General features: G+C 41.4%; 3 protein-coding genes across 5 annotated transcripts in view; all 3 read left to right on the plus strand.

The window, feature by feature from the left end:
• The first annotated feature begins 1,388 nt into the window (after positions 1–1,388).
• Positions 1,389–9,570, plus strand: MED7 (mediator complex subunit 7). 3 transcript variants are annotated; one of them, XM_080804622.1, is made up of 2 exons: positions 1,389–1,457; positions 6,899–9,570. In XM_080804622.1, the coding sequence occupies exon 2, from the start codon at positions 6,916–6,918 to the stop codon at positions 7,615–7,617; it is 702 nt and encodes a 233-aa protein (XP_080660748.1). In that variant the 5' UTR covers positions 1,389–1,457; positions 6,899–6,915; the 3' UTR covers positions 7,618–9,570. The 3 variants fall into 3 exon arrangements, with proteins under 3 accessions (XP_080660748.1, XP_080660749.1, XP_080660750.1); XM_080804623.1 differs by having other exon boundaries at positions 1,455–1,546; positions 6,899–9,564; XM_080804624.1 differs by lacking the exon at positions 1,389–1,457 and adding an exon at positions 2,415–2,468 and having other exon boundaries at positions 6,899–9,564.
• A 17,594-nt stretch (positions 9,571–27,164) lies between these two features.
• HAVCR2 (hepatitis A virus cellular receptor 2) lies at positions 27,165–43,361 on the plus strand. The gene is made up of 7 exons (XM_080804891.1): positions 27,165–27,459; positions 28,733–29,071; positions 29,970–30,053; positions 33,875–33,915; positions 35,397–35,523; positions 39,041–39,077; positions 40,897–43,361. Exons 1-7 carry the CDS (start codon positions 27,405–27,407, stop codon positions 41,054–41,056), a joined length of 843 nt encoding a protein of 280 aa, XP_080661017.1. The 5' UTR covers positions 27,165–27,404; the 3' UTR covers positions 41,057–43,361.
• Positions 43,362–71,192: 27,831 nt separating this feature from the next.
• LOC308343547 (hepatitis A virus cellular receptor 1 homolog) overlaps positions 71,193–71,577 on the plus strand; it is a 5,002-nt gene continuing 4,617 nt past the window's right edge. The window contains exon 1 of the mRNA XM_080804609.1: positions 71,193–71,514. Coding sequence (XP_080660735.1) covers positions 71,385–71,514 — 130 coding nt within the window. The 5' untranslated portion in view covers positions 71,193–71,384. The remainder of the gene's footprint in view (positions 71,515–71,577) is intronic.

Here is a 71,577-nt window from a genome sequence, read left to right on the forward strand (position 1 = left end):
TAGATTAATAAAGCCAATTAGATCTTTCAAATTTACTGGGTTAAATTTTTATTACTTAGTAGAACCTTTAGATTACAAGGTAATTGAAAGACATATCAGCCAGTCACAAAGGCTTATTGGATCCTGAAACAAATGGTATCCAAATAATCACTTGATTGATTTTTTTTTTTTTTCCCTTAGAGAGGGATGGTAGGGGGAGGCGCAGAGGGAGAGACAATCTCAGGGAGAGACAATCTCAGGCAGATTCCAAGCTGAGCACAGAATGATCTTATGACCTGGACATCATGATCTGAGTCAAAATTAAGAGTCAGACGTTTAGCTGACTGAGCCACCCAGGAGCCCCTGATTTTCATGATTTTTAAATAGTTACTAATTTTTTTTAAAAGATTTTATTTATTTTTTCAACAGAGAGAGATCACAGGTAGGCAGAGAGGCAGACAGAGAGAGAGAGAGGAAGCAGGCTCTTCGCCAAGGAGAGAGCCCGATGCGGGGCTCCATTCCAGGACCTTGGGATCATGACCTGAGCGGAAGGCAGAGGCTTTAACCCTCTGAGCCACCCAGGGGCCCCTACTAATTTAATTTTAAATGAAATAATGTTTCTGTGTTTATGGGGGGGAAATGAAGAGTCCTATTTCAGAGACGCATGTTGAAATAATGTTTAGTTCTAATGGGTACTCATTGAAGGTGAATGAGTACAGTTCTCTCTACTTTTGTATATACTTGTAACCCCATAATTTTGTAAAAAATGAAATTCAAATAATCTTAAAGAGGTAAAGTTGAAAACTTTTATCAGAATAACAACCTTATTTTTTATGTCCAATATGCTCTTGTAAGATTACCAGGAATTTATAAGTTTGTGACTTATGAAAATTACCTCTGAAAAAATACATTTTTAAATTTGTTAATCTGTTACCTGGAAATATAATTAGACATGTTTCAATTTCTAAATGAAAATAAATATGAATATATAGTGAAGAAATGGAAACTGAGAACGTTATTGATTCCCAGTCATGTTCACAAATATTTCCAGATTAAAAATTAATGTAATTTTATTTTTGACAGTGGGATTAGAGCAGCTATAATTAAAAATAATCTGTTTATCTGTATTTTCTAACTTGCATGTAAGGCATATGGATGCGCTGTTTAATTCTAGGCGTTAAAAAAACAAGAAAAATAAGGAGTGGAGCTTACCAACTGCTAATTTTACTGATATAAAATACTAGCACATACGCCCCCAACTCCAATCCCGCAGGCAACAAAACCGCCCAAGTCAGGGTAGAAATGCACAGGCGCAATAGCAAGCTATTAGTTGGAGGCGGGCCTAGAGCCTCGGCTAAAAGACAGCTCTTTAAGCCAATCAAAAGACAGCGTCAGGGGCTTCTTCCTGTAGGAGGCGGCCGGAAGTCGGATTTCGGTTGCGGAGGCGAAGGCGGCTCCAGTGTAAACCCTGAGCTGAGGTGAGTGGGCGGCGACGGCTTTGGACTTCGTTCCGCGTGCATTTCTCCTCCTGGACCCCGCGCTTTCCTCAGGGCGGGCTGGGAATGGGGTAGGCCTGGCGCGGGGTGTGCTCTCTGACTTTCCTCTCCCGCGTCCCTCGGAGGTTGCCTCTTCGCTGCTGCTCGTGGGGAGCCGGGTGGAAGGTGGCTTCGGCGCGGCAGACTCGGGGCTTCTCTGTGTGCGGAGGCCGAGCCAGACCGCAGGTTGGGAGACCCGAGTTCTAGTTCTGCGCGCCGCTGGTTTGCTAAGCTGTGCGGAGTTGGCGAGTCCTTTAGCCTCCGGCATTTGTCGACTGACAGCGACCATCCCCGCCCTCCCTCCTCCGGCAGCGATCCTGAAATCGGCCGAGTTAATGGGGGCGCGGAGGAGGCCGGCCGATCCCAAGCGTCCTGGTCACTTCATTCGGAGAGTTTTTAAAAGCCGCTTTCCAGCGACCGCATTCACCGTAAATGAAACCAATCACATGTCTGCGGGCGGGACCCTGGAACACCGTCCTTTTTTGGTTAAGCCCCTAGCTTGTAACAAGCACTACGGAAGGTGAATCTTGAATTAGATAACCCACTGTAACGCCTGGCGCTGGCTTTACAAAAGACCTTGCCTCTGAAAAGTTCATTCTAGAGAAGCGATGCAGACACACACATAACTTCTCTAGTATGTCAAGTTCCTATACTTCACTGACTTAGAGCTTGTACTTATTAACGAAAAGGACAGGGATAAGAATTCTTACTGTGCTTTTTAGTAGCCTTTTGATCTGGTGCCAACGCTTCCCCTCATTGAGACTTGGGAGCTTCCTCTGTAAATGAAGTTGACAGTAGTACTTAATTCATGGACTTTATAGGAAGACTGAGAGGATTTAATACATACCTGCGACGGAGTTGGCCCTTGGAAAATGCCAGCTTGAAGAGAGGAATGCCCGTGGTGTTGGGAAGCACAAAACAGGACCCCCCCCAATTGAAAAATGCCTGAGTGAGGTGAAATTTGGGCTGTCTTGAAATTGCTTTTGAAATACCAGATCAGCGCTAATTCCATGATTTTAGTAGTAAGGGAACGTTCTTATTTGGGGGAGGCCACTAAGGCAAGTGAGGGACAATGTTAGCATTTTGAGATCTGGGTGAAGAATATGGAATGTTCTTTGTACTTTCCATTCAACTTTCTGTAACACTGAATTTATGTTAAAAAGTTGATTATCACTGTTTGCAGCTACCCTGTGTTGTAAACAGGACACAGTGTTTATAACCCTGCCTCCATGAAGTTTTACCAATTTTTTTCCTTAAGGGCTGCATTGTGTTATGTAGAAATATTTTACGCAGTCATATTGATGAAGTCATGGATTATTTCTGACTTCTTCTCTTTTCAAACATCGCTACATTAAACACCCCTAATGCACATTTTTATGTACTTCTGATGTAGGAAAGAGGTTAGGATCTGAAGCTGTGGCTGCTGCCGCCTGCTGCCCCAGGATTATGTGGAGCAATTGGTTTTATACCCTGGGGTTGGGAGAAATAAAGGGAAGTTCCAAAAGGACTTTCATATGTTAAAGACCCACTGGACACTGCTGGAGGCGTGTTATAATCCACCTATCTCAAGCATTTATGGATGGGCTGCAGGTTATAAGATTTAATTTTATCTGCATTCCTCCTTTGTTCCCCACATGACTTTCTCTCATTTTCTTCTTTGGGAATGTCATCCCAGTTTTAGAGTCAGGCTCTTAGCTGTTCTGGCCCTGTAGGGAAACCAGTTGGGGTGCAAAGACCCCACTCACCTCAGTTCTCACAGAAGCCATCATTGCAACCACCCCACAACACTCTTGGGTACTGGGCCTGTAAAACCCAAGACATTATGGGAGAATTCTCACACATAACTGACAGGAAAGGAAACAAATAAATATTTGGAACTTAATTTGGCAGTATCAAAATTTTAAATGCTGATATTCCTCGAGCCAGCAATTCTACTTCTAGAAATTTTCCTATAAAAAATATTGGTACGAGCGATGTGGGAAACAAAGAAGAAAAATCATTATATTTCCTTACTACCTACAGCCTGCTGACTAGGCCGTAAAACAGGCAGAGTGACATTCCTCTAGGAACTCAGCTGTGTTAATGTTAATACTTTGCTAAGGGCAGCCGGTAATCTTAGCCCAACCCCCAGGATCCTGTGAGTCTACTTTAACATAAAAATTCTGTTGGAAACCTCCTTTGTCTCTACCCCCCAGATACATGTTAGCAGTTATCCCCCAAGTATATGACCCACTGATGTACATCTGAAGGGTCTCTTGACTTGAGTTTTTACTAACCAGTAATAAATGACCTTTCCTAACAATAGCTAGCCTCCTCAGGGTCCTGGAAACCTTGTTTCCTGGGAGGCTTACCCTATCCCTAACTCCCTCCCAACTTGAAAGTATTTAATGGACCACTCCTCAGGACTCCAGTCCACCTCTTTCTGTTCATGGGTTCTGTCCCCCACCTTTTTGCACCAAAGACATCTCAAGAATTCTTTCTTGGCCGTCGGCTCTGGACACCATCAAACCTGACCAAAAACATTCCAAAAGAACCACATCAAAAGGATAGTGTGACCTCTGCTGGAATCCAGTGCCAGTCACATGGAAGGTGTTCTGATATTGTTGAATGATGGAATATTTGAAATCTTGATAGTCTGTTAGATGAAAAGCACCGTTTTTAGAAATTTGCTTTTAGAAATGTATTAGTCTGAATATTTTCCTGCCTTTTTTCAGCATATGCATTTTCCTTGTCCTCTTTTGTTTGTTTTTCTAGGTTTTAAAAAATACAGGTTAAAAAACAAAAATGAAACTCATCCAGGGGGTCTTTATTGAGGATCTTCTAGGTGTTGAGATGCTGGAGGTGGAGTTGCGTACAAGATAGGCAGTTTCTGAAGTCCTAGTGCTTTCCTTCCGGTGGAGATGGAGTCAGAAAATGTTTTTAAAAAATCAAAATAAAATTTCTAGTATTTGCTCTTGGTTAGCTTGCGAGCATTTTCTTTTCCCAGAAGAATGGGATTGTGTTTTAATTTTGCTTATGATACATTTTCCTATATGTAACTTTTAGACTTATTTTTGGTAATTAGATCTGTTTGTCTTTTGTATTAGCCTCAAAACTTGGTAGTTGTTTTTTGTCTGTTTTCCTTGATAGGTTGTAAGCAACACTAGCATGGTGGGAGTGTTTTTTGTTTATCCTTGAAAGATAGTATAGTGTAGTGTTTGAGATCTTTAGGCCCTAGATCCTTTACTCCTTAATCTGTGACTTTATGCAAGTGGTTCAACCTTTCTGAGCCTCAATTGTCTCATCTCCAAAGTGGAAAGAGCAGTTTTTCTCACAGCCCTGAGAAAAGTAAACTGTCTGGCACATAGTATGTACACAGATATTATCTGTTGTCAAAGTCATCATCCCTGGATACTCATTGTCCTGTATTAGAAGACAAACAATAAACAGTCAGAAGAGGGAATACACATTAAAATGTTTGTACCTGTTTCCAAATTCCACTGATTTGGAGCCCTCCTGAAATGGATGAAGTGTCTCAACAAATATTTATGAAGCTTCTGTGTGCAAGGTTGTAGTCATAGAACTATGATAAAGTCCTTCCCCCATGGAACTTACAGTCTGGTCAGGGAGAGAAATCAAATAATGCTTCAGAGGATAAAAGAAGAAAGGTAGGATCTGTTTTTGATTACTGTTCCACTAAGTTATTTCTTTTTTTTTTTTTAATAAAGATTTTATTTATTTATTTGACAGAGATCACAAGTAGGCAGAGAGGCAGGCAGAGAGAGAGGAGGAAGCAGGCTCCCTGCTGAGCAGAGAGCCCGATATGGGGCTCGATCCCAGGACCCTGGGATCATGACCTGAGCCGAAGGCAGAGGCTTTAACCCACTGAGCCACCCAGGCGCCCCACTAAGTTATTTCTTTAGAGGTGATATTTTAAGCTACTGCCTGAAGCAGAGAAAAAAGTGTATGGAAAGACCCCAGGCCAGAAGAAGTTGGTATAGTTACAGAATAGTGTAGAAATACTACATTAAAGACAGTACTGCTAGGATACAATGAAAGAGAAGGAATGAGGGTTGAAAACAGTTATGCTGGCTATTATGTGGAGGAACAGTAATGGAAGCAAACAGATTCCTGGGGAAACAATTATATTCCTGGAGAAGAAATGGTGGCTTGGTCAGAATTGATGAACTTGAGATAGTGAAGGTGTGGAATCAACAGGACTTGATAGATTTGTGATGATAGGGAGGAGAGGAGGTAATTCTTTTGGGGGGAAGGCACGGTCTGAATGCTTTATGAGCCATCCAGAAGGAGTTCAGGCAGTCTGGATTGGAGGTAGAAACAGGGTTTCTCCACTTCAGCACAATATTTTGTTGATATATAGGGCTGGATCATTCTTTGTTGGGAGCTGTCATAGGCATTGTTAGTGTTTAGCAGCAACCCTAGCCTCTATCCATTAGATGCCAGTAGCACTCCATCGCCCAGTTGTGACAAGTAAAAATATCTTCAGACCTTGCCATTTATCTCCTGGTGGTCAAAATTGCTGTTTGTTGAGAACCACTGGTAGAAGTGGTGTTTTATAAAAGCCATGGAATTGACTGATACCACCCATGGGAAAATAAAAAGCAGAGCTCTAAAATTATTGGCTCACAGACCACAAAGATTGTTGTAGATAAGTTCTTATTGAACCTACAGAACTTGACGATTTCTGGAATTAATTACCAGTATTTAAAAACAGATTCTGCATAAAATCTGGGGTTTTGCTGCCTTTTAAGAAATCAAGAAACTGAGGAACAATGAGTCTTCTTTCCCACATGAATGCTAATGGCTGGAGGCTTTGAGATTTGGCTTGCATGTGCTTAATTCATATGAATCCCTGCCCCAGAGTGCTTTAGTGTTTTCCCCTTGGCACTTGAGTTTGTGATTCCCTAATTTAGAGTGAGGAGAGGGCCTCAGAGCAACCCTCTGAGACAGGTCAGCATTAAAATTTGGGTAGAGGTGTGGTGGTAGAGAAGGTTGAGAGGGAGTGGCCAGTGAAGTAGGAAGAGAACCTAAATGGAGGCTCATAGAAGCCAAGGCAGAAGGGAAGTGTGTTGATAAAGAAATGACATAACTGGTGAGGGATGTGGGATCCAAAATTTTATTTATAGATAAAAATAAACTACTTAAATTTTTTTGTGTGTCAATGAAAGTATTAAGCAGAGAAGGAGAAATCGTTGGATGTTTAGCAATATAATGCTAATTAGAAAAAGATGGCAGCCTTTCCATGTTGTTTTAGAAACTAAGATCATTTTCTCCTGGGCCCCAAACTTGCCAGGGGGCCATAAAAGGAAAATACTGTCTGTAGTCACCCAAGGTGACAGGTTTGTGTTGTAGCTATACTCTCAATCTTTGTTTTATTTCCATAGGTTCTTTGTCTTCCGCTATGGGTGAGCCGCAACAAGTGAGTGCTCTTCCACCACCTCCAATGCAGTACATCAAGGAATATACAGATGAAAATATTCAGGAAGGCCTAGCTCCCAAGCCTCCACCTCCAATAAAAGACAGTTATATGATGTTTGGCAATCAGTTCCAATGTGATGATCTTATCATCCGCCCTTTAGAAAGTCAGGGCATTGAACGGCTTCATCCTATGCAGTTTGATCACAAGAAGGAACTGAGAAAACTCAATATGTCTATTCTTATTAATTTCTTAGACCTCTTAGATATCTTGATAAGGAGCCCTGGGAGTATAAAACGAGAAGAGAAACTAGAAGATCTTAAGCTGCTTTTTGTACATGTGCATCATCTCATAAATGAATACCGACCCCACCAAGCAAGAGAGACATTGAGAGTCATGATGGAGGTGCAGAAACGTCAACGCCTTGAAACAGCTGAGCGGTTTCAGAAGCATCTGGAGCGAGTCATTGAGATGATTCAGAATTGCCTGGCTTCTTTGCCTGATGATCTGCCTCATTCAGAAGCAGGGATGAGAGTAAAAACTGAACCAATGGATGCTGATGATAGCAACAATTGTACTGGACAGAATGAACAGCAAAGAGAAAATTCAGGTCATAGGAGAGACCAGATTATAGAGAAAGATGCTGCCCTGTGTGTCCTAATTGATGAAATGAATGAAAGACCATGAAGGATATTTCTTTTTCTTTTTGTTTTTCTCCTTTTCTTTTCAGTAAATGTCATATATTTGTTATTTTGCTTTTGGAAAGTCTTAAAAGAGATCTAACTAGAAGTCATGTGAACGGCTTGACTCCTGCTTCATCATTTAGGAGGCGTTACCGTCTGTAAGTGCACTGTATGGCAAGCATAGGCAAATGATTATATATGTATACATTAAGAGTGATCACCTTAAAAAGGAAAGGTCTGCGATTGTGTGAAACATTCCTGGATTTGGAGTTGCAGAAAACATTGAAGATCTCAGTAATGGCAAGCTTTCATCTTTGAAAACTAGATTTGTCATTTGCTTTAAGAATGATAGGTAAATAAAGGATATCAAGCTGTATAAATGTGAAATTATAAAATCTTAAGATTTACTTTTACTTAAAAACTTACTTGATCTCTAAAAAGGTAGTATAACATGTTAAAAGAGAGGAACCCCATAGAGCTATAAAACAGGAATTTTATTTTTCCTCTTGACTGCTTCTGTAAACACACTATCTCAGCTTCTTGTTCCTACCCTGGGTAGGTCTATTAACTTTTTTCCAGTCACTCAGATAATAAATCTTTTGATTACTTTTTGTTACATTCATTTTGGTAAAATGTCTATGTAATTAGCTATACATTTCCTTCGAAGCTATACTCAGACTCGCTAAGGCTGGAAGCCTGCAATGGGAAGGGAACTGGTAACAGACTGTTGGATTGTGTACTAGAGATGCTTGTTCCCCTGAGATGTGGCTGCCAGGGTCTACATTTTTTCACTCCTCTTGGGTCTACATTTAGCCATGAAACTAAGTTCTTAGCAATGAAATATGGGTGCATCACTGATAAAGACAGTATCTTTTCCAGATACCTACTTTTAATTCTTACCCCAGTTCTTGGTATACCACCCTTCAGGGATTTGCTCTGTTGAGGTTTCTAGTCTTAGAGCTGGCAAAGTTCAGTTTAATGTGGCCACAGGCCACATTCCTGCATCCTTTTCTTAAATCTCAGGAGTGTAGACTATTGCCAAGTAGATGCCTCTCTATTGGGCAACTAGTTGGCCAATTTTTTATTTTCCTGTATATGTTTAATACAGATTTTGGGACACTGGGGACACAGTCCAGGCTCTTTAGATTAAATTGAAGGGGGAGAGGAGCCCCCATATGCTTGTGGGGGAGCAGCTGGTTGTTGCGTAACACTTGAGCAACTCTCCAAAGAAGTCTCTTTCCTATGGCCTTAACCATTTTATAACTTTGAGGGTATTGGGCTAGGAGGTACTAAACCAATTTTTGGCTGCTTTGCAATTCTGGAAAAAACAAGTAACATTATAAGAGTCACAACATAGTTTGTATAAGAGTGTGTGTATGTAGGGAGGATTAGGGATCAAAATTCCATGAGGAATCTTAAATTCTGACTTGGAGGATATAATCTTGGAGGTCCTAGGTGGCACTTGCCCAAAACTAAGTGAGAGTTCTAATGTGAACTGTAATTAGAATGAGATTTGGGAACACTAGTGGTCTGATAGTTGTTACAAGTTTAAAAGTTAGTCTTTTGATCTTGTGAGGGTCAAATACATCTCTGCCTACCTAGTTACAGTGAATATTCCTGATAGGCCGATTCCTCAAAGTGAAATCTCTGGAATAGCCTGCACCTCTTGAAATTACTGATTCCCAGACTACAGAGATTTTGATTTCATTGTTAAGGAGTGGCGCCTTGGCACTGGTTTTAGGAAATCTCTAGATGGCCTGACTGTGTAGTGTGTTAAAGAAATATTAGTACAGGGGCACCTGGGTGGCTCAGTGGGTTAAAGCCTCTGCCTTCGGCTTGGGTCATGATCCCAGGGTCCTGGGATTGAGCCCCGAATCAGGCTCTCTGCTCAGCAGAGAGCCTGTTTCCCCTCCTCCTCTCTGTGCCTGCCTCTCTGCCTGTTTGTGATCTGTCTGTCAAATAAATAAATAAAAATCTTAAAAAAAAATACTAGTACACTCTGCTCAACCTAGTTGAAGGAAAAAGACAAATTTTTAAAAAAATAACCATGTTGCATGATTGAAGGATAAATTGAACAAACTATGAAGAGAACTGGGAGGATTTCCAGGGCAACTGAGATTCAAACTCAATTCAGATCTCTTCACTGTTTCTCCTGTTTTCTTTCTGTTAGCTCCATTCTCTTTACAAATCAGCCTTATTGTGAATGGATGGAGAACATGGCTGCTAGCAGTTCTCATGTTAAGTCTTTGTGCACCACTGTCGGAAAAAAGGAAGACTAATTATTAACTAGGCCAGAGGGGGAATTAGGGGTGGTATTTCTGACTCCAGCTGGGCCTATCAGTTGGGGCCTGAATCCTGTAAGAATTTGGCAGTCCCCCAAATGTCCATGTATGGGAGAAGGTAGTCCATTACTCAGGAAAGGAGGTGCTGAATTGGTCATGTTGTAGATATCCACTAGAAATTGAGCACATACAAATTCTTGATAAAAATAAGCAGATTGTGCATATTTATATTCCCAAACTCCCCACCATCACTACTCACTTATTAATTGTATTCATTCAGTGAAAAGTGTGGTCTTCAGCCTGACACTGGTCTAGTTACCAGGGAAATGGAGAGTGGAGGAAAATGGAAGAAAGATGAACAAAACAAATGAATTGGTTTTTGAAGGTCTAAGTTTGTGTTTTAACTATCCAGCCATTGCAACACTCAGAAGAATCTTGTTTCTAATTTTACTACTATTGCCTGCTCAAAATTCCTTGTCCATATTACCTTTTTTCAAGTTATGTTTACATGTACACATTTGTTAAGGGCTTTAGAAGGGAGCTTTATCTGTGCTGGGCTGTATTTCAAAGAAAAGTCCTGTGCTAGGTTCTGAGGTCACTGGAGATAGCTAGTACAAGTGTCTTATGAGGAAATAAAAGCACGATTTGGGTGAGAAAAGCTGTTAATGGCCGCAACAGAGGGAAGAGTTTGGAGCTAGAGAAGCAGATGGAGGGCAGATTATAGGCATTAGAAGGTCAAGGGAAGAAGTTTGCTTTATCCTAAGTAAGATGGGAAATCAATGGCAAATACACAGAGAGCTTTGCTAGCGCTGTTGTAATTACTTTATATACATAAATTCGTTTTATCCTCACAGCTTCCCAATGAAATCAGTATGACTTTTTACATCTATATGACACATAAGGAAGCAGAGGTTCAGAGATGTTATGTAATTTACCCAAGGTCACCAAGCTAGTGAGAGGTAGAGCTGGGGTTGAAATCTAAGCCTAAGCACTCAACTTCTATACTTGAACACATTTGTACTTCATCATATAATTAATAAGTCATAATGGAGCCTAGACTGGGATCCCATATTTTGACCCTAAAGTCCATACTCAAGACACTACACAATACTGGGCTAAGGGAGGAACAGATTTGTAGATGAAAATGATGAGCCTCCTTTGAACATGTTAGGGCATTTATGTCAGACTTCTGCAGGTATCTTAAGGAGACACTGTGTTTATAGCGCTAATCTTCCTCAAAAACTGCTCTTGGTAGGTGTTCTTCCACGTTATGAAACAGGATCAGTTTTGTGGCTTTCCCAGGTGGTGTATCCAAATTAGAATCTAGGTCAGGAGTTGGCAAATTTTTCTGTAAAGAGCGGGTTAGTAAATATTTTAGGCGTTGAGGACCATATTAAGGTCTCTGTCTCAAGTACTGAACTATATACTATGGTACAAATGCAGCCAAAGAATATCTAAGCAAATGAGTGTGGCAGTGTGGCTATGTTCCAACACCACTTTATAGACACGGAAACTTGATTTAAATAATTTTCATGTTATGAAATATTCTTTTGATTTTTCCCAACCACTTAAATAGTCGCTTGTGGACTGTAAAAAAAACAGGCAGCTGACTGGCCCATAGGCTATGATCTAGGTGGTTGGATTCAAAACCCTGGAGTGTGCTCACAAAACCAGTAATAACCACAGAAATAAAAATTATAGGATTGTTGTAAGGCCTAATGAGGTTATGGCTATAAAGCACTTACTCAATTTCTGGTATTTAGTATAAGCTATCAAAGGTCAATTAGTATTTTTCCCGATAAGTCCTTTGTCTTCATTTGGCATTTAGACTCAAGAGATTTAGGAACTGTTTTTATATTGCAGTGTGATGACTCTAACAGTAAGTGGCACTCTTATCTCAAGTTTAGAAGCTGCAGGCTTGCCGTAGGCTGGAGAAACTTAGGTGCTGCTTATGATACTGGCTTGTTCTATTCAACAAGTGAGACTTGTTGCCTGTGCCTCTGGCCTACAAAATCTTTTCTCGTGGAGAGAACAGGGTGTGACTTTTTCAAAATACTTAATATTATGTTGTGGATACAAGTCTTTTGATCAGAGCCTTTCTCTCCTGGACAAGACCTGGGGAAGGCCTCGGAGTATTGGTTAGTACTGAGTGAATGACAGTAGATACTTCTCTCATTTGCTTAACACACATGACCAAGGTTTGTGAAGCTGCTGGTTCCCTGCCCCTACTCTGATTTGGAGTAAGGGAAGATATTCAAATGATGGGAGTCAGATGGTATGGTATGGCTGGGCTGACCAGGAATGCATTGTATCAACTACAAGGAAAGATGTCTTTTGGGTCTTTACTGATTTTTCCCATTCATTCATTCGTTCACTCATTCATTCATGCATTCAACAAACATGAAGACCTGCTATGGATACCAACCAACCGTTAGCCATTCAAAACAAAAATACTGACATGGAAAGATATTCTAGATATAATCAAAGCAAGTTTGTAGGCTGGGTTCATATTTGTGTCTATGTATATTCAAACTGGAAAAAAAAATTATTTCATGGATGAAGAAATTGAGTCCAAGAATGTAACTTGCTATACACCAAGGACACTTCAGCTAGCAAATGGCAGAATTGAAACTTAGGTTTATTTTATTTATTTATTTATTTTTATCTTTTAAATTTATTACTACTAAAAACTATCCACACACACAAAATGTTTTTTACAGAGAAATATTTTCAAAGATCAGCCTATACCTCTAATTATCTCTTAGGAAAACAGCACAACATTTATATGCAAATCTAATAGATGTTTTATCATCATAACATAAAAAATTTATGATATCAAATCATAAAATAATGTTTGTTGCAGTAAAATTCACTTAAATTTAAACCTATATTTTAAAATATATTCAGTCATTTATTTATTTATTTATTTATTTATTTATTTTTAATAAACATATAATGTATTTTTATCCCCAGGGGTACAGGTCTGTGAATCGCCAGGTTTACACATTTCACAGCACTCATCATAGCCCATACCCTCCCCAATGTCCATTTCCCCACCACCCTCTCCCGTCCCCCTCCCCCTAGCAACCCTCAGTCTGTTTTTTGAGATTGAGTCTTTTATGGTTTGTCTCCCTCCCAATCCCATCTTTTCATTTTTTCTTTTCCTACCTCCCCCCAACCCCCCCGCCTTGCATCTCCACTTCCTCATATCAAAGAGATCATATGATAGTTGTCTTTCTCCGGTTGACTTATTTCGCTAAGCATGATACCCTCTAGTTCCATCCGCATCGTCGCAAATGGCAAGATTTCATGTCTTTTGATGGCTGCATAGTATTCCATTGTGTATATATACCACTTCTTCTTTATCCATTCATCTGTTGATGGACATCTAGGCTCCTTCCACAGTTTGGCTATTGTGGACATTGCTGCTATAAACATTTGGGTGCACGTGCCCCTTCGGAGCACCACGTTTGTATCTTTAGGATATATACCCAGTAGTGCAATCTCTGGGTCATAGGGTAGCTCTATTTTCAGTTTTTTGAGGAAACTCCACACTGTTTTCCAGAGTGGTTGCACCAGCTTGCATTCCCACCAGCAGTGTAGGAGGGTTCCCCTCTCTCCGCATCCTAGCCAGCATCTGTCATTTCTTGACTTGTTAATTTTAGCCATTCTGACTGGTGTGGGTGGTATTTCATTGTGGTTTTGATTTGTATTTCCCTGATGCCGAGTGATGTGGAGCATTTTTTCATGTGTCTGTTGGCCATCTGGATGTCTTCTTTGCAGAAATGTCTGTTCATGTCCTCTGCCCATTTCTTGACTGGATTATTTGTTCTTTGGTTATTGAGTTTGATAAGCTCTTTATAGATTTTGGATACTAGCCCTTTATCTGATATGTCGTTTGCAAATATCTTCTCCCATTCTGTCAGTTGTCTTTTGGTTTTGTTAACTGTTTCCTTTGCTGTGCAAAAGCTTTTGATCTTGATGAAATCCCAATAGTTCATTTTTGCCCTTGCTTCTGTTGCCTTTGGCGATGTTCCTAGGAAGAAGTTGCTGCGGTTGAGGTCAAAGAGGTTGCTGCCTGCATTCTCCTCAAGGATTTTGATAGATTCCTTTCTCACATTGAGGTCCTTCATCCATTTTGAGTCTATTTTCGTGTGTGGTGTAAGGAAATAGTCCAATTTCATTTTTCTGCATGTGGCTGTCCAATTTTCCCAGCACCATTTGTTGAAGAGGCTGTCTTTTTTCCATTGGATATTCTTTCCTGCTTTGTCGAAGATTAGTTGACCATAGAGTTGAGGGTCTATTTCTGGGCTCTCTATTCTGTTCCATTGGTCTATATGTCTGTTTTTGTGCCAGTACCATACTGTCTTGATGATGACAGCTTTGTAATAGAGCTTGAAGTCTGGAATTGTGATGCCACCAACTTTGGCTTTCTTTTTCAATATTCCTTTGGCTATTCGAGGTCTTTTCTGGTTCCATATAAATTTTAGGATTATTTGTTCTATTTCTTTAAAAAAAATGGATGGGATTTTGATAGGAATTGCATTAAATGTGTAGATTGCTTTAGGTAGCATAGACATTTTCACAATATTTGTTCTTCCAATCCATGAGCATGGAATATTTTTCCATTTCTTTGTGTCTTCCTCAATTTCTTTCATGAGTACTTTATAGTTTTCTGAGTATAGATTCTTTGCCTCTTTGGTTAGATTTATTCCTAGGTATCTTATGGTTTTGGGTGCGATTGTAAATGGAACTGACTCCTCAATTTCTCTTTCTTCTGTCTTGTTGTTAGTGTAAAGAAATGCGACTGATTTCTGTGCATTGACTTTATATCCTGACACTTAACTGAATTCCTGTATAAGTTGTAGCAGTTTTGGAGTGGAGCCTTTTGGGTTTTCCACATATAGTATCATATCATCTGCAAAGAGTGATAGTTTGACTTCTTCTTTGCCAATTTGGATGCCTTTAATTTCTTTTTGTTGTCTGATTGCTGAGACTAGGACTTTGAGTACTATGTTGAACAGCAGCTGTGATAATGGACATCCCTGCCGTGTTCCTGACCTTAGCGGAAAAGCTTTCAGTTTTTCTCCATTGAGAATGATATTTGTGGTGGGTTTTTCATAGATGGCTTTGATAATATTGAGGTATGTGCCTTCTATCCCTACACTTTGAAGAGTTTTAATCAGGAAGGGATGCTGCACTTTGTCAAATGCTTTTTCAGCATCTATTGAGAGTATCATATGGTTCTTACTCTTTCTTTTATTAATGTATTGTATCACATTGATGGATTTGCGGATGTTGAACCAACCTTGCAGCCCTGGAATAAATCCCACTTGGTCGTGGTGAATAATCCTTTTAATGTACTGTTGGATCCTATTGGCCAGTATTTTGGTGAGAATTTTCGCATCTGTGTTCATCAAAGATATTGGTCTGTAATTCTCTTTTTTGGTGGGATCCTTGTCTGGTTTTGGGATCAAGGTGATGCTGGCCTCATAGAGTGAATTTGGGAGTTTTCCTTCCATTTCTACTTTTTGGAACAGTTTCAGGAGAATAGGAATTAATTCTTCTTTAAATGTTTGGTAGAATTCCCCTGGGAAGCCGTCTGGTCCTGGACTTTTGTTTGTTTGGAGATTTTTGATGACTGTTTCAATCTCCTTACTGGTTATGGGTCTGTTCAGGTTATCTATTTCTTCCTGGTTCAGTTGTGGTAGTTTATATGTCTCTAGAAATGTATCCATTTCTTCCAGGTTGTCAAATTTGTTGGCGTAGAGTTGCTCGTAGTATGTTCTTATAATTGTTTGTATTTCTTTGGTGTTGGTTGTGATCTCTCCTCTTTCATTCATGATTTTATTTATTTGCGTCCTTTCTCTTTTCTTTTTGATAAGTCTGGCCAGGGGCTTATCAATCTTATTAATTCTTTCAAAGAACCAGCTCCTAGTTTTGTTGATTTGTTCTATTGTTTTTTTTAGTTTCTATTTCATTGATTTCTGCTCTGATCTTTATGATTTCTCTTCTCCTGCTGGGTTTAGGCTTTCTTCATTGTTCTCTCTCCAGCTCCTTTAGGTGTAGGGTTAGGTTGTGTATTTGAGACCTTTCTTGTTTCTTGAGAAAGGCTTGCACCGCTATATATTTTCCTCTCAGGACTGCCTTTGTTGTGTCCCACATATTTTGAACCGTTGTGTTTTCATTATCATTTGTTTCCATGAATTTTTTCAATTCTTCTTTAATTTCCTGGTTGACCCATTCATTTTTTAGAAGGGTGCTGTTTAGTCTCCATGTATTTGCGTTCTTTCCAAATTTCCTCTTGTGATTGAGTTCTAGCTTCAGAGCATTGTGGTCTGAAAATATGCAGGGAATGATCTCAGTCTTTTGGTACCGATTGAGACCTGATTTATGACCCAGGATGTGGTCTATTCTGGAGAATGTTCCATGTGCACTAGAGAAGAATGTATATTCTGTTGCTTTGGGATGGAATGTTCTGAAGATATCTGTGATGTCCATCTGGTCTAGTGTGTCATTTAAGGCCTTTATTTCCTTGTTGATCTTTTGCTTAGATGATCTGTCCATTTCAGTGAGGGGAGTGTTAAAGTCCCCTGCTATTATTGTATTACTGTCCATGTATTTCTTTGATTTTGTTATTAATTGGTTTATATAGTTGGCTGCTCCCATGTTAGGGGCATAGATATTTAAGATTGTTAGGTCTTCTTGTTGGACAGACCCTTTGAGTATGATATAGTGTCCTTCCTCATCTCTTATTATAGTCTTTGGCTTAAAATCTAATTGATCTGATATAAGGATTGCCACCCCAGCTTTCTTCTGATGTCCATTAGCATGGTACATTGTTTTCCACCCCCTCACTTTAAATCTGGAGGTGTCTTCGGGTCTAAAATGAGTTTCTTATAGGCAGCATATAGATGGGTTTTGTTTTTTTATCCATTCTGATACCCTGTGTCTTTTGATTGGGGCATTTAGCCCATTAACATTCAGGGTAACTATTGAGAGATATGAATTTATTGCCATTGTATTACCTGTAAGGTGACTGTGAGTGTATATTGTCTCTGTTTCTTTCTGATCTACTACTTTTAGGGTCTCTCTTTGCTTAGAGGACCCCTTTCAATATTTCCTGTAGAGCTGGTTTGGTGTTTGCAAATTCTTTCAGCTTTTGTTTGTCCTGGAAGCTCTTTATCTCTCCTTCTATTTTCAATGATAGCCTAGCCAGATATAGTATTCTTGGCTGCATGTTTTTCTCGTTTAGTGCTCTGAATATATCATGCCAGTTCTTTCTGGCCTGCCAGGTCTCTGTGGATAGGTCTGCTGCCAATCTAATGTTCTTACCCTTGTATGTTACAGACTTCTTTTCCCGGGCTGCTTTCAGGATTTTCTCTTTGTCGCTAAGACTTGTAAATTTTACTATCAGGTGACGAGGTGTGGACCTATTTTTATTGATTTTGAGGGGCGTTCTTAGCATCTCCTGGATTTTGATGTTTGTTCCCTTTGCCATATTAGGGAAATTCTCTCCAATAATTGTCTCCAATATACCTTCTGCTCCCCTCTCTCTTTCTTCTTCTTCTGGAATCCCAATTATCCTAATGTTGTGTCGTCTTATGGTGTCGCTTATCTCTCGAATTCTCTCTTCGTGGTCCAGTATTTGTTTGTCTCTCTTTTACTCAGCTTCTTTATTCTTTGTCATTTGGTCTTCTATGTCACTAATTCTTTCTTCTGCCTCATTTATCCAAGCAGTGAGAGTTTCCATTTTTGATTGCACCTCATTAATAGCTTTTTTTATTTCAACTTGGTTAGATTTTAGTTCTTTTATTTCTCCAGAAAGGGCTTTTATCTCTCCGGAGAGGGTTTCTCTGATATCTTCTATGCCTTTTTCGAGCCTGGCTGGAACCTTGAGAATTGTTATTCTGAACTCTAGATCTGTCATGTTACCAATGTCCGTATTGATTAGGTCTCCAGCCTTCAGTCCGGCCTCTTGTTCTTTTTTTTGAGGTGAGTTTTTCTGCCTTGTCATTTTGTCCAGATAAGATTTGCTTTCTCCTGCTGTGGAATTCCGCTGTTCTTGGTGACTGAAGTTGGTTTTGGATGGGTTTCTTGTTGATCTTCTGGGGGAGGGGCCTGTTGTAGTGATCCTCAAGTGTCTTTGCTGCAGGCAGAATTGCACCGCCCTTGCCACAGCCCGGGCTAAGTAATCCACTCGGGTTTGCTTTCGGGAGCTTTTGTTCCCTGAGCACTTTCCGTAGAGTTCCGGAGGACGGGAATGAAGATGGTGGCCTCCCAATCTCTTGGCCCGGAGGAGCCGATAGCTTGGGGTTCTGCTCCTCAGTGCGCCCCCAGAGAAAAGCGCCCAACCGCCCCACCTCCCTGGCCTGTGGTCACGCCTTGAGGAAAGCAGTCAATTGCTGGAACCTGGAGAAAAGCACCCGATCGCTTCCGTCTCCGTGGCCTCTGGCCGCGCTCCGAGCCCACCCAGCCTGCAACGGGCACAAGGTAACCCCGGGCTGAGAGCTCAGTCCTCCGCTCTGTCGCTGTAGCCGGCTTCCCTTCTCCAATACCTCTGAGCTCCGCAGCCCTCAGACACCCCCGGTCCTTCCGTGACCCACGGAACCTGGGGTTATGCTGACCCTGCCTGGGTTTCCCCCGGTTTAGCCCCTGGATCGATGTCTCCCAGTGGAGCAGACTTTTAAAAATCCCGATTTTGTGCTCCGTTGCTCTGCCGCTTGCTGGGAGCCAGCCCCTCCCCCTGGGGTCTATCTTCCTGTCGCTTTGGATTCACTTCTCCACAGGTCCTACCTTTCAGAAAGTGTTCAATTTTCCGTTTCTAGAATTGTTGCTCTTCTTCTCTTCGATTTCCCATTGGATTTGTAGGTGTTCACAATGGTTAGATAAGCTATCTAGCTGATCTCCTGCTACCCGATGTCGTCTCAGCCTGCTACTTCTCCGCCATCTTGACTCCTCCTGAAACTCAGGTTTATAAGAAAAGAAAGGAGAAGAGAGAAAGAGCAAGGCATGGTAGAATTGGGGCTCCACCGTTCATTGGCTTTTTAGCCAATTGAAACTCAATTTCCTTAACTACGGTAATTCTTATACCCATTTCAAAGGGTAGGTACTGTTGATGTTGAGAATGAAAGAGAAGATGCTTCTAACTCTTTCTGAAAGTCATTTGTCCCCAGGCAACATACTCAGGTCTCAGGCTTGCTAATCATCTGTGCAGAAATACTTGATCTGGAAGGGCCAAGGGGTTACCTGGGATTCTTACATGGTAGGCTACTTATAAGAGAGAGTGATAAAAAAAAGGGGGGGGGAGGGAAGGCACAAATAATAGCAGAAATGAAAATGGGACATTCCTATAGATTTTATAGACAGTATGAAATAAAATGTTATGGAAAACTTTATAACAATAAATGTGAAAAATTAGATGAAATGGACAAATTCTTATAAAATTAATATTGGTTTAAGAATAGAAAACTTGAATAGTTTTCTAATGATTTTTTTTAAAACATACCAGTAGTCAATTCTTCTCACAAAGAAAACTTTAAGTTCAAATAGCTTTGCTGGCAAGTTATAGCAAACATTGCCTGAAAAAAGAAAAAGATAAACAGATTTATTTTATATAGACTCTTTCAGAGAATAGATAAAGAGGGAACATTCTCTTTTTTATGAGGCTAGCATAAATAAAATACTAGTATGGAATATGTAAAAATAAAAGGTAATGTTTTATGACCAATCCATTTATTTTAGGAATGCAGAATAGAAAATTAGTGTATTAAGGAGGGCACATATTGCACGTGTATGGAAACAATGAATCATTGAACACTACATCAAAAACTAATGATGTACTATATGGTGACTAACATAACATAATAAAAAATTTTTAAAAATTAGTATAGTGACAACAATAGTAGACTGAAAGAAAAATCACTTGATCATTTCAACAGATGAACAAAAGGCATTTACAAAATTAGTATCCAGTCATGAAAAAAGAAAAGTTTCGTAGATATTTAGGAACGGAAGAGAACTTTTTTTTAAAAAGATTTTATTTATTTATTTATTTGACACAGAGAGAGATCACAAGTAGGCAGATAGGCAGGCAGAGAGAGAGGGGCGAAGCAGGCTCCCTGCTGAGCAGAGAGCCCAATTCGGGGCTCTATCCCAGGACCCTGAGACCATGACCTGGGCCGAAGGCAGAGACTTAACCCACTGAGCCACCCAGGCGCCCCGAGAACTTTCTTAATGTAATAAACAGTAGCTCCATAAAACCGATAACATAATATATACTCAAGGTGGAAGCTGAAAACTTTTCTTTAAGAGCTGGAATGAAACAGGATGCCTGCTATCAAGATTTCTGTGAAAAAGGAACTAGATTTTTCCTCCAGCATGGTAAGGGGGGAAAAATGTAGGATTGAAAACGAAGAAACTAAACTGTCATTATTTGCAGGAAATATGACTGTCTATGTAGAAAACTCAATATAATCTACAGATAATTTATTAAGAGAGTTTACTGGTTGGAGGGGGAAAAAATCACCATTCAAAAGTAGAGTACATTTCAGGGGTGTCTGGGTGGTTCAGTGGGTTAAAGCCTCTGCCTTCAGCTCAGGTCATGATCCCAAGGGTCCTGAGATTGAGCCCACATCAGGCTCTCCGCTCAGCAGGGAGCTTGCTTTCCCTGCTCTCTCTCTGCCTGCTTCTCTGCCTACTTGTTATCTCTGTCTATCAAATCAATCAATCAATCAATCTTAAAAAAAAGTACATTTCAGAATACCAAAAACAAACAATATAAAAACTTAAAAATAAGATACATATAAAATAGCATCAATAATATGGAGTACCCAGAAAAAAGTCAAGGCTTAAGTTGAAGATCTCTATGGGGAAAATTTAAACATTTTATTAAGGGATATTAAAGAAAATCTAGATATAAGAGGTTAAAACATGTTCATGGATCGGAACACTCAGTATTGTAAAGAGGTCAAATTTACTCCACAAAGTGGGAGAAAAATACTGTATTTACAGCATATTAAATCAGCAGAGGACTAGTATCCAAAATATGTAAATTTCTCATAATTTATATGAAAACATCAATTTATGATAAGAAAAAATTGAGAATCCCAACAGAAAAATTGGTAAAATAAGCATTTGTTCCCTTAGTGCTCCCCAGTTCCAAATTGTTCATAAAAAAAAAGTGTTTATTAACCTTCTAGTTAAGAGGAAAATGCAAATTAAAGACACAGGGAGATGCTATCCTATCCTTTACCAGTTTGGAAAGAAAAATCTGGTAACATTGAATGTTGATGAGGATGTGGAGTAGGAGAAATTCTTATACACTGCTGGTAGATGTCTTGGGAAACAGGCATTATCTAATATGTTTCAAAATGTATATCCCCTCTCAGTAATTTCACTCTCAGAAGTGTACTCCAGAGAAGGTTCTATACCTGTGCACCAGCATTTGTGTGCAAGAATGGCCAGGGGGTCTTTGTTCATGATAACTGAAACAGAAGGTGAAGTGTTTATCTATAACATAATGAACAAATAATTTAAGGCATATCCATTCCCAGAAAAATATTCAATAATGAAAACAAACAACCTATAGGAATACACAACAGCATGAATGAACCTCACAAAGGTACTGTTGAGTGAAAGAAGCAAAACACAAAAGCTTACAGATGATATGTCATTCATACGACGTTCAAAAACAAAACTATACCTATAATTTTGGAATGCATACACAGTGGAAAACCATAAAAAGGATGAAGGATTACTGCAAAATTTAGAATTGTGATAATTTGTAGGAGAGGACGAAGGTTATGTGATCAGGAAGGGACCCATTGGCCTGGAGTGCGTGTCAGCAGAACTTCAGGAGACTGGCGATATTTTACTTTTTTGGGAGGGTCCTGGTTGTATGTGCAATATTTTGTGCATCTCTTATGTTTCCCACCAGACATCAGTTTAACCTTAAGCTGTATTGTGACATCATCGTGCACCCATCATCTTGGAAAAACATTCAAAAGTCTGGCAGGACTGTTACTGGCAAAGTCGTGGTGCCTCCTAAGTGTTCTCCTCGCTGGCCGTGAGAATGTCAGCTGGCATAAGTGCTTTGGAAAACGGCTCCACCACATTCGTGTAAAGTGGATGCCTATGAAGAGAGAAAAATGAAACTGTAGGTCAGGGGACAAAGGGGGAAAATAATGAAAGAAAAGAAAAGAGAGCTCAGCAGATTGATGAGGACTCCGTGCCTTGAACTGAGGAGTATGATCAGCTTCACTATCTGACCCGAGAGTAAAAGACTAATAAGCCAACAAAAGAAAGAAGAGGTCCCCCATTGCAGAACACGCCCAGGATGGGTGACGGCTCACACAGCTCCCCACACCAGCGTGGTCTCTGTCGGGAGTCGCGGGCCCTACATTTTCAAGATGGGACTGCGGGTAGGAGTTCCGCAGTGACTCATACATAGTTCAACGGAATTTTCTTGATGGTAGACCCCTTTTCATTTTTCAGTTTCGTCACTGGGAGCCTCGCTGAGTAATTGAGGGTAAATACTTTTACAGCCCTCCCCACTTCCCTTTCCTCTGAAGAGGACTGGTTATGGTGGGCAGGGGCACCATGAACTTCCCTTAGGAGTTAGTTACTTGCTGGGCAAACACTGGGATTTCCCAGAATACTGACTTTTCCTTGCTGGGCTGCTGTTTTCTACATTGTGCAAAGAGCCCTGGAGAGGGCTCTGACTGTCTCTTGCACTGGTTTGAGAGTGACCTGAAGCTTAATCCCACTGGCATTTGTCACTAGTTACTAAAAATAAAAGCCATCTATAGATACACACAAAAGCTCTTTATCATCTCCCCAGTGTTGTGAAGAGCATGTCCTTGTAAGCTAAAAAGCACTTTATTAGTAAAATGCCTTTTTTTTTTTTTTGTAAGAAAAAGAACCATGCTATTTGGAAGGTCAGGTTTTCTTTTTCCATCTCTCCCTCCCGTCCCTTTCTGGGAGGGCATCTCTTGAATTGCACCACATTTTTTCTTTGGCAGAACTACCTTCTTTGACTTTAGAACACAGGGTTTGGGAATATGGTTCAGACTCAACCCAATTAGTCCCTGTTGAGCCCGAGGACCCAGATAGTTTAGCAATGAGTCTGTGACCCCAGTGGGCTTTTGAGGAATGTGAATCACTGGACCCATGTGAGAACAACCAAGAGAGGTGCTTGGTAGGCGGCTGTGTGCTCCGCGGGTAGAGCGGGGGGACACTGTGGAGACTCTGAGGAACTGGAGACAGCCACAAGACAGGTCCCCAGTGACCTCACTGGGGCCACTGAGTCAAGTCTGCTTGCAGCTGATCTTTTCAATAACGTCAGTCAATCAATTGCTTTATAGTTTAAGCTAGTTTGAAGTTGGGTTTTCTCTGACCTACAACCTGAAGACTGATGAGGCAAAGGTTCATTGGTGTAAGAACAACACTGAGATCTAGCTAGGAGAGGTGGTCCACAGCAAGGGAGAAATTGAGTTGTCTTGTCAATGAATCATCATTCTGGAGACCTGGAAGTCCCTTCGGGTCTGCCCAGGGTCTCTCTTCTGAAGTCGCCCTCTCAGGGCCGGGGCCTGGTGGGGAAGGCAATGCCGAAAGCAACCTGAGGCAAATGAGCGCTCTGAGACCGCAAAAATGAACGTAAAATAAAAATAAAAGGGCTTTCATCTGAGGTGGAGTCTTTGAACTGGCAGGCAGTGTAGTAGGAAATAGATGGATATGCTTTGTACCTTCTCCTTGATCCTCCTGTGTCCATGATGTCCCTAATTGTTCACAGGTGAGACATTCTTTCCAGGATGTTGACAGTAAGTATTTTGTGCTACTGAGATTATGGTATTTTTTAATTTATATTTTTCTTTCTTTTTTTCCCCAGAATTTTCTACAGTGGGTATGACTTATATAATAAAAAAAGTTTTCAAGTACTGTACAGACACACAAGCCTACAAGCACTTTTTATTTATTTATTTATTTATTTATTTATTTATTTATTTATTTATTTTTAAAGTTTTTATTTAAATTTCAGTTAGTTACTGTCCAGTGTAAAATTAGTTTCAGGTGTACAACAGAGCAACTCAGCACCGCCGTACGTCACCGGGTGCTCATCATGACCAGTGCCCTCCCTCATTCCCATCACCTGTTTCACCCATCTCCCCGCCCACAGCCCCTCTGGTAGCCATGAGTTTGTTCTCTATAGTTAAGAGGCTGTTTCTTGGTTTGCCTTTCTCGTGCTTTTTTCCCCATGTGCATTTGTTTTGTTTCTTGACTTCTGCATGAGTGAAATCATATGGTATTTGTCTTTCTCTGACGACTTATTCCGTACAAGCACTTGGAAAGGGAAGTCACAGGGCTAGATGCAATCTGGAAGTCAGAAGACCTAGCTCAAAATCGCTTAACTTCTTACCCTTAATATCCAAACTTAGTGCCTCCCTTTGCAAAATTTTGGGACTAATACTACATGGAAATTGAAATGTTGTGGTTTAAATAAGAGAGGGCTTTTAATTCAAAACAAGTATACATGGGATTCCTTATGAAGTCATCTCTCTGATACCCACTCTTCAGCAGCTCCCCCATTGTACAATGTAGACTCAAATTGGACTGAGTTTTCCCAGATAATCTCATTTGTCTCACTCATGTTCTCCTGACTCCTGACCTGGGTCAAATTCCCTAACTTCCATTTTATAAATTTTGTCTAGTGGCCCGTTCATTATCTATCGCTGTGAATTCTAATTACACATAATCCTAATGTTTTCATTTGGGGCTTGGAGGCCATCTTTAAGGAGTTCGGGATTTTTCTGCTGCAGAAGGAGAAAAGGAAAAACACAGACTTAATCTGTACAGTGGTATTGTTCTACACAAGTTCTACACAAGCTGGAATGGAGAGATCTTTGGAACGGAGAGTTGAGTTTAGAAAGATGCAAGCTAATCAGTGTCAGTCCCCTGCGCATAGAGCAAGCAGGTGATCGTGATGGGATCTGATGCACGCAGCCCACACCGTGAAGTACACTTGCCAAAAAGTCACACTGAATCTAACCAAAGCTCTAGAGCCACGTTTTGTTTATAGGAAGCACACAGAAAAGAGGAATAATTTAAGTGACCCCACAGAATGTGGAACATTCTGCAGAAGAACTGGTTTGTACAACCCGTCGATGGCGAGAGGTGGGGGATGGAAGGAAGATTGTTTTATTTTTATTTTTTTTTAAAGATTTTATTTATTTATTTGACAGAGATCACAAGTAGGCAGAGAGGCAGGCAGAGAGAGAGGAGGAAGCAGGCCCCCCGCTGAGCAGAGAGCCCGATGCGGGGCTCAATCCCAGGACCCAAGGATCATGACCTGAGCTGAAGGTAGATGCTTAACCGACTGAGCCACCCAGGCGCCCCCAGAATGTCCACTTTCAAAACCCAAAATGCACACCGAAGTCTGTAAGGGTGAAATAACAGGATGTCTAGGATTCATTTTAAAATAGAAGTTGATAATTTTGAATCTGTGTTTTGGGAACTCATACTTTCTGCTTTTGTGTATTGCAAAAAAGGTTTTTTATATAAAACAGTAAATAGAAAATGTAAGGTGCAACATGGGTATGCAATTTGTCTAAGAAAGGAGGGAATGAGAATATGTGTATGTTTTTCTTGTGTTTGCATTGGGCGTATACACAACAGACTTAGGAAAACAGAAACCTACAGGGTGGGTGGGGGAAACTGGTAGACTTGGGGTGGGGGTGGGAACAAGGCTTCTTCATAAAGCCTTGATATTGCTTTGAATTTTAGCCATTTGGATGAATTATCTAGCCAGTTTTTTAAAAAAGAAACAAATAAAAGTTAAATAAACATGAAAATGTTCAGAAACAGCTCCCTATACACGGAAAAAAAAGAGAAGGGGTTTAGAGTAAATTTCTATGCTCCTTTATATCTAGACTTCAGTGAATTAATAAATTGTTAATATTTTATAAAGCTGTTTCCAGTAGTAACTCTAGAGATGGACAGAAAACAGAGTAATAACAATAAAACAAAACAAAACAAAACAAAAGGACACAGACTCTGAAGGCTGAAACTTTTAAGAGTGTTGCCTGGGGTTATGCAGTAAACATGACCTCTGATGCCATGTTTAATTCATTCTGCCTTCCCCTCGAATATGGACATTTGCTGGTTGTTATGAGTTACATGGGCAGACATATTAAGGGCAAATGTGAAATTCACAAAACAGTTTATAGTGGAAAAAATCTGGAGCTTGAGGGACTCAGTTCTCACCTGAAATTACCAATCATGTGCCCTTGGGAAAATCAACCTTATCAGGTCTCAGTTTCCCCACCCAGGGGATGACGAAATCTGACTCTGATCTCTTGAGTAACGGCTATTGATGCTAGGGAAGAACACACATAGGATAAGCTGGATATTTTTATTAAATGCATTTAGTGCCACAAAGATGAGTGACAAGAAAATTCAGCAAGAAAAGATAGGGGAGGGCCACAGGGTTTTCAGAAACTATTCAGTCTGTGAGCTCACTTTTGTAAAGAACCATTGGCTTTTAAGTTTCCCAGACAAATGTCACATTCCCAGGGCTCAGACTGTTGGGGTCTGAGATGTTACCTCCGTGATGAAGAGTGTGGCTGGAACGCCACACTTGCTGACAATTCATGCCGGAAGCCCCTGGGGTGGGAGGCAAGGGGACATCTTGTGTATGTGAGATGAAATCGAATATTGGCACCCCCCCCCCGGTGGGGGAAAAGAAACATTGCGGAAAGGAATGTGTCTTTAAAGTAGAAGGGTTTGGAGGTTCAGGTCCAACTCAGAATATTAGAGCAGGGAGCTGTGCCTATGTCACCATTTCCTCGCTTTGTAAACGAAGGAACCGAGACCCAGCACGATTTGTGTTAGACACAGCCCAATTTGTGTTAGAGCAAGGCTAAGCATTAAGCTCCGGAATGGAGTGGAAAGGATAAGGAAGATGTGGCTCATCGTGTCATTGTCCAGCTCCCTGTCCAGTTCCTGACACATAGCAGGTGCTTCATTAACATTGGTCATGTGACCAACCAACTGCCTGATGGGACTGAACGCACAGATGCTGTGTTCCTACCTTGTGTCCACTGGTAACCAGCTGGATCCACACACCACCCGTTTCACACAGGGGATTATTTCATTGGAGATGCTTGAAGCCTCTCTCTACTTGCTGAGAGTTCTCTTGGCTGAGAGACACTTTGCTTCCTCTGAGTGTCGCTTCCTCTTCGTTGATACTAAGGGGTAAATACCAGAGACTGACAGGATGTCTGTGGTGTAGCAGGACAGAGAACTGGAGTTTCCTTTGTTGTAACTGTGGACTTGGCAGCAATAACAGAGCAAAGACTGGTAGTCAGATGCCATGGTGTGCTGGGCCAGCAGTCGGGGACAGTGAGCCCCGCTCCTGTCATTGTGGAGGAGATTCGATTTCTTTAATTCTCCAGTACCACTGGAGAATTAAAACAAAACAGAGCCATTATTTGACTTGTCTTCTTCAGAGTCCATGGTTTCACCTCCTTCCTTCGACTGTGTCCTGCTGTGGCTGCTGTTACTCACAGGTAAGTCCGGCCACGGGCTTTCACAATTGGATGCTACATGATAAAGATGCAGGGATGGTCATCGCAATGTTTGCAATAGCGAGTTTGGAAGGAACCTCAGTGTCCACCAGCAGGGGAGCAGGTAGATGAGCTGTGATCTACGCTGCAAATAGGGAGGCCGACGACACACAGCGATAACGGAATGTCTCTGAGTCCGAATGTCAGATGAAACAAGAAGGTGCAGAAGGACATGTATATCAGACTTTTATTGGTGTATGTATGGTGCAGGGAGTGGGAGTACATGAATGCTTCTTAATGTATGGACTCTGGGAAGGGGAACTGGAAAACGGGAAGGAGCAGGGAGAGGGAGTATACTTCTCATATAGCTTTTATACTGCTCAAATGTCTTAGTATATATATGTGTGTGTATATATATATTTATTTATATATATATATAAAGGTGATTAATTTTAAACCTCAAAATAGTCTGTGAATTGTTTCAAACACACAAGCTTCTTATTTAGCCAATGGTTGTTATTCATCATGTGCCGAGGGCTTAAAAAGAGAGAGCGAGGGGCGCCTGGGTGGCTCAGCGGGTTAAGCATCTGCCTTCTGCTCAGGTCATGATCCTAGGGTCCTGAGATGGAGCACCACATCGGGCTCCCTGCTCAGCGGGGAGCCTGTTTCTCCCTCTCCCTCTGCCTGCTGCTCCCCCTGCTGTGCTCTCTCCTCCTCTCAAATAAATAAATAAAATCTTTAAAAACTAAAAAAAAAAAAAAAAAAGAGAGAGAGAGAGAGAAAGAGATTTATATAAAGTTAACTGCCTTTCATCCATGAGCAAGCAGCCCACTAGCCCAGACCGGTGAGCTGTTCTCCTGGCTGACAGTGACTCATTGTCTGATTATCTATTTCCATCAGCCTTGCCCTCCAGTGTTCACAGGGCTGGACCACAATTCTCTCTTAGGGCACTGATTCTCAAAGTGAGTTTCCGAGACCAGCCATCTCAACAGTTCCTGGGAACTTGCTGGAAATTCAAATTCGTATACCCCACCCCAGACCTATTGAGTCAGGAACTCTAGAAGTTCAGTCCACCCACCTGTGTTTTAATAAGTCTTCCCTGCGATTCTGATGCTCCTCAAGTCTGAGAATCATTGTCATAATGAATCATCCTCCAAACAGGACAGTTGCACTGGTTTCCTTTTTATTCTATAAGGCATTACTTGCAGTTTTCTTGAAATGGACCAACCTCACTCACTCATTGCTTGGGTCTTGCTCTCTTTTCCTCTTTATTCAGGGTCTTTGGAAGGGGTATACGTAGCTGAAGTGGGTCAGAATGCTGATCTGCCCTGCACCTACACTCCCACCCCTTCTGAGGATCCTGTGCCTGTCTGCTGGGGCAGGGGATCCTGTCCGGTGTTTGAATGTCATAGTATGGTGCTCAGCACAGACGGAAGGAACTTGAAATATCAGACATCCAACAGATACCAGCTAAAGAGGAGTATCCACAAAGGAGATGTGTCCTTGACTATAGAGAACGTGACTGTAGCCGACAGTGGGATCTATTGCTGCCGGATCCAATTCCCAGGCCCAATGAACGATAAAAAATTAAACCTGGAGTTGGTCATCAAACCAGGTGAGTGGAACTTTGCATGCCTTCTTGAATAAAATCACCTGCAGGTAATATTAAATATACTGATTGGTCGCCCTTCTCATCTCCCCAGTTACAGCCCCACTTGTCTGTCTGTCCCTAAGACCTAAAGTTTAACAGACTCCACCAGTGATGCCCAGTCACTTTTAACTCCCTTCATCTATTTTAAAACTCATGGACAGGATCTATAGAATGGGAGGAAAGGTCAAGATTGGTGGTTCGAGAGCCTGATTGCTCATTGGAATCACCTGGAAAGCTTTTTAAAGACCTACATAGCTCCTTGGTCCCCACCCACGAACCACAGAAATCAGCATCTCTGGAGGCAGAGTCCTGAGCACTAGGATTTTACAAAGTCTACCTTAAATGATTCTCCCCCTCACCGTGCAGCCAGGATCGAGAACCGTCAGATGGTGTACATGCCGGGTACATGTGCTCATGTGTTTGAAGATTTATAGAGCATATAGTGTGTGGCTGATGGAGCAGAGTTCAAATCCAACTTTGCCTCTTAACTATCTGCCATCTTGGGCAAGTTATTTAAACTCGGTGAACTCCTCCTCTATGAAATATGGTAATTCCTACCACACAGCCCCCTGGGAGGATTTTAGGAGGTGTTTTGTGAAAAACATTTGGCGTGGCCATTTGGGTGGCTGCTAGTTCCGTCATTAACAATTAGACTGTGGCAGTGATGACTGTAACACTCCTCTGCCCAACACCTCAGGAGTGTCGTACACGCTCAGGGAAGGTGTCAGGTAGGTTTGGCAGTTGGCCATGTGCTTCTCTTTATTTGTTGCGTTTCGTATTTTTTCTGCTGCCCCTTTGACTCCCTGCCACAAGCCCTCTGCTCTCAGAAGGGCTGCATCTTTATGTTGGTTTCTGATATTAGCCAAGGTCACTTCTGCTCGGACTCCACGGACAGACTTCACTGCAGCCTTTCCTCGGATGCTCACCACCAAGGGACGTGGCGCAGGTAATGATACCGGAGGCGTAGCAGGAAGCCTTCGGGTATTTTCAGAGTTCAGAGGATTTTGAGTATGGGAAAGAGACGAGAAAAGGGTTTGAGTGGAGGCATGAACGTCCCTGTGCACCTGAGATGTTGTGTGTGGGGAGAGGGGAGGTGGGGACAAACCTCTACTGGGAAGAAGGAGCCCTGAGCTAGGATTCAGAATTAGTCACAAGTACCTCTGTGACCCGGGCTGAAACCTTTCACTTCCCTGGATCTCTGCTTCTTGTTCTGTCCAAGGAGAGGCTTTGGAGACTTTAGCTTTTGTGACCTAGTAAAATTCCCTCCCCCTCCAAAAACAAAATTCTGGTGATCTACATATTTTGCCAAATAAGAAAAAAAAATTCTACTAATGCCATTATTGCATTAAAAAAGACATGCTTTTAAATCAAATACATTTAGTCTAATGAAAAACTTATTACGTTGCCATTATTTTCCAACTGACTCCTAGACTGGGATGTTTTGGCATGAACTGGCTCCAGTTTGTGTTTGGGGTTGGATTCGGGGATTTTAAGGATCTCTTCAAACTAGAATGAAGGCCATCCTCTTCTTTCGATTCCAGCTTTGGAAAGAGTAGCTGAACTCTTTCAGTAATTCAGCAAGGACTTCTTCATGCTGCCCTGGTAGAGAAGATAGGGTCAAAAGAGCAGACTTAGGGTTTCACTGAGCAGGGAGATTAATCTTAAATGTCTCCTGTCAGATTTCTGGTCCTTCTTATACTCTCTGGAGCTCAGTCTTCCATTCAGTAAGATGAGGGTAATAACAGGTAGGTCCCATATTTTAATCTCAGAAATCTCCTAAGTCCCACCTTGTGAGATTTAACTAAGAAAGGGTATCTCAAGTGGTTAGCCTAGTATTTGATCACAGTATGTATTCAGTTGTTGTCTTTAATGTTACCAGTAAGATCTAGAGGCAGAATGATGTTGTTAACTACCTCAGTGACGGGGCTCCACTATCAGCTCTTCATACTAGCTTTGTGAGTTTGAAGTAAAATTGCTCAAAATCTGTGAGGCTCAATTTTCTTACCTCTACTTTGGGGGTTTTCCCAGGACCTATTACCTAAGATCGTTGTAAAAATTGAGTGTGACAATGTATGCAAAATGCTCAGTGTCGTACTTGGCCCACAGAAAGCACTCGAATATTAGTTATTATTATAAGTATTAACTTCAGCTCTCTACTGGTTTAATCTTTGGTGGTTCTTTAATGATTGGTAGCCAACATCTCTTGTGAGAGGGAGAACATTAAATATGGTGGGACAAGATGACACCCGTCATCCCAAAAGGAATTTAAAGTGGATTTAAAAAATTCCTTTAAAAAGGAATTTAAAAACCACATTGATGGAACTGCTAAGTAAACATGAATCTTAACCACATACAAGATTTTCTAATGTAAATCCAGGTTCTGCTTCCCTGTAATTAACCCTAGTCAATATTTATTGATGCCCATGTTCCCATCCAGGCTCCAATGTTCTTTATAACGTCACCACCAAGTGGGCATTCACTGTATGCCCACACACCTTCCTCCTGAGCAGGTGCATTTCCTCAGGGTTGTCTATATCATAAACAAGTCCTTTTCTCTTTAGTTTTTACCTGTTAGTTCCTTTTCTCTAGGGCAACAACGATGGGGTCTCCCCTTGCAAGTCAACTTGGTGTAGGTATACATACCTTTTCTTTTAATGTGGAATGTGGGTACATGGAATATGTTTGCTATTAAGTGGAGTGGAGCCTTAATAAGTAAACCTTCCAAGGGTCTTGGAAGCTCCTAAACATACTTTGAACACAAAATAGTGTCATGTCTCTTCAACCTGAAAGAGGCGGAACCAGGTCATGGTGAGTCCTCAGCTCTGGAGGTAGACTTGGTTTGAATCTCAGGTTTACTAATTACTGGTTGTGTGATCTTACGCCAAGTACCTCTCCGAGACTCAGGTTCTTCATTTGAAAAGTGGAAAAATAATAGTACTTATATATTGTGGTGAAGATTGAAAGATATGTGAATAAAGTGCTAAGCACCATGTGTGGCAGGTAATACATGCTAGATGGTAACCATAGATTTATATGCTTCTGAGACCATCTCATCCTGCCCTCAAAGCCCCCTCCATTCCAGCCAAGTCTTGGGTTCTCTAGGAAAACTAATGCAGATTTTTTTTTAACTGTCCTACTCACCTTGGTTGATGGTTATCTATATGAAATTAAGCTGTGATAATCAATAAAACAGAGTACTCTTGGGTTATTTTCACTGTAAATAGAATTTTTTTTTTTAAAAGGAGAAGTCAGTCTTACCATTTAGAGCAAAAGAAATAATTACAGGGAAGCAGAAACTGGAATTACATTAGAAAATCTTGTGTGTGGTTAGATTCATGTTTACTTAGCAGTTCCACCAATGTGGTTTTTATACTTTAAATTCCTTTTGGGTAGTAATAAGAGCAGACGCAAGTGGAAGAGAATCTCTTTTATTTCCTTTTTTAAAAAATGTACTCAGGCTGAGAGTATTAAAATTTTAATATTAAAGTATGTTTTATTAAACCAGGGATTTTACATGAAAGGACTTGGACTTTCAGGCTTCCAGAAAGTGGCCATGACACTTAAGAAGTTTCAGAGTCTCTGACTCAGCCAGAGACATGAACAGGCATCCTTAAGTTCCCCAAAGCTGACATTCTATATTGATTTTTTTAGAAGGCAGCATCTGTGAGGTCAGGGCCTGTGCCCAGGCTGTTGGTGGCTTTGTACCCCATGCCTGGTATAGAGTAGGGGTGTAGACATGTTCATCGAATGGATAGACAGATGAATAAGTAAATGGGTAAGAAGGAAAAAAAGGTGAACTGGCAACTGGGCAGTGTGTCCACTTGGAAGTGACCGTGCCAAGGTGAAGATTGTTAAAGGCAGCATGGGAGTGTCTGTTTGAAGCCATGCAGACCTAAACCAGAAGGCCATTTCTGTTATTCACTAAGCTCCATTACCCCGAGTAAGTCTGTTCCCTTCTGAATTTTCAGCTTCTTCATCTAAGTAATGGAGCTAATAGTCCCTACTTTAGGATAACTGTTTTGAATGCTAAATGAGATACTTTGCTCAAAGAATTTAGCACAATGTCTGTTGATGGTAAATTAGAGCTATTGTTATTATTATTTTCATTTTTAGGCAACCAAATACCCTGTCTCCCTCTTAATGAGTAAATGTTAAACTTTTTCAAGAAAATTAACTTCTGTTATCTTTCAAAGTCTAATTAAAATATAACGCCTGCTTGAGTGATATCAGTGTTGTTGGAATTCTGCAGCCCTCTTTGGGACCCTGTGAACACAACAAACCATATATTCAACAGAGGTCTTCCTGGCAGAGGTCTCCTTTTCATGGCACCTAAATAGTTGGGTTCATTATCTGGTTAAAAAAATTTGGTCACCCTAGGGGTGCCTGGGTGCCTCAGTGAGTTAAGCCTCTGCCTTCAGCTCAAGTCATGGTCTCAGGGTCCCTGGGATGGAGCCCCGCATCAGGCTCTCTGCTCAGTGGGGAGCCGGCTTCCCCCTCTCCCTCTGCCTGCCTCTCTGCCTACTTGTGATTTCTCTCTGGGTCAAATAAATAAATAAAATCTTAAAAAAAAAATTTGGTCACCCTAAAATTGTTTTGGAGGTGTTTAGAAAATTTTGTTGGTCTCATGATTAATTATTGTGAAGAGTATAGAGTAGATTTAATTTCAAATAGGATTAAAGGTGTCTTTAGGATTTTTTAGAAAGTCAGATAAAAGAAAACATTTCTGACCATTCTATTGGCTTTTTTTTTTTTTTCTCTTTATGGCAGAGACACAGACCCTGGAGGGTCTCCATGATGAAGAACACACTGTAAGTGACTTTGTATGCCTGTGTGTGTGTGTGTGTGTGTGTGTGTGTGTGCGCATGTGTATGTGTATGCTAACTTCATGCTCAACTCCGAGAAAAGAAAGTTCAGCTTTAGTCCTTCTTGTTTGCTCTCTGCTTGGGGGAAAAAAATGCCTTAATCTCCCTTAGCCTCAGTGCCCTTGGCTGATGATGCCAGTTCCAACTGCATAGACCTGTTGTAAGGGTGGAATAAGGGGATATAGGTAGAGTGCTCAGCACATAGTAAGTGCCAGAAAACCAAACGAGGAAGCATTACCCTCTTGTCCCTCTTCTCCTATTTCACAACTGTATGCCACTGTGGAGGGTTCAAAGACCCCCCATCTTCCTAGAGTGTATTTCTTCTCATTTCCATGGCAACCACAATGAAAAAGATTATTTAAATTTATTACTATATGACAAGGCAGCAGTCAGGAATATTGTAAGCCAAGAATTTCTATATCCACCTATAAAGAAATCAATATTTTAATTAACCACAAATTTAGTGTCTCCCGCCTTCTCAGAGTAAAAGGATATCCCCTAGATAGCAAGCTTATAGTGGTAACTTAGAAATTCTTCGGGAACATATCCAGGAGTCTGCCTTCATTTGACCAAGTCCCCTACTTGTGTGTTTACAACCAAGGCTCAGCACTCTGTGTTTGCCCTTCTCTGTGACCAAGGACTGACTCTAAGTACCACTGTATATATATAGTATTTAATGCACAGTATCTTGCAATTAACACTCCTGTAGTACATATTTATTGAATAAGTGCAGTATTTAATTTCTTTGACTTCTTTGTTTTAAATGTGTTCACTATTATTGTTTTTAAACAGGAACATGGACTAAAATTTTGGAAGCAAAAGAATTTTCTGACTCTCAGTTAAACAATTCAGTGGATCAGAGTGATAACCATAATAGTAACCACTGCTTAAGCATTTATTGTATACAAGGCCCTATGCTGAGCATTTTATATTTCTCATCACTTAATTTTTCCAAGGAGCCTATATGATGGTGGCAGAGCTGGGATTTGAACCCAGGACTGTCTGGCTTTAAAGGCCTGGCTTTTAAACCACTGTCTTTCTGTGAATATGGGTGTTTCTCTGCAAGACACCAAGTTTTGACTGCTCTGAAACTCTCTGGAACACCAGGGCGCTTGAATTGAATGGAGTTCCACTCTAAAGCCCATTTTTATTTGGGACGGGAGGGGAGTCCATTTACTAAGGGCTCCTTGTGCCTCCAACAGCATAGAAGTGACACATTTCATTCCCTTACTAACTCTGAAGAGTATGCTCATCGCTTTCTTTGGGGGTGTGAGGCCTGTCTGCAAGGAGACAGATCAGAGTCATCTCAAGGTCCCTGCTCTCCTGTGGTGCTATGAAAAGGACGGTCTGATGCACAAGTCATGAGATTGGCTGAGCACACAACTGTTTTCTGGCCATCTGCTGCAGTTCTCTTTGTGTTTCCATAGCAAATACCCATGTGGGCTAATGAGTTACAAGACGCTGGTGCGACCACCAGAATGGGAGTCTACATTGGAGCAGGCGTCTCGGCCGGGCTGACTCTCCTTCTTATCACTGGTGCTTTAATTCTCACATGTAAGTTGGTTGATGTTGCTTCTCTCTCCCTCTGATGTTAAAAAAGGAACCAACAGGGCGTCTGGGTGGCTCAATTGGTTAAGCGTCTGCCTTCGGCTCAGGTCATGATCCTGGAGTCCTGGGATCAAGTCCATATCAGGCTCTCTGCTCAGCGGGGAGTCTGCTTCTCTCTCTGGCCCTCCCCCCTTCTCATGCTCTCTCTCTCTCTCTCTCTCCCTCTCTCATTCTCTCTCTCAAATAAATAAATAAAAATTTAAAAAAAGAACCAACACAAACCTAGATAGAAATATGTTTATACTTATACCTGAAGGTGATAAAACTGAACACCCTGTAGTCCTCCCAAACCTACCAATAATAATAGCTATTTTTTACTCAGTGCTTACTGTGTAATACACAGGCATTGTGCTAAATGTTTTTACCTACATTTTATCATCACCAATCTTATGCAGTAGGTAGTATTTATCACCATTTTATCATGCAGGAAATATATCTATGAGAGATTAAGTCACTTTGCCACGGTTTCAGAATCCCTAAGAGGCAAAGCTGGAACTCAAACCCAGGCAGGCTGATTCTAGCACCTAGTCTCTTACCTTTGGCTAAGAACAAAAACCTCTTTAAATCATGAATTAGGCTTATTAGGAAGCACAACAACAAAACTAATTTCTTTCTGTGCATTTTCCTATCTTATTTGTTCCTCAGGCATAGATCTTTAGGGAGAGTTGGCAAGTCCTGTTACGGATGGGTCATGGGCCAGGATTTGTACATTTGTGTTTTGCTCCTTCACAGCACTCTCACACACATTGTTATCTAAGTTATTTTTATTTAAAAAATCTTCTTAAGTTATGGTTTATTATACTCTAACTGCATATTTAAAGTATGTCCAACTTGATGAATTTCAACGTGGAAATCTATCACGACCTTTAAGACCCAACCAATGGCATCACCCCAGAAGCCTCACACACTGCTGTAATTATGATATATTCTCTTCTCTTTGAGGGCAGAGGCTAAGGCCTTATACTCCATGGCTTAGTACATTCTAAAAGCCTTTCCCACTCTACTTAAACATGGACTGCATAGTGGGTGACCAGCTGTCCCAGATTTGCCCGGAAATGACGGGGTTCCTAGGATGTGGGATTCCAGTGCTAAAACTGGGACAGAGATTGGAAAATCAGGATGAATTGGTCACCCTAATTGTGTGGCTTAAAGCTGCTGAGTGCTTTATGTGTATTAAAATCTCATAATTACTCTACTGACAAAGATACTAGTATTATTCTAATTTACCAAATGGAGAACTAGGGTGCTGTCCAAAATCATGTGGTTAATTGATAGATATGGAATCTGAAGACAAGATTCTCCTGTTCCTCACCATTATGCTATTCTGCCATTATTGGTAAATGGATTGTTCAAAGAAAAAAGCTACCCCATCTACACTTACCTGGGTTTAGTGAGAGGTAGCAGGGGGGTTCGTGAATTGATCACAAGGATGTAAAGCCTACAAGTTGGTAAAGAGCAGTAATAGCACTCACTACCAGCCATGGGCTGGATATTAGGGCCCATTCTAGTCTGTGTAAAGGGGTTTGAAGTGAGGTTTCTTCTCATTGGGGGAAGTATGACACTTTGTACCCACATCTTTATTACTCCAAAGACATGGTTACCTAGAAGAACAGATGGGAAAGTCCTGTTTGATTTGATTTTCCCTAGAAGTTGCTGGAGAAAATCTTAAAACCAAGGTGACAGGTGTTTAAGTCAGGATATCAAAGCCATTAATTGGCAACAATACAACTAGCAATCCTGTATCTTGCTATTTCTTTCTTTGCAATGAACATCTATACTTCAGTACTACTCAAATCTCCCTCATTTCTCACTCAACTAATGAAGTATCAAAGACCTGTTCCTTCTTTGCCTTAGCCAAGACTTCATTCCTCCTTTTACCCCTTTCTCTAGAATCATCCAGTAGACCTCTGTCTTCATTGTCATCAGTCTTTCAGCAATATTTAACCAAATTGACCCTCACTTATTCTAGAAAGTCTTCCTTCTCTGGGCTTCTAGAACACCACTCTCCTACTTCATTGGCCAATACTTTTCAGTCATTTTTGTTATTTCTTTTTCTGCTTCACCTTTAGATGTTGATACTCCTCAGGGCTGGCCCTTTCCCTTTCTTGTACACCCTTTAGCTGATCTATATTTCGATCTTCAATGTCTTAAGCTTAAATGTCATCCTTAATTTCCCTCTCCAAGTCAGAGCATTTGTACAGTTGATACCTCCACTTAGATGTCTCCCACTTTTAACATGTCCAAAATCTCCATTTTGGAGAGTCCATATTCCACCTTCCCACACAACTTCTGCCTCTCTGATCTTCCCCATTATAGCATTTCACTACCATCTATCTGGTTGCTTAAGCCAGAAAGCCAGAGGCCATCCTTGAATTCTGTTTTCTCTCTTTTTAAAAAAAATTTTTTTAAGATTTTATTTATTCACTTGACAGACAGAGATCACAAGCAGGCAGAGAGGCAGACAGAGCGGGGGGGGGGGGGAAGCAGACTCCCCGCTGAGCAGAGAGCCCAATGATGCAAGGTTCGATCCCAGGATCCTGGGATCATGACCTGAGCCGAAGGCAGAGGCTTTAACCCACTGAGTCACCCAGGCGCCCCGAATCCTGTTTTCTCTTAACACAAAATTCAATTTTAATTCCTGCAGACTTTCTCCAAAATACATGTAAGATCCATTCATCATTCTCATCTCTCTTGGTCACCACCTTCCTCTGATCTGAGGCATCATGATCTCTACTTACTTCTCCATTTTTTATGCCTCTTTTAATCTACTCTTCACATAGCAGCTAGGGTGATCTTAAAACCCAATTAGCTCTCATATTTCTGCTCTCCAATTATTTCTAATAGGTCTTAGAATAAATTCCAAAATCTTGATTATGATGTGAAAGGTCCTTTGGAGCTAGCCCCAGCCTACCTCTCAGACCTTACCTTGGGCCACTCCCTTATTTCAGTTTCAGGAACCCACCATCATCTTTACCAGGGGTTCTCTCTACCCGAATTCTCCCCCTGGCTCTTCACTTGGCTGACACATTCTCTTCGTTCAGAACTGAGCTTGAAGTTCACCTCTTCTGAGAGTTTTTTCCTGACCACATTCTCCATCATCTGTTCTAGTGCCTTATTAGTTCCACAATTAGAAATTATTATTTTAAATACCTCCCTCCCTAGAACACAACTTTTAAGAAGCCAGGGCTCACAATTCACTTTTGCATCCCCAGTGCCTAACATACTACCGGGCACGTGGTAGACGCTCCATATATTTGATGAATGTAAGAAATGCATCTGTATTACTTACTAGCATAGTCCATGTAATAAATCAAGACACACATTGATAGTTTGATTTATTTTAATCCAAAAGGAGACCAGATTTCCCTAAACAATCCCTGCCTCCAGTGAGTTCATTTTATTTCTTATCTCATTTGTTTCATGAGTGCATTTTTAATTGACTTTTCTTCTACTTTTTACCTAGGGTATTCTTATAGCAAAGAGAAGTTACAGAACTCAAGGTAAGAATAATGGGTGGTGTAGGGGAAGGTGGGAATCTTGGAGGCCCCTACTCTAAGATGGCTTTGCTCTTAGAAGTCTGGCCCCAGGATTTAAACTTAGACTTCCTTTTTACCTTAGGCATGGACTAACGCAATACTAATTAACCATGCTGCTCTGTTTTTCTTTTTGATTTCTCTAGCTTCATGGCCTAAAGTTAAGGTGTAGAATTCATCTCGCTATTGATAGGAAATGCTTTTTTGTATATATTTTTTTTTCAATGAATTGATCTTTCTAATGATTGAGCTACATTCAGTCACTGGGCTGGGCACTGGGTTACAAAAATGAGCAAGAAACCCAGAATCTACTCTTGGGCTTTTATAGATCAGCCCAGGCATTCTTAGCTTATGTTCCTATTAGAATCATCTAGGGCGATGAACATATTATTGCCAACCCCAGAGCAAATAAATCAGAGTCTTTGGAGATGGGACCTAAGCATAGGTGTTTTTCTAAAAAATTTCCAGGTGATTCTAACGTGGAAACAGGGTTGAGACCTACTGGTATATTATATTGCAGTCTTGGTATCCGTTTCTGACTATATGCATATGAATACATATACACACATGCACACACCTCCATGTCAAATACATAAAGCTTAAATAACTTCTAGTGGAATGTAGTGATTTATGGTACATGGGTAGAATGCAGTGTGAAAAACAAAATGACTCTGCCTATTGGATACTATCTAGACCATGAATAATTTTAGACAAAGTAGAGATAGTGTATTTATGAAGACAAGATAATCTATAGTAATAAAGTCAAATAAGGCCAAATAAAATATTTAATTATCACTGGCTTTTGATCATCTGTGCCAGGATTTGTTATTAGAGCTGAAATTTGAAATGTGATACTACACATAGGTAATATTTACATGCATTAGTTCATTATTTGGTTGAAATTATTTGGTAAAGTCATCTGGTTTATGTTCATCTCTATCTATATATGTAAGTTCCATAGAAAATTAGGGCACTGTTGCCACATTAGTGTCTCTATCTCTTGATAGAGAACATGATGCTTAGTAGGCACTTTATCTGATGACTGAGTGAATAAATTCTCCTATGGCAGCCCTGTGAAATAGAATGTTTACTATTCCCATTTTACAGACGACAGTACTGAGACACAAAGTTTACTAACACGCCACCTCCATGGGATTTTTGTGTATTGTTCACTGCAGCATTTCTTGCTTCCTGGAACAGTGTCTAACACCCTAAAGATTTCTTGATTGAGTGAGTGAAAAAAGAAACAACCAACCACCCAATTTGCCTAAGATCCTATGGCTGGTAAGAGACAGAGATAGAATTCCAACTCAAGTCTGACTGGGTCCATAACATATTCATATTTTTTTCTTTTGGAAATTATTCAAGCCCATAGAAGAACTGAAGTTACCATACAAGGCACCATAGAACCTTTCAATGAAACTTGTGATTTAACATTTGGACATACTTGCTTGGTTTGTTTCTCTGTTTATATACACAGTTTTTCCCTGAACCATTTGTAAGGACATTTCAGGCATCTTCACACTTCACCTCAAGACTTCAGCCTGTCCCTCCGTATAATACCATGCCATTTTTGTACTTCAGAAAATGAAGATGAATTCAAATTTCCTTAATTATTCCACATGTTATTCTATTGCTGTTTCATGGCCTTTTCCTCCTAGTTAGGACCTGATCAGGGATCATGTACTACATTTGGTTGTTGTCTCTTCAGCCAAGCCTGTCCTTTTAATTCTATTCTGTACTGCCCAGGAGATGCTGAACTCAACTGCGACATTTCTTTCCACAGCCTCCTCGCTTTGGACACCCCCCCTCCCTTGGGGTTAGCAAACACAGGAGCAGAAGGAATGCGCTCGCAGGAAAACATCTATATCATTGAGGAGAACATATATGAAATGGAAGATCCATATGAATACTACTGCTCTGTCAACAACGAGCAGCAATCCTGACAACCTAGAGGTTTAACCCTTTAAATGCCACCAGATCCCACTACGTCATTTTTGAGCATAGTGCCATCTTTGAAAACTATGAAATGTGTCAAGTGATTGGTTTTAGAGACTCTGTCCATGGCCACTGAGCAGAGTTTTTACACTTTCTGATGATAATTAGCTCCCAGAGGGAGGGAGCTGCCCTGCAGTTGGCATAACATGACTTCTGTGTTTCAGCCATCAGGGCTATCCAACTCAAAGACTACTAATTGGGACATTAGAGCTCAAATGGGCTTTTATATAGAGTAGGAATTTTTAATATGCAGTCCCCGAAATGCCAGGAAATTCAGTCACGTGATGGATCCACAAAGCTCCTGAAAATATAGGGAAAATTATGTGCTGAGATACACACATGTCTTTTTGGGACAGAAAGACAAAAGGGGCCACTGATTTTCAAAAAGATCTGTGATCTATAAAAAGTTAAGAAGCTACTGGAGGAAGAGAGAGTCTCGAATGTTCTCTCTGAGTCTCAAGACTAGTGCTTCTCTGAATATTGATTCTTTAACAGTAAGTGCCACTGCAGAGCTCTCCTTTGCCAGTTAGGTGGACTGCCCAGCAGGTCCTGTGGTGTGGCAGGAGCTCCCAGAGAAAAAGGAAGTGTGCCTCCTGTGTGTTGCCAAGTTTTGTCTGGGGCACACTCAACGGGAAACATCTCCCAGCAACTTCTCCATTCATGGAGAGAACTGGAGCTCTGTTTTTATAGAAGAAGAAGCAGTGACTGGGACACACATTGTGCTGGAAAGAAGGCAAAGGGCTCCAACAATCTATATCAGCAACAAGTTCTTTGAGGGGAAGACTGTGGTTCTTAAACTTCAATTTCAAGGTGGTAGCAACTTGGTTTATTTTGCCTATTTTTTACCTGCCCAGTGCCTGACAAGCTCTCACACCTCACAGAAATTTACTAAACATCTTTGGAGTGAAAAAAACCTAAGAAAGGTAGCCTTCTGCAAAGTCTTTTCCATTGCAGGGCTTACATAGAGCTCTTCCCGAGAGCACACAGGTAGTCCTAAGATCCCGTATCTGCCCTTACCGGGTTCCGGGTGGTGTTTGTTTCTTAGCATCATCCCCAGCTCAGGCATTTGGAAGCCTGTTACTCTTTTGTCTGTGTCCCCCTTTCTTTTCTCTTTTCTTTTCCTTTCTTTTTTCTTTTCTTTTCTTTTTTCTCGTTTCTTTTCTTTTTCTTCTCTTCCCCTTTCTCTTCCTTTCTCTTCTCCCTCTTTCTCTCTCTCTCTCTCTCTCTTTCACTCTCTCTCTCTCTCTTTTTTTTCTGGAGAGGGGCAGAGGACAAGGGAGAGAAGGAATCTTAAGCAGGTTCCACACCTGGCACTGAGTCCAATGTGGGGCTTGATCTCTAAGATCATGACCTGAGCTAAAATTGAGTCAGATATTTAACCAAATGAACCATCCAGGCACCCCTGTATCCCCCTTTCTGCTGAGTCTCCTCAGCACATAAATAATCAACAATGAAGTCCTGTGGCTGCCTGAAGACTGCTCTTCCCCAGGTAATAATTAAATGGCTACCATGCTGTATGCAGAAAATGTTGGTCACCAAGGATGTAGGCAGCCTGTTTGTTTCTAGGAGTCTTTCTGGCAGTCTTGTGTGAGTTATAATGTTCAGGCTGCATTTAGACAGTTTTGGGAAGTACTGGCTTTCTATAGGGAGATATATAAGGGAGATCATTTTGCAAAATGATAGGCAGCAGCTCTCATACAAGACTAAGAATTAATCATAAGTATTTTAAAGTTATGAAATTCTAGAGGGAAGGGATTTCAGAACCTATGGAAATCAACTCAATGGTTTCCCCAGCAGAAAAAAATTCTTATCCTACAAAAATCTTTAAATAAGGGTAATGTACACAGGATGATCATTGCAACGGTACTTGCAAGAGACTTTTTTCACCATCTGGGGAATTGTTGGTTATTGTGATGTCAACATGCTGGTGCAGTTAAAAAGAATTAAGTGGTGTTAATTCATCACTGAACTGTTTTCCTAATTCAATGAATATTTAAATATCTACTATATGCCAGGTGTTCTGGTGCTGAGACCATAGAGAGAGACCAAACAGACTTATCCTTGACCCCATAGAACTCATTTGATCTGACGTAAGGAGGATTCATTCCATTCATTCAGTAAATGAGCATTTACTGGTACCTACTTTGTGCCAGACACTGATCTTCTCCCTAGAAATACGGCAGTGAGGGAAACAGACAAAATCCCTGCTCTCGTGGAGTTTACGTTACTTGTCAGAGGAGAACACTATATTGTAAAGAAAAGAAAAAAAAATCTGGAACAATGTATGTAGTAGATGCTCATTTTTTCTTTTGCCTTTAAAAAAAATCTGGAAAAAGACACCAAAATTAATATGGCTACCCCACAGGGGCAAATGGTCATGTGACAGACTTTGTCCTTTACGTGCTTTTATAATTGTTGGAATTATTTTTTTTTGTAATAGAAAATTAGATTTAAGCATTATAGCACTGTCTTCCTGTCTGTCTTCCTGATCATAGGATGAAATGAAGACTAGGTTAAGCTAGATTTAAGGTCAAGGCTGGCAGCAAGCCAGGACTGGAATCCTGGTTTTCAGAGTAGAATCTATTCTATGTCAATTATGTGGAAGGCGGAAGTTGGCAAAAAGGGGAACAGACACCTACAAGGCTACTACAAAGAGCCCAGGAGATAAGTGGTAACTTAATTAAAAACAGTATAATAAGATTGGATGTGTAGCTTGCTCCTAGAAGCATCTTAGCATTTTTCCTCCACAGCTCTTCCATAGGAGACCCGCGGGACAGGGGCGCTCCTTGACCATTTGAGACTGAAACACATAGCAAGACTGTGTTTTATCTGCATATCACTTCTATATTTGGAATTCCCGAGGCAGAAGTTCCAAGCAGGTTAATGCCTCCTTAGTTGATTTTTGGGTACCCCCTCATGCCCATTCTCATTTAAACTTAATTTTCATTTAAATATAAATTTGAAAAATTAAGCTGAACACAATTTTGTTTCCAGTTTCTATTCAGAAAGTCTGGATCCTTCTGGAGATAAGTATAGATAGATGTCCCAGAGCAGCAATTTTTAAGATTTTTTCCACCATCTTTTTCTCAGTTGGGACTCAGTTGGGAAGTTGGGGAAAAGGAAAGCTGGATCATTTGGTCAAAAGGTTCACAAGCTTGAGGAGGGCTCATATTTTAGTCTGTTTTCACTGGAAAATCTGTGCGGAGAAGCATATGAGTCAGAAATGTTTTAGGCTTGTAGATTCTATGTGTCATTTCTTCAGTAATGGTGACCGCAGTTACAGAGGTCTTTCCAAGTCACTCATTTACTCATTCACTCATAGCAGTGATAATCTTTTGTGAATTATTGTTCGAATTCCTTTGGCTTATGGTGCAACTCTCCTTTTCCTGAGAAAGCAGTGAGTTATTGTTGTTGTTGTTGTTTTTAATGATTATTTAAAGCTATTCCCTTGTGGTGGCAGTGGGACATCTGTTTAAATGTGCACATTATTTTAATGTGATTGTTTTGTGGGTGGGTCACCTTTGGAAAATATTTCATTATAGTTTTATATTCTATACTTGTAACCTGTTTCATGATAAGTTGATATGTGTCCTTTGTAATTTCTATATTTTGTGTTTGTACTCTTTCATTCATGTAAACCTAGTTCATGTAAATTAGAAATATTTTCTACTCCAGTGCAGTGTTTACCTTCTTTTGGTCAGCTCTGAAATATCTATAATCTGTACATCTGTATCTAATCTGTTTTAAATTTTACATGCAGCTTCATTTGCCCTTACTGACTAATTGCAGTGGAATTTAGTTCTTGTTCAGAAAACACTTCAGTAAAAAGTAACAAGTGTAAAAATAAGGGGAAGTTTGTTTCCCACAGTTTTGTTATATTGTAACAAATAGACTATATACTCTAATATATTAAGCTATATTATGATGCAGATTTTTTGGTTCATTTCTTTATCCCAAAGTTCACCACTGTATCTTAGAAAACATCTCTTGACCTTAGTATTGGTTGAATCTGACAGTTAAAGTAGGGTTCCAAGGGGAAGGAGCTTAAAAGCTTCCAGCTACTGGATCTCTGGAAGGTTCTTGGGCGGAGTGGTACTTTCCATCATTCTCTCCAGCAACCCTCAGACTTCATCAAAAATTCCTATTATGTGAACAGCAGCCAAATAGCTTCTGATCACCATGGGAGAAAAGAGTCATCCAAACTAACAGAATCTCAGGTAAAAACGAAGAAATAGGATGTTATCCTAGCTCCCTTATTTTAAGCAAATGTGTTTACAAGAGGCACTCTGGGTTAGACAGCCGATTTGGAGCTTTACAGTATATTAAGACTTAAGTAAGAATCTCTATGAAGTGGAAGACACACATCTTGTTAGATTGCTTGTTTCCCTTATTATTGTTTTTTAACTTTTTATTTTGAAATACTTTAGGGTTTACAGAAAAATTACAATGATAGTACAGAGTTTCTATATTCATTCACCAGTTTCCTCTAATGTTAACTGCTTATGTAACCATGGTACATTTGCCCAAACTAAGATATTAGCATTACTATAATACTATTAACTACAGACTTTGGAATTCTGTTATTGATTTTTAAAATTTTAAGTCAAGTGCTTTTTGATAAATATAACAGAGTTTAGGTTAAAGGTCAGTATCCCTATTCCCTGCCCTCCTTATCAAAATTTCTCCCCAATCCCACTGCCAAGGAAGAATCAGTGTTATTGCTTCATTCTTTTTGGCCAGCACCATCTAGTAGAAATATAATGAAAACCACATGGGTAATTTTAAAAATTTCTAGCCACATTTAAAAAGGTAAGTAGAAAGAGGTGAAATTAATTTTTAATAGATTTTTTTAACTCAACCATCTAAAGTATTATTTTAGTGTAGAATAAATATAAACAGCATTAATGAGTTCCTTCCCCCCCCCCCATTTTATGCCTGAAATTCCAGTAAGTATTTTTTATTTAGAGCACATCTCATTTCTGATTAGTCATATTTTAAGTGCCCTATCTTGACATGTGGCTAGTGGCTACAGTATTAGTACAGTTCTAGACGACTCCCTGTTCTCTCTCATACACACACAAAGACACACATTGCAATTTACTTTTTCCACTGTTTGAAAAAGGCGATTGGTCCATGTCAGATTATATGGGACAAAAGCCTTCACTGAGATAACGGTAGTATTAAGTAGAACAAATCTTCATCATCTATTAAATTACTTCCCCATGCATAGATATTTAGTGCCCCCCCCATTTCAAATAAGGCTGCAAAGAACATCCTTTATACAAAGACCTATGTGTATTTGTGTACTTCCAAGGCATAGGGTTCTAGTATGGAATTGTAATATCAAAAGTTATGATTGTGTTTCAAGTATTATGACTATAGGACAATATTTTTTTAAAAGATTATTTATTTATTTATTTGACAGATCACAAGTAGGCAGAGAGGCAGGCAGAGAGAGAGGGGGAAGCAGACTCCCCCCGAGCAGAGAGCCTGATGTGGGGCTCGATCCCAGGACCCTGAGACCGTGACCTGGGTCGAAGGCAGAAGCTTAAACCACTGAGCTGAGCCACCCAGGCACCCCAGAACAGTATATTTTTAAAATAGGTATGCCAATCACTGTATTGCTAAATGTATGTTAACAGACATTTTAGAAAACTATTTACTCCAGCAATGTTCTTTCATCTCAGAATTATTTTTGTTTTTTTGAAATTTGACTTAAGAACCAGCTTAAGGGGGCACCTGGGTGGCTCAGTGGGTTAAAGCCTCTGGCTTTGGCTCGGGTCATGATCCCGGGGTCCTGGGATCGAGCCCCATATCAGGCTCTCTGTTCAGCAGGGAGCCTGCTTCCTCCTCTCCCTCTCTGCCTGCCTCTCTGCCTGCTTGTGATCTCTCTGTCAAATAAATAAATAAAATCTTAAAAAAAAGAAAAGAACCAGTTTAAGCTAAAAATACATAGGCTAAGAGACTCTGATAGGCTTTGTTCCATTGTAATCACAGTTATTATTCACTCATTCATTCATTCATTTCCTTCCTTCTTCACGTCCTCTTTCCCTCCCTCCTCTGTTCCTCCATTCCTCCCTCTCTTCCTCTTTTCCTTCTTTCATTCCATCCATGCACCCACTCATCCATCCCAGAAATAGCTTCCTGCCGATATCCCCCATTCCACTTTTGCTCTCCTAGGAATCTCATTCTCCTTACGCAGCAGCCCAAGTATTTTCTTTTTTAAAGTCATCAACCAGATTCAATTGCTCTGTTATTCAAAACCTTTCAACAACTTCTCATGGGACTGGATATTTTCTGACCTCACCAACGTCTTCTTACTCACTCTATTTCAGCCACGCTGGTCTGCTTTCTGCTTCCAAAACAAAATAAGTTCTTTCTGGTTCCAGCGCCTTTGCAGTGGAATTGTTCCCTCTGTTTGGAATACTTCTCTCAGACCCTTTGCAGAGCTGCCTTCCTTGTCTTCCCTGGTTCAATGACAGCTGAGGGCTTCCCAGGCCATCCAATCAAAAGTACCACAACCTGCCTAGATTTGGTCTAGTTTACTTCCCACATAGTTTGAGATGGAGATTCCCTTATTTGTTTACCTTTTCGGCATGTGATTTGTCTTCCCCAATGCTCAACTCCAGAGTATTCTATCCTTCCTCTCCCATCCTGCCCAGTACAACACTTGGCTTGTAGCAGGTGCCCGACCCTCGTTTGTAGACTAACCCACAGGAGGAAGCTCCACCTGCTCTATGGCAAACTCAAACCATGACACAGGTGCCACAGAAACAAAGATTTGTAAGTTTTTCCCTCAAGGAAGTCAACGTTCATCAGGGCAGCCCTAGCGCGAAGCAACTGATTACAATGAAAGACCATAAGCAGAAAGCAGACCGATCTGCTAGATTCTGAATAATACAGAAAAGCATTTTTTTGGTGATATCTTCATTTTTTTCCCTCTTTCCTTCCTATTCTAGTCCTTGTCTTTACCATTTCCTTAATTTGACTCTGTAAAATTCCAAGGGACTCTCATAGAATAAAGATGGCCTGGCACACAGTAGGTGCTCAATAAATGTTAATTGAGGGCGCCTGGGTGGCTCAGTGGGTTAAAGCCTCTGCCTTCAGTTCGGGTCGTGATCCCAGGATCCTGGGATCGAGCCCCATATCGGGCTCTCTGCTCAGCAGGGAGCCTGCTTCCTCCTCTCTCTCTGCCTGCCTCTCTGCCTACTTGTGATCTCTATCTGTCAAATAAATATATAAAATCTTTTTTAAAAATTGTTAATTGGGTGAATGCATGAAGTGTCACAGATTCTAATGGCAGAGCCACCCCCTCCACGAGTAAACACAGAGTGACTTGAGGTATTTTCTATTTTGTAGAAAAACGTGCGCTTTACGATATAAGCACTTGTTTATTGATTAAAACATTATTTCATAATCTGCCATCTTTCTATGTGCTTGGTGATGTCTGAATGTAGCTTTAGGCAACCTAAGCTGCTTTCTTTTCCATCTGGGATAAAGAGAAGGATGGCTGTAATTAGGTTGTGAAAAATATGTTACACGAATGTAAAAGACTTCTGCTTTGTAGGAACACGCAGTTTGAGGACTTGCTTGATTTTTTAAAAATTTTCCTTAGTTAAAACATTTTACATACATTGTATAAGCAGTACACTAGCACATTGTTGTTTTTAAAATACTGAAATGATAGTGCTGGGTGGCTGATTTGGTTAAGGGTCTGCCTTCCACTCATGATCTTGGGGTCCTGGATGAAGTCCCGCTTGGGAATCTCTGCTCAGCGGGGAGCCTGCTTCTCCCTCTGTGCACCACCCTCCTCTCCCTGCATTTTTCTCTCTCCCTCAAAAAAAAGATTTTTTTTAAATACTGAAGTGGGGGGTGCCTGGGTGGCTCAGTTCTTTAGGCATCTGCCTTCGGCTCAGGTCATAATCCCAGTGTCCTGGGATTGAGCCCCGAATCTGGCTCCCTGCTCAGCGGAAAGCCTGCTTTTCTCTTTCCCACTCCCCCTGCTTGTGTTCCCTCTCTCGCTGTGTCTCTTTCTGTCAAATAAATAAAATCTTTAAAGAAAAAATACTGAACTGATACATGCATAGCCTTAAACTGAAAGTCCCCCTTGCCTCTGCTTGCCTCCCTACCAGAGAGGACACTGAGCATGTTGGATGAGTACCCCCATCGCCTTTGCCTCGACTTTGGCATGTAGATACACATGCATATGTGTATGCTGTCATTTGGTCACAGTGTTTTTACAAAAGTGGGTTTCTCTGAAATAGACTGTTGTGTGAGGGTTTTTTTTTCCCACTTAATATTTCTTGGAAACAGTTCTATGTGAGTGTTCCAATAAAATGTTGACACTCTATCAAAATATATCATTACTGAGCAGAGGGTGTCATGGATATTGTTGAAAATTGCAATGCCCATCGCCAACACGGTGCCCTGCCAAGGATTTTGATAGAGCCTGGTGTATATTTTGCCGAACTGCTACTTGAAGGCAATGCGTTGGACTTGTTGCCGGAGTCCTGCAATGGTCTTGGTTTGGGAGACTCCTTTGGTAAACCACCCTACCCTTATCTGACAAAAACCTGTCTCTGATCCCCCAGCTCCCCTAAAATGGGTGTGAATGAAACATCTCAGGATCCTGTGATCATGCAGCGAGGCACAGGTGAGGACTGGAGGTTTTAATCCAAAAACCAGTCAGTGCTGTGGTCATTTTTAAGTAGATAACATTGTTTTGGTTTCAGGCAGGAAAAAAAGGCCAGTAACGGCATAACGTCTTGGGGAAACCTTCTTGCTTTATGCAAGCAGTGCCCCCTAGCGAGCGAGCAGGGGCTCGGCTCACGGCCAGCTTTCTGACCTTGTCATCCACAGCTTCCAAACTCAGTCTCACCAGCATGTTATTAACATCTGAAAGATGAATATATAAATTCGATTGGAGCATAGTATAGCTTTACCTCTTTCTTATTAAAGGTGGCAACTTGTTTTCCTAAACTTCCGAGGGCAGAGACTGGAGATTCGCTTCATGTGCTTAGAGTGTTCTGTTGTCTAGCGTGGACGCTTAATAAACACTTGGTGAAATCATGTTTGTTGAGTGACAAGAATAGTAGAGTAGGCAAACCTGGCTCTCACTACCCCCTCTGACCTGCATGACCTCTATGGGTCCCACACTCTTCTTTTTTTTTTTTTTTCCCAAGATTTTATTTATTTATTTGACAGACAGAGATCACCAGTAGGCAGAGAGGCAGGCAGAGAGAGAGGAGGAAGCAGGCTCCCTGCTGAGCAGAGAGCCCGATGCGGGGCTCGATCCCAGGACCCTGGGATCATGACCTGAGCCGAAGGCAGAGGCTTTAACCCACTGAGCCACCCAGGTGCCCCCACACTCTTCTTTTTATCCTTTGTTGTATTCATCTGTAAGATTGAGCGGTTTTGCCCCCGTTGAAGGTCCCTTCATGTGTAAGCAGTCTCAAAGTCTCTATGGCTTTCCAGGTCTGGAGCCTGACGTAATATCAAGATCTTTGCTGAATCTTTGGAAAGCATCCTAGCAGAGAACACAGACAGGCAGAGAACAGCACACTTACATCTCCTTATAACCTCTGTGAGTTCACCAATAGATCAGTTCCAGCAGAAAATACTGAGAGATTAGAGAAACTTAACTTTCAAAGAGACAGGTGTGGCGAAAGAGATAAAGAACGGAATGCTGGGAGAAAGTCGTCCTTCTCCATAAAATCCTTTGAGGCAGGCTTGGTGACAGACCACCAGAGGAGCTGGAAAACTCCGTCCTAGCTTACCTGTAGGTAAGTCCTCTGGAAACCAGAAGCTCTGTTGCTGGAGCTTCTTCAGTATTATGCGGGCTATTAGGACAGTGATGACTAGGCCAAGAGGAACTAGGGGAAATTCACATAAAGTTGGGTAAATCTTTGTATTTCTTTGGAAGAAGGTTCTCATTCAAATAGAATCTTGATGGTCTTTCACTGTCTGAGTTGTTTTTATGCTTTTCCTGGGCAACATCTGTGAGAGGGATAATGTAACCGTGGAGGAAGCCATATTTATTGAGGCTTACTTGAAGTCTGTGTGACCTCAGAGTCAACACATACCTTTGCTGGGCCTCCCCTCCTCTGTGCCGTGGGTATTATATGACACCGTGAAAGTGGGAATATGTGTGTCTCGAGCACAGCTACACTGGCGGTTTGTCTTACTGACTTTTGTGATTTGTAAAAATACTTGTAAGCTGTAATAGATAACTACTTGTATAAAGTGTAATGAACCGTCGAGGAAGAGCCTCGTTTGGCTTCTGACTTTTCGCAGGTTTCATCATAGTCGCTTCTGTGCCAGAGACTGTTGGGCTTAGAAAACTTAGCAGATGCGGATGGTTTAGTTTAGTTTTGTGAGGCTTGAGAGTCAAAGGGTGTGGTCAGCTTGTGGGGGACGGGTGGGCAGCTTTCAGAGTTTGGGCTTGGGCATTGGGAAGCCATTGAATGCTTTTAAGGTGGGGGAGACGCTTGATTAGATTATTTAGAGGAAGGGAGACAGACTGGAAAAGATTTTTAAAAAAAGGTACTGGGATATAGAGTCTCCCACCCCTCCCCCACCACCTGTGCCTGAGGGTAGGGTAGCCAGGGAGCACCGCCAGCTTGTTGGGCTGTTCTCCTTTTCATGCCCCCACCTCCAGGGCACTTTCCTGCTGCCAGATGGTCCTACATTAGTCCCGAGTCCATTTGTTCTTACAGATGCGCTGCTCTGGACGTGTCTAAGTAAAGTCCCCTCCTGGGGCACTGGATCTCATCCCTCCGTTACTCCACACATTCTCCCTCCCCTGAGTCAGTTTTTCTTCCTCCTCTGGATCATCTCCAGATCATACAAACCTGCTGCTATTTTTTTTATCATCTTCAAAATCTTTCTCTTGACCCTGTTCCCCAACTCCCTCTTCCATTCCTTTTTTTCCTGTAAAACTCTCTGAAAGAGTTCCCTGTCTCCAGGGCTCTCTCGATTTTCCCTTTCCTTGTGAATGTCTTTCTCTGAGGGGTAACGTCCATTGGGAAAGTAAACGGTCGCTCAGCGGCTCTTCACCACAGCTGCTTTTGTCAAGGTCATTAGTGATTCCCAGGTGGCTCCGTCCTGTGGACAAATCTCATCCTTTGCCTTAGCAACGTTTGCTGCGTGATCATTGCCTCTTCATCAGATGCATTTTTTCACTTACTTCCGGGATCCCATTTACCTTTTGCTTTTCCTCCTACCTCCTTGCTTTGCTTCTGTGTGCGTGCTGGTGCCTCTCCTGCTCCAAACTTCTCGGGAAGGCCCCCCCCTCCCCTGCGCCTAATCCTTAGCCGCAAGCATTCCTTTGAGCATCTCATCTAGGTTCATGCCTTTGAAATACCATTTCTGTACCAATGACTCCCAGATATGTATCTTTGTCCTAGACCCATCTCCTGAACTCCAACAGCCTCCCCCTAAACTCAACACTTTGATAATCCAGGCTGTTCCTTCCCAAGTCTGCATCACATGCAGCTTTCCCTGGGTCAGTTGGTGGCACTTCCAGTTGGTCCGTTGGCTCAGGCCAAAATCCCCCAGAGTCATGTTTAAGCGCCTACACCTCATATCCTGTAGGAAATCCTGTTTGCTCTGCTTTGTAAACATCTAGAGCCTGAACAATCCACTCTTCATCCCTTCCTCTCTCCTGACGTGCTCCAAAAGTCTCCTGACAGGTCTTCATGCTTCTCAATGTAGCAGCTCCAGAGCCCCTCTCAAAGGTAAGCCTGATGCCATCACTTCGGTGCACCTGCTGGCCGCTCCTCAGGTAGAGTAAGCAGCTGGAAATTCATGTTTGCTGCCTGAGCCTTGTCACCCATTGGGCCTTACCCCTTAACTTGGTATGGAGCCTTCCAGGGGTCACAAGGTTGGCACTAAAGAGTAGTGATCATGGACGTTGTTTGGTTCAAATTAAAACAGAACAAAACTATGCTGTTGGAGGGCGTTTAGGACACAATAGAGGTTGTCATGGGAGATGGATTTGCCAGAAAATTCAGTCCTACAAAATTGTACAGTCAGTGGACCTCTCGGAACCTTGGTTCTGTGTCCCCATTGTGGCTCTTGCTCATGATTTCTTCCACTTAAAACACCCTCTGCCCTTCCCCCATTTTCTGATGATGAACCTTACATGTTGCTTTTTAAAGGGATTTTTCTGCTACTCCCTCCTGTCTCCCCTGCTGCCACAACCCCAGTCACTGAATGATTGCCCCCCACCATGCCTTCATGCTTCCATTAGTATATTTAATCAGTACTAACTGGATCCCTGTTAGGGATTCCTGTGTTTCAGGAATACAGCAAGAATACCATCTTAAAGGAGATTATGGTCTAGAATTGAGTATTTTCTAAGACCAGAGCCATGCATGGCTGTTTAAATTAATTAAAATTAAATTACATTAAAAAAAATTTTTTTTAAACTTCTCAGTTGTACTAGTTACATTTCCAGTGCTCAATAGTCAGATGTAGCTTGCAGCTACTATGTTGCACAACACCCATGTTCTGGAATAACCCCGTCTTCATGGAAGGTTCTAATGGTACAAGAGAAAGGGGGGATGGACAACAGACACACATACACACACACAATTAAGGGAAACAAGGGAATAAATGCTGCATAGCTAAATGAGAGAGTGTAGTAAAGTGACTGGTTGGCTCCTTTAGACAGAGGGATGGAGGGATGTTTCAGAAGGCGACATTTAAGAAGAGGCTGAGAAGAAAAGGAGAAATCTGAAACTGGTGGGGTGAAGGAATGGAGATCAAGGCAGAGGGCACCACTAGGGGAAAAGTCCTAATGTGGGGACACATTTGAAAGAATCCCAAATGGCAGGAGCCCTGTGGCAGGGGAGAGAGACACAGAAGAAATCCAGATCACTGTGGGGGACTTTGTACATCTGGGTAGGAAGTGAATGCTTTTGTTTTTAAATTTTCTGAGACAGCTATAGGAGTGTTGTAAGGGGAAGAGTGACACAGTCTGATTATATATTTACCATTTACATCATTCTGCCCAGTTTTATTAGTTGCTTACTTATCTGTCTCTCCACCCGATTGCACAATCCTGGGTTTTTTCATTCTTGGTTTATTGAGTCATGTCCCATTAGTCTCCATATATGGATAATAACTGGTAGGATTGAATTAAATTAGAAAAATCCTTATCACTGACCTGGTGGGCTTTGGCTGAGTCTCCGAGTATAACAAAACTAGTCATGACATATTTTGCCTCCCAAATTAACTAATATAAGGTATGACCTAATTATTTTTGAGGCATTTCAGAATTTGTCCCCTGACTTTTGGTGGTGGTCAAGGTAGGGGTCAGTTTTATTCCTTCCAAGTATATAAAGGCAGAGAATAAGAACAAAGTGGGTGTTCAGAAACGAGTGTTTCCCCTACAAGAACTCATCTTGTTACCTATTTGGATTCAGGTGTGGGGCATTGAAAAGCTAGGAGGGCTTTTACGGATTAGATAGTACAACCGTTTTATCGAAGAGGTGAATTTCAGCAAATAGACCAGTGGACCGCTTCTGTGATGTCCCAGTGTCAGGAAGGAGCTTGTGTTCATGGAGGTGGAACAGAGTCTAAAGCAAGGGCCTGCTCTAGCTAAGGTCTTCTTCAGACACCAAATCCTGCCCCCCCCCACCCGCTCCCACCCCCAGGGTTGGCACAGCAGCTCTAAGGGTGCTGGGTGGTATGGGCCATGAATGGCCATCTCACTATATCTCATGACAAAGCCAAAAAGCTGAGTTCTCATACATGCTCTCTAGATTTTCAAATCTTGGCCATTCATTAAGAAATGAATTTTTAAAACCAGGGTATGAAGTACTTCTGTGGGCCAAATACAGTCTTCAGGCCACCAGCTGGCTGACGGAGCTGATGGAGACCTGAAGCTGTTGTGCTTGGTCTCTCATCAGGCTTTAGGTCTTTGTCCAAGTGCGGAGACTGTTGGAGTCATGTTTCCAGGTAGCATGGGACCCAGCGCCACATACCCAGTCCACCATCCACGTTTCCACGAAGCCCATGATGGGCTGCAGGCAGCCTAGAGATGGAGCATCAGTGCTTCCTTGGGAGGGAATGACTGACTCTTTGGACCAGAAAGGCAGTTAATGAAGTACTAGGCAGGCTTACACATACTTCTATGGCTTAATAATTAGAAGCAAAAGTCAGAAGACCTGGGCTGGAACCTCGGCTCACTTAACCTCCCCAAGCCTCAGTTTCCTCCTCCATGAATGAGGTTGGTAGCAACACTTGCCTAATGGGGTCTGTGAGGATTAAGTGTGTGTGGGTGCTTGGCATAGAGCCCACTACACAGTAAGTTCTCCAAAAACCTTGCTTAGTGTCAATGCATATTTAGGTTTCATTTTCAAAGGTCTCCCACATCCCTTTTGCTCATTATAACCATCCTTTGAGGGAGACAGAGCAAGTATTTTTAGAGCTGTTTTTACAAATGAGGAAATCAAGGCTTGGAGGGGCTCAGTAACCCGCAGGGATCCCCAGCTTCGCAGGTGGCAGAGCTGGGATCAGAACCCAAGTCTGGTCCAGAATGTGCTTCCTGAAGGCATTCTCTTGTCATCACTCAGTAAGATACGGTCTGAGTCATCGCTTCCTGTAACACGAATGGTTGGGCACAGTGATTCACATTCTTCATGAATTCTTGCTACTGGCAAACTTGACAGTATGATGAAGACTGGGCACTGACCATCCTAGCTACAGAGCCCAGAGTTTCTGTCTTCGAAACTGCCTCTGGTTTCCTTCCTGCTTGCTCCCTTTATCCCCTGTGTCAGCATCGGGGGCAGTTTGGACTCTGTTGGGGAAGGAGCTGAACCTGAGGGTCTGCTGTCCCTTGCAAGGTGCAGAACGGTCAGCCATCCCAGAGCTGACAGACCCGAAGCTGTTGTGCTTGGTCTCTCATTACTAACGGAGCAGACTCATGTGACTGACCCAGTCAGGGTGAAAGGAGAAGTTGAAAACTCAGAATTAATACTTGTTCCGAGACCATCTGGGGAGGCGCACACCTACCAGTCCGCTTTTTCTGTCTTTCAGGCCGTAACCATCATGCAACCTTGGGTAGCCATCTCAAGTCTCCTACTACTTCTGACGGGTAAGCGAATAGGTGGGCTGGGGTCTGGGAAGCCCTGAGGATGGGAGAGTGTAGGAGATGTGCGAGTGCGGTGTGGGAGGATGGATGGGTTTGGGCTTCGGTGGGAGCTAGTGGGTCAGCTGGTAAGCAAAGAACCAGGCTAAATCTTACTCAAAAGAAATTGCTTAAATGCTATGAATTGCAAAATCCATGGGTGAGTGAACCAGGTATGATGAACTGCTTGTCATATCTTGCCATTTGTATTTGAACAAACAAACAGAAAGGGGTGGTTAGATAGTTGTATGAGCATGGACTACTCAAGTGTATATAAAAATATAGTAACAGTGTTAGCATGAGTGGGAGGGGATGGGGAGAGGAGACTGGGCTAAGATGGAAAGGATACCAGTCCTTCGTTGAACTATTTTGTGTCCTTTGGTATTTTTTTTTAAATCATGTGCAACTATTTCTTTTAAATGTATTTTATTTCACAAAATTAGGAATAGACATAATCTGAAATTTAAAGAACAATTATCTCCAGAAGTCCAATTATGGGGGAAAGTTCATTTCTTATTACATTGTACAACTTGATTTTTATGATTAACATATTTTATTTGTAATCCAAAAATGATATTAGGCAAAACAGAATATTATAAGAATTCACTGAAAAAGTCACTTTCTTATTTTATGTAACTATGAGCATTTTTATTTCCAGAGCATTTCCCAAAGTCATAGCCCAATTCTAAATATGACTGGCTGGTGAATTTCCGATTTCTTTCAAGGGCTACCTTGACTGCATTTGGCATCGTGGGGTTTTTATACCACTGTTCCAGGAGAGACTTCTTGTTTTTAAGTGGCATAATTTAGTATATGATTGAGTATTTTCCAGTCCTCTGTTTTCATGGGAGAAGTGGGCCTCACTCAGTTGTGGGGCTAGTATCAACTTACGAGATGGGGTCCCTGTGGGATTTTTTTAGACTGATTCTAAAGCCCATGGTAAACCTCAGCTCCTTCTAGAAGTATTAGAAACCCATTTTCTTAAAAAAAAAAAAAAGATTTTATTTATTTATTTTAGAGAGAGCTAGAGAGTATGAGCAGGGGCAGGAGCAGAGGGAGAGGGAGAGAGAATCTCAAGTCGACTCTGCACGGAGCGCAGAGCCTGATGCAGGGCTTGATTTCATGACCCTGAGATGGTGACTAGAGCTGAACCCAAGAGTCAGACACTTAACCTACTGAGCCACCCAGGTGCCCCTAAAAACCCATTTTCTAAAAGTTGACTTCTGAAGAGTTTACTAGACTTCTGCCTTTAAACCAATAATTCTTTTTAAAGTAAGTTTTTTATGTTACCTCCAGTATAGTTAACATAGTGTGATACTCATTTCAGGTGTACGTAAGTGGCTCAACAGTTCCGTACATTACACAGGGCTAATCCTAATAAGCGGGCTCTTGGTCCCCACCACCTATGTCATCCATCCCTCCACTCACCTCCCCTCTGGTAGCCACCAGCTTGTTTTCTATAATTCAGAGTCTGTTTCTTGGTTAATCTCTCTTGCTCTCTGTCTCTCTCTCTTTCCTTTGTTCATTTATTTTGTTTCTTCTTTTTCATATATGAGTAACAGCATATGGTATTTGTCTTCCTCTGACTGACTTTGCTTAGCTGCATCCATGTTGCTGCAGATGAAAGCCAGTGATGCTTTAAACAAAACATGAGCTCTGCTTTTCTTACAAGAGAGGTGTTGTGCAGTGACTTCACTTGCAATAGCAGTTTAAAAAGTTGGGATAAAAATTAAAACTTAAAATGCGATAGAATTTTTCAAACATATTTCTGTTGAGGCAGTGATTGAATCTGGGGGAGGAGGAAAGCCACAAGTATTACCTACTGAATAAGCATATATACCTGTCAGACACAGAATGAAATACAGAGTCATGTATCATTGGAGTGTCATTTGGTTCAAACCTTTTAGAAAGAAATTTGGCCATGTTCATCAAGAGGCTGAAAATATTGGTGACTTTTGTCCTGGTAACTTTTCTCTTAGATGTCTGTGCTGTTAGAAAACAATCCTAAATATAGGAAAAAAGTTTAAATTATATTTTATCTACAAATATCAAATAAATAATGCTTTTAAAGAATATGTTAATGTAAAAATGCTTACAACAAATTTTCAAATTGAAGATGCAAAGTCCTATGATTACAAATGAAATAAACTACGTAAAAAGAAAAAAATGAAAATACATGTAAAATTAAAAGATTGAGTCCTCATGCTCTGTTTTCTCTTTATTTATAGATGCTGTAGTTTCTTACACTCAAGTGATTGGAGTGGTGGGTCATTCCGTCACACTGCCCTGCACCTACTCAACAGCTCCTGGAGTCACAACCATGTGCTGGGGCCGAGGGGCATGTCCCATGTCCCGTTGCTCAGATGAAGTGGTCTGGACTAATGGATCCCATGTCACCGTTCGGAAGCACCCACGTTATAAGCTAAAGGGAAACATTTTAAGAGGGAACGTGTCTTTGACCATAGAGAATGTGGCCCAGACTGACCGTGGTCTCTACTGTTGCCGTGTTGAGCACAAGGGGTGGTTCAATGATATGAAACTCACCCTGTCACTGGAGATAAAGCCAGGTGAGCTTGTCTTCTGTCTTCCTTTGATCACTTCATGTGGGTGAACTGAGATGTTTCCTGTTTGGTAGTGACTTTCTCTTCCTTTAATAGGGAAAGGGGAGGTTCCTCGAGTCTTGTTTTTCAGTAACTGTTGGAAAGTAGAATAACTTCTATTGGTATAAAATGAAGTATTCAGAACGAATCTTGAGGAAGACCATAGGGGAGAGGATCTTCCCAGTCAGCAAACTATCTCCTAAAGCAGGTTTTCAAAAATGCTAGTTGGTTCAGGGGTGCCTCTATGGCTTAGTCAGTTAAGCGTCTGCTTTAGGCTCAGGCCATGATCTCAGGGTCCTGGAATTGAGCCCTGCATTGGGCACCCTGCTCAGCAGGGAGCCTGCTTCTCCCTGTCTTCCCACTTGTGCTATCTCTGTCTCTCTGTCTTAAATAAATTTTTAAAAATGCTAGTTGGTTCATGAAAAAGCGTTTAATGTTCCATTGTGAAATAGAGTGAACATTCTTACCAAGCTGAATTTGCTTAACTTAAAGACCTGCCCTTTATTCTCTGAAATTATGTTTTAGAAGAATTTTCAAATGTCCTAAACATTTTAAAACTGTTTTGGAGAATTTCAAACATATAGAATAGGTAATATAATACAAGGTCTTGTCAAGTAGGGATAGCACCCAGGTATAACAATTGTCAGCTCAGTCTAGTTGCATATACATCGTAAAGGGATATATAATTCCATCCTTCCCTCTGCCCTGCCTGGGATTTTTTGAGGCATATTTCATATCATATCACAAAGTTGCTTGTTGAAAAATTAAAGTGACTATACTGCAATATGAAAACATTTACATCCCAATGACTATTTACCATTTGTTTTTAAGAATTTGATGAAATCCAAAAATCTGTCTTGATGTGAAAATCCTCATTTTGTTTACCATTGGATAAACAGAGTGGATTCTTCAGGATTTCCCAGTTTCTGGTGTTCCTTCCTAATGAATTTCCTTCCACTAAGCTCTGATATTGACAGTAGAACCCAATACCTGTGGCCTTAATAAACTATGTGTCTTCCTTCCTTCCTTCCTTCTTTCTTTCTTTTCTGTTTCTTACTATCTCTTTTCTTTCTTTCTCCCCTTCCTTCCTCCCTTCTTTCTCTCTTTTATTTCTCCCTCCCTCTCTTTCTTTCTTTCTTTCTTTCTTTTTTTTAAAAGATTTTATTTATTTATTTGACAGACAGAAATCACAAGTAGGCAGAGAGGCAGGCAGAGAGAGAGGGGGAAGCAGGCTCCCCACTCAGCAGAGAGCCCGATGCGGGGCTTGATCCCAGGACACTGGGATCATGACCTGAGCCGAAGGCAGAGGCTTTAATCCACTGAGCCACCCAGGTGCCCCTCTTCCTTTCTTTTCTTAAGAGGAACTTGGTTTTGCAATCTCCCAGCTTTTGGATGTGGCTTGTTTCTTTTGTGAAGACTAGCGACATAAGGTCAGTTCTGATGGAGAAACTAGCTGACTGAGGGGGAAACCATCTGTGGGAAGCAATTTAGGGAAGCCCAAAGAGGCTGGTGATAATCGTGTGCTCTAGACAGAGGCGAGGAAGCAGCCTGTGGAGAAGAGATTATGATTACAACTTTCTTGGATTTGTAAAACTTATTATTGGTATGGCTGAATGTTAGGAATTGACCTAGTAGAGAAATGAGTAGGGCACTTTTAAAGTGCTTCGAAATTCTTTAGTAGGTGGGCACTTACAAGGCCGGTGCTCTGTCAAGTGGGAAGAGGGTCTGTAACTGAGCCAAGGAGACTCTGCCTCCAGTAACCAATTCTTTGCTTAAGTTTGCTTGTGGTTTCCACTGGCTAAGCTTACTCTTCAAACTTCTGTTCAGGCTTTTTTATACCAGCATCTGCAGTATAGTTTGCTCCCTTCAGCCTGGGGAAAATATTTACCAACTGAAGAAAACAAGCTCGTTAGACAGTTTGATGAGGTTACCCCTCTTTATTGTTTCCCTTACTCTCCTTTGATCAGATGTTTTGCGTGTGTGCTTCTCCCCCTATAGATTAGATTTTAAACTGGAAGGAGGGGATTGGATTGTACTCTTTTTCAGAGTCGTTAACTCCACCTTAGATCAGGGTCAGCAAACCCTAGCCCTGGGATCAGGGCTGTAGATCAGATTACAGAATAGGCCCGCTGTTTTATACATTTTTATTTGAGCAGCCATGCATATAAATTGTCTTCGGTGGCTTCCCTTTAATGAGGAGAGGAGCAAGTGCCCCCGAGGCCTAAAGCATTAACTGTCTCGACCTTTCCAGAAACTTTGCTGATGTCTGCTTTGGACTAATGCTTTGCCTATGATAGACACTCACAGATATTTGTTGAAAAAAGTGTTTTCCTCTTCAGATTCTAAATTAAATTGCATCTTTCAGAAAGAAAAGTTTGCAAACCAAGTGAACCCTATTTAAGAGACATGGTTTTCTTTTGTAGTTAGGTTGAAATGTAAGGAAACTTCTTGCAGAGAAAAGGGTGCCCAGCGAGAGCAAAAGTATACATTCTTGATTCAGTCCTTCATTGGTTTGCTTTGGTGCCAGGCCCTGTGTGGGGGCTAACATCTGGTTTTCGCTCTGTCTGGGTAGCTCTGATACCCCCACTAAGTGATTTGGAATCCTATATCACTGCAGAATCTGGAAAGAGTCAACGGTATGGTATTAGCTGTTGTTATATCTTAGGTTGAAAGGAACCATAAAAGGTCTAGTTTACCTTCTAACCAAATGTAACTCATCTGTGTGATTCATCTAGCGTATGCTAATGGCTATGAGTTAGTCCTCATTTAGGACGCAGGTCCCTCTGTCCCTATGTCACCCTCAGGCCTGACTGGACTGAATGCTATTTATTTGGTAAGCATTCTAGGCCTGGGAACTCCGACTGAAGTCTTAAGTCATTCACCACGGAGAGGATAAAGGCTTCTCCAGGCTCTGGACATTTTCCTTACCTCACAGATGTTTATGAAGATGCATAAATCTGATATGCATGACTGGTCTCTCAAAGTGCTTCAGTGTAAATCCCAGGTGACATTTTTCACCTCTGAACCTCCCCAAATACATATGTTTTAGTGCAGCTGTTTCCTTTTTGCAAGTATGTCTTCAAAGCCCTCCTCTGTCACAGATTCTAGTTAACCGATGACAAGAACTCTCAGTTCAGGGAAGATTGGTGCCTAATTTCTGCCCAGGGACAGCCTCTCACTGGTTGTATTAGTCACAGGCCCAGCACGAGGCTCTTGTTTCTTGCTGCTTGATTAATCCTTGCTTTCATGTTGGTTTCTAACTCCAGCTGAGGTCACCAGTGTTCCAACGTCACCTAGGGTCTTTTCCTCTACTTCTTCAACGCCAGCACCCACACAGAACCTCAAGCCAGGTAAACAAATGTGTTTCTTGAGCCCCAGGGTCTTCTAATGAGAGGATGTAGACCATCCAAGGCATTGTGTTAAGGCAGAAGTACAGTCTAGGCTAAGGGTTCTTACCTGGGTTCCAAGCATGGGCTTCACAGGGTCTCTGAACCCCTGCCCCAAACCATATGCACCTTTTTATAGATAATCATTTTTAGAGCAAGGGAACTCATAGCTTTTGGCCAGATTCTCCAGGGCATTGATTATTAGCAACACCCCCCAAAAAGCCACACCACTGATCTTAGACATCTAATGAGGGTGGAGTTGTTTTGCCCAGTTGAGCACAGGTTTTTGACGAAAAAAATAGGAATGCCAGAGAACAAGGGTCCAGGTAATGAGATTCTGTTCTTACAAGGAGCTCTGAGTAGAGATCATTTAGTCCATTCTGAAGCCAGACCTCCACTTGAGGGTGAAATTTCAGTGAAGTTAACATTTACTTTGTTTCCTGTGTGACAGAACTATGCTAAGTACTTTTTGAGTACTATATTTCTTAATTCTTATGACAACCCCTGTGCACTATATGTGTGATTCAGTCCCGTCTTATAGTTGTGAGAACTAAGGCACAGAGTCTGAGTTCATTGTGGAAAGTTACATGGATAGAAACTACTTGAATCTCCATTAATTTGAATTTTGGGACTGTGCTTTTAACGATTGGATTGTGCTTTCTACCATGAGCTCTGAACTTATGTTTGGATGAATTTGTCTTGATCTGACATCCTCACTGAACAATCCCTTATACCATTACCCTGTCTTCTCTGGGCAGTCTACTCACACAATTTTGCTTCCAGCATCCTTTAATTTATTTGTGTAGCATGGAAATAACAGAAGACGCTATTTATACTGATGAAAAAGTAAACATCAGATTTAAAGACTTCAGGGATTTAGAACTTACACATCTTTTTTTTTTTTTTCATTCAGACCACATGGTTCATACTTTAAACTTCTGATAAATAAGAGCTTAGATTTAATACAGATGGAGAATAATTTGACTTAAAGGTAGAAAAGTAGCTTGCCATTCTGGGGACAAGTTTAGGTTCAAACTTTCTATCTCTAGGATTAAAAAGATAACTTTTAGTGGAGATCTGTAAAGCCTCTTTGACCCCTTGGAGTGGCGCTGGATTCTGTGGAGGAACAAAGATGTCACAACCTCTTAGCCATAAAAACCTGATGGAACATATTGATTTCCCCTGACCCCTATTGAACCACATGTATATTTAATCAGGAGGGATCTGAAGGATTGGGCCTTGAGTTTGGAAGAGGGGGCTTTAGGTTAAAACTGGGATTTGGGAGCCATAAAAGTTTGTAAGAAAAACAGTTTTGTTCATTCAAGGCAGCTGAACACACTTGACTTTCTCAGTATCGATTTAGCTTTGTAATACTTAGTTTGTGCCTGCAAATGGGGGTGGATTAGTGGCCTTGGTTTGGTGAACATGTATGTTTAAAGCAAAGATTCAGAAGAAAAGTGTTGGCCAATATGTCCATGTGACCTTCTCAGGGATAGTACTAATTAAGACTTATCCTTGTTTTGATGGTTTTCTCCTGAGTTTGAGTTGAGTTGAACAGGAAGGAGGTGTGTGCTGGAGCAGATCCAGTGTGGGAACGTTTATCTTTACATCCATGCTCTTCCTGTGCTCAGTGTCTCTTCTGCATCCTAGTTGCCTAAAATATTCATGGCATGGTTGGGTGGAACGTTTTAGACAGGGAGAAAAGATGCCTGCTAATACACAAACTTGGGGAAGAAAGTTAAGCCCAAGAGGTCTTCACACCCATGCCAGTTGAGTAAGGATTCTGATCACCTGACTTCACTGTCCTCCTGTTCTTAGTTCTTAAACAGAGTTACACCCTGTTATAGATTTGAGCATTAGAGAGAAGCAGGAAAATAGCTCAGAACACGGGAAAGCGTGATGTTGAAATGTGGAGACCACTGTAGGGAAGGGAAAACAGAAAGACCAATGAAAGGGAAGAAAAGCCCAGGTTTGGGAGTTCTTATCCTGCCAGCACCACTAACATGGTCGAAAATTTGTGGTGCTCTGTGAGGAAAATACATAAAATGAAATATTTAAAATGTTAAGAAAATACACAGAGAGGCAAGTGATCAGAGCTACAGGTAAGGTGAGATATTAGAAAGGAGTGATTTTAGAAAGGAAAGGGAAACCTGGCCCCGTACTGGAAAATTCTTAGTGAAGCTTTTTGGTGCAAAACTGAAGATGAGTCAGATAACAACGGGAAATCAGTCTTACAAAAGGAGTGACCAGAATGCCAGTGCTGAAGGAGCCAGGTCAAGGTCCACTGAGAACAGGGCTTTGAGAGTTGTTAATTATCACCAAAGTTCAGACATTGGACAGCGTTGTCACCTGGAAAGAGACCTCAAGGAATTAAGTAATGTGCCTGTGTGTTCTGTGCTGATCCATATGTGTACCTCCCCGGAAAGATGTGTGGATGGATAATGCGGACCTTGAATAAGGCCAGGAAATCTAGATGGGGCTATCTGGGAGGCGGACGGGCAAGTTAGCCCAAACTCCCATGCCCTATTCCTGTGAAAGTAAAGTGTTACTTGTAGGAATAAAAGCTTAATTGGATGTCCTATGTACGGTGTGCTGTTGTAGGCTTTGGACATTTAGAGAGATCCTAGGAGTAGAAAAATTGTGAAATAACTTTAGATACTGATAAACTCTCCAAATCGTTATCTAGATCAGATTTCATGATAATGGTACACCTAGATGGCTGTTTAGTGCCTCAAGGCCATCTTTGAATACATTTCTAAGAGGAAGTTGGAAAGAATGGAAGTGGGTGGATACGAGGCATGCCTTCAGGGGATGGCTGGCTGTGGGCACTGCTGGGAAGTGGGTGGTGATTCCTGATGTTAGTTTTGTTTTTTATTTTTGTTGAGGGTGAGGAGAGCACAGTTCTTTCATTCTTTTCATTCCAGAAACTACTTCATCCTCTGCCCTGCAGACAACAGGAACCCAGCCTACTGGGCCACGGGAAAGGAGCACAAGACAACCCACCAATTCACCATTGTACTCCTGTCCCACCGGTAACTCCTTTTTCTTTCCTGGATCCTCGGGAGTATTCACATTTTGATAATTGCTGAGACGTTATAAAAGACCCCATTCCGAATGAGGCACATCGGACATGAGTGCTGATACTGGCCACTGCAATCAGCCGTGTGACTTGAGCAAATGTCTTAACTCGTTTAGAATCAGTTTTTATCATTTGTGAAATGGATGGAATAGCAACAATCTTGTAGGATGCTTTTGAGGATTAAATGAGATGAAAACACTAATACCTAGTTAAAAGGTGGTAAGTAATAGATACAATAGCAACTGGGACTCTTTCTTCAAAGTCTAGAATCCATACACCTGACTGGCCCAGGGAGCTTGTATGATTTGGGTGCACCCACATGCATAGCACTATTTTTCTTAATCAGATGAACCGCTCTTTACTCCAGACTTATTAGTGGGCTTGCTGTCTTGGGCCAGAGCCATACATCAATTAAATCCAGCTCTCCAGTATCCAGACCAAACTGGTCAACCACATTTATGCTTCATCGAAGACCCAGACCCTAAGTACATCTAGGAGGCTCCCCTGCTACCCTGTGAGGCTTGCATGTGGGCACTTTGAGATGGGCTGAGGAAATCAGCACCAGCCCCAAGCCACATGTCCCCTGGGACTGTCAATTGTCTTCTCCAGTTTTGGTCCCACTGTCCCCATTCTGGGCAGGTCTCATATGATCTTTGCTTATTTGAAACCTAAGATTCACCTGTCTTTCCTGTGGTAGAGAAAGGTGATGCTGAATGGTCTCATTTGCCCCAGATAATTCCGTTACCCAGAGAGGTTATTTTGGGGAGTGCCACAGGCTGAACCCCTTTGTAATGCAGAGCTGGTTTACCTGTGCTTGTGTTTGTGCTGAATCCAAACAGGTTCAACCTTGGAAGACTCCCCTGTAATGTCTGTGACTCATTGTGCCCAGAGCTGCCAGTTGGTAGGGCCCTCCCCCTTCCCGCCATGGCTTACCTTTTGCCCGTCATTCCTGGAAGCTGGTTAATTTAAAATGGACCTGCAGCGAGATTCGCAGAGGGGCCTGTTCAGCTGGGATTAGATAATGGTGACATTTGGTTTTGAAAGTGGAATCCTTCGTGTGAACTGCTTCTGGGCACGAAAACAAAGTGGAAATAAAGAGAAACACAAGGTAGCAGCAGGAGGAAGCAGCTGCACCACACGCTTTTCCAGTCCGAGTGGGAAGCACATCGGAGCCGGGAATCATAGGACTAAAACCGGATCAAGGTAGAGCTTTCCACAGTGGAACAGACATGGGAGCAGCTGTGTCCCCTGTGACTTAGCGATCGATGCCACCTTGGCAGCGTGCCTGAGGGTCTCGAGCCAAATCCTCACCTTGCCTGTATCAGCCTTCAGTGAACTGAAGACTCGAAGGAGCAAAGAATGTTCATTAGGGCTGGAAGGGATTTTGGTGCTCATATGGCCGCCACCCACACTGGATAGAGGGATGTGCCCGGAAGCTGTCCTACTCTCTCACTTAATTCTTTGAAGGCAGGTCTCGTGGATTGCTGTTGCTAGATTAGGGAAGCCCAATAGTTCTGCTTTAGAGACAGGCAGCTCCCAATTCCACGGCCTGCCGCTGACTGCATGCCCACGGGCGTGATGGTGGCATTTGCCCCCAGATGTTAACGATGATAGAAGGACGTGGTATTTGGGAGGTACACTGCACAGCATTTCTTTCTCCCTGCTGCTCCTTCCAGGGTAACGTAATAATTAATAACAGCTAATATTTACCTAATATAGTGTTCAGTTCTTAATGTACATCATCCAGTTCGACAACTTTATGAGAGGGGTACTGTTACAGCTTGTAGTTCTAGCTGTATTTACAAAATCGGTATTTCAAAACTCTAGTAGTAAAACTTGAACAGTCAAAGCTTTAAGGCATAATATCCTTTTGTATTAGGAATTTTGGCAGTATAAGATATATTAGTTTCACAGCTGATGTAACAGATATTTTATAAAATATTTCTAGATCAAAGTCTGGGCACATTGGCATATAATGTAGGAGTTACATTGCCACCTGCTTTAGATCTCTTAGTACATTTTATTCACATTCTGAATAAAACCATTGTAATGTCCATTCGGAATAGAGTGGTCCTGATCTTTGGATGTGCATGTGGTCTTTGGGCACTCATTGACAAGTTCTTAGCTGGCATGAAAATACCGATTATCTACCATTAAGCGGCATTCTTAACTCACTTCCAAGGATGGGCCCCTGCGAGTCCCCTAATTCTGAAGATAAAACTTTGTGTCTGTGTGCATTTTTTCCCCATAAAGATGGCAAACAGTGTCCATTTTTTTTTAAGATTTTATTTATTTATTTGACAGAGATCACAAGTAGGCAGAGAGGCGGGCAGAGAGAGAGGGGGAAGCAGGCTCCCCGCTGAGCAGAGAGCCCCATGCGGGGCTCGATCCCAGGACCCTGGGATCATGACCTGAGCCGAAGGCAGAGGCTTAGCCCACTGAGCCACCCAGGTGCCCCAACAGTGTCCATTTTTAAGGGTCCAAGACAAAATGGTCAAGAAACACAACCTTAGAGGATAAGTTAATACAGCTTAGTAACTTGGTATGACTTCTGCAGTGTCTGCAGCATTTCACCATATTATTATTCAACTTTTCATTCACCACCAGAAGGCAATGTGAATATATTTAGTGTCTACAGTGAAAATTCAATATTTTTTGTAATTATAATTAATTTTCTTTCTTGTTGAGCAGATGGGAATGGCACTGTGACACAGTCTTCAGATGGCCTTTGGCATAGCAATCAAACTGTAAGCATTTTTCTTCCTGCTTTATTAGCTGGATTCACTTCTATGTCTCCCTGGAAGCAAGTTACATTTAGAGACTATTTCTGTAAGACTAGCCCACAGATTGATTCTTCTAGTTAAAATTAAAAAATAAGAAAATAATTTGACTCAGATAGGGATCCTTTAATTAATTTGAAAAGTTCATACAGGTGGACTGGTTTGTTAGAGTTTGATAAATGATACTGTATTCTGTGTACACATGCATATACATACATAACACATACTACAGACTTTGTCCTGACCAGAAATTAGCAAGAAAGAATGAACTACTTTAAGGAGAATGAGTTAACATGATAGACCAAGGAAGACTTTAGTTATCATTAGGGAAATAACACACTTTGACTCAATGGAGTGGAGGCCACCCAGAACAAAAATACTATGTCAGCGAACATGTGGTTGCTTAAGTGGATTCCCATATTCTTTTCTAACCCAATTGCCGTCCTCCATAGACATTTTGAGGCCACTGCTGAGTTTTTCTATACATCAACCTCCCCGTATGATGACATATTAAGGTACTAACATCTTAAATAAATTTGTGACTTAAAAAAAAAAAGATTTTATTTATTAATTTGAGAGAGAGAGTGAGAGAGAGCGTGAGCAAGGGGGAGGGCCAGAGGGAGACGCAGACTCCCCACTGAGCAGGGAGCCAAGCAGGACCCAAGCAGGGATCCAGATGTGGAGCTCAATGTCAGGACCGTGGGACCATGACCTGAGCTGAAGGCACATGCTTAAGGACTGAGCCACCGAGGCACCCCAAGTAAATTTGTGACTTTGAAAGATGTTCTTATACTTCTCCCGCAGTGAGCTTGAGAAAAATCTAAGGGGTCCTCATCTCATGATGCTCATCAAAGTCTCATCTTTGCAAATAGGTTAGACAAGTTTATGAGTAGGACTTTTTCTCTTGGTTCCTCTGGAAGAAATAAGTTTCCTTTTAGTATGCGCAAATAACTCTCTGAAACAGCAAACAAAAAGTTTGGAGGTGTGAGAATAGTCTTTCTGGTCTCAAGTAGTGATAAATGACAACACAGCCATGATAAGAGAAATTCAAGCTCGGGCATGGTGGGGTTATTTAGCGTGAGGTCAGATGGCTTTATGTCACATACATCAGTGGTAATACTACATAGGAGTGATATAAAATTTTTTAAATAACTTATGTGGCATGGGCACTGATTGATCTGATGGATATGGGTGGAATTTGTAGATACTTACTAAATGTTGGAACAACCACTATGTAAATGATTCTTCTATTGCTATATGGCTAGACTTAATGCTGGATTAAAAAAAACAAAACAGACAAAAATAACCTTCTGAGTGGTGAGATTGTTCTTGACCTCAGTTCCCTGTAGACAGGTGTGGTTAGCAGCGAGTAGTAGCGATTTAGAAGCAAGTTCACAACAGGCAGCAGTGAAATCATGGGCCTTTTGTGTCTCGACGCTGAGGATGTTGAGAGGTATTATCCCCCATATCCTGAAAACATGCAACATATATTTTGACCCAGAAGGTCAGCTTTCTGGACTCTATTTTAAGGAGAGAATTGAACAAGTACATGAAGATGTATGAGAAAAACTGTTCTAATTGTTGCTGTTTATAATCATGAAAATGCTAGAAACAATGGACATGTTCAACAGTAAGGGATTAATTACTTAGTTAAGCGTGCCTGCATACTGCCGTTAAGAATGTAGTCATTGCAGTGTGTTTACTGACATGGGGAGACAGTACTGATTGTTAAGGGAAAAAAGCAACCGTTAAAATAGTGTGTGTGTGTGTGTGTGTGTGTGTGTGTGTGTGTGTGTGTGTAGTAGCATATATTGAATTAAGTAATTGCTTCTGTTAAGAGAAACGCTAGGAAGATAAAGTTCTAGAAGAATATATAATGAAAAATGGTAATAGTGTTTGTGCTGGAAGTTAGGTTTATGGTTGGTTTTAGTTTACCTTTTTTCATGCTTAGCTGCACATTCTAAAATGAACATTCAGTTTTTATGTCATATTTTTTAAAATGAAAGCAAAGCCTCCCTCCTGCAGCCCCATGCTACATCTAACCGCTTTACCCTCCCCCCCCCACATTGGTCAAGTAACGACAACACCACTCTAACCTCCCAGACCCTGGCCATTTCCCCTTTAAGCCCAAACACTAAGTACTTTCCCTTATCCCCTACCTTCCTCAGAGTATTATCAGGGAGTACATGAAAGTACCTTTGCCAAGAACCCTGTTTAATCTGTAGTTGACAGACACAAACACAGAGGTTCAGAGAGGTTAAATAGCCTGTCCGAGATCACACAGCAACTAAGTCGAAGAGAGGGGATCCTGACTCCAGAGATTAAACTTTATACAGGAAGAGACTTGATACTTCTCTCTGGTCTTCTTTTCTGGTCTTACCCTCTGGGATGTCTTCAGGATTAGAGCTAAGCTATGTAAAAGGGCTGAGCGTGATGCCTGGTATATTTCAGGCTTATTCCAGAAGGTGGTGAGCCCTTGCAAACTACACTAGGATGTTTAAACAAATTTCTGCATCTCCACCCAGCTAACAGTATCTCAGGTAGTTGTTAATGAGGGCCACGTCTGTGAGCACCTACTTTCAAGTCCATTTATTTAGGCAAAGAATCTTGAATTACAGCTTTAAAAAAAAAAGTACTCTAAAGCAAAAACCAAATTCAATAACTTAGCACATTCAGATACCATCACCAGGCCAGCTTATATATGAACAAAAATTATGGGGTTTTTTTTGTATCAGGATATATTTAATGGAAATAGCTTATTGATTTTTAAAAATATGTATAACTTACCTATAATAAAGTACACCCATTTGAGGCATACAGTTTTAAGTTTTGATAAATGCACACACCTATGTAAATACCAGCCACTCAAGATATAAAACATTTCTACCGTCCCCAAATACATTTTGAATGTTAAATGGTCTTTGAATTTCACCATATGGTTACCATCTCAGATAGCTTGGTCTTGCCTTTCTTGAGCCAGAAACAGCCAAGGGCCAACAAAGATAGATGGATTCAAGTACATTATTTTAGGGAATATCTTTTTTTTTTTTTTTTTTTTTGAGAGAGGGAGGGAGAGAGTATGGGGTGGGACAGGACGGGGTCGGGTGGGAGGAGGTGAAGAGGCAGAGAGAGGTAGGGAGAGAGAGAATCTTCAGCAGGCTCCATGCCCAGCTCCGTCTCACGACCCCGAGATCACGAACTGAGCCGAAATCAAGAGTCAGACACTTAACTGACTGAGCCACCCAGGTGCCCCTTAAGGAATGTCTTGTATCCATAACTCTAACAAAATGTGTTTTCAATGCACCGGTTTCCTCAGCATGTGTCACTGGCACGGAATCCATGGATGACCACCAGTAAGGGACTGTACATTGGCATTTGCGTTATTGCTGTGGTATTGCTCACCGTGCTGGTCGTCGTGATTACCAAAAGTAAGTCACTGCAGGTCCCTGCAGGAACAGAGCAAGGGTTCTCAAGGCAAGCAGCCGTGTGGA

The sequence above is a fragment of the Martes martes genome, assembly GCF_963455335.1.
Source record: "Martes martes genome assembly, chromosome: 5".
Taxonomy (NCBI): Eukaryota; Metazoa; Chordata; class Mammalia; order Carnivora; family Mustelidae; genus Martes; species Martes martes.

What these genes read in the sequence shown, in the direction of transcription:
- MED7 (XM_080804622.1), top strand. Translation starts at nt 6,916, where the DNA reads ATGGGTGAGCCGCAACAAGTGAGTGCTCTTCCACCACCTCCAATGCAG.
- HAVCR2 (XM_080804891.1), top strand. Translation starts at nt 27,405, where the DNA reads ATGGTTTCACCTCCTTCCTTCGACTGTGTCCTGCTGTGGCTGCTGTTA. An exon ending in CACCAAGGGACGTGGCGCAG is followed by an intron (nt 30,054 to 33,874) that starts GTAATGATACCG and finishes TCTTTATGGCAG; the next exon opens with AGACACAGACCCTGGAGGGT. An exon ending in TGGTGCTTTAATTCTCACAT is followed by an intron (nt 35,524 to 39,040) that starts GTAAGTTGGTTG and finishes CTTTTTACCTAG; the next exon opens with GGTATTCTTATAGCAAAGAG.